This window comes from Emys orbicularis, chromosome 18 (genome assembly GCF_028017835.1).
Source record: "Emys orbicularis isolate rEmyOrb1 chromosome 18, rEmyOrb1.hap1, whole genome shotgun sequence".
Lineage (NCBI taxonomy): Eukaryota > Metazoa > Chordata > Testudines > Emydidae > Emys > Emys orbicularis.
The window spans coordinates 7,310,149-7,380,963 of NC_088700.1; the positions used below are offsets into that span (position 1 = coordinate 7,310,149).

General features: G+C 49.7%; 2 protein-coding genes and 1 long non-coding RNA gene across 3 annotated transcripts; 1 reads left to right on the top strand and 2 right to left on the bottom strand.

Annotated features, from left to right (window-relative positions):
- Window positions 1-5,371: 5,371 nt before the first annotated feature.
- On the top strand, window positions 5,372-19,331 carry EGFL7 (EGF like domain multiple 7). The gene is made up of 8 exons (XM_065418948.1): window positions 5,372-5,451; window positions 7,939-8,061; window positions 8,561-8,673; window positions 10,484-10,579; window positions 12,662-12,835; window positions 16,122-16,186; window positions 16,591-16,753; window positions 19,309-19,331. The coding sequence occupies exons 1-8, from the start codon at window positions 5,372-5,374 to the stop codon at window positions 19,329-19,331; spliced, it is 837 nt and encodes a 278-aa protein (XP_065275020.1).
- A 2,278-nt stretch (window positions 19,332-21,609) lies between these two features.
- On the bottom strand, window positions 21,610-23,482 carry LOC135891181 (uncharacterized). The gene is made up of 2 exons (XR_010562260.1): window positions 22,812-23,482; window positions 21,610-22,711 (listed from the first exon to the last, which is right to left on the bottom strand). It is a non-coding gene; the product is annotated as an uncharacterized LOC135891181 (long non-coding RNA).
- Window positions 23,483-23,695: 213 nt separating this feature from the next.
- AGPAT2 (1-acylglycerol-3-phosphate O-acyltransferase 2) lies at window positions 23,696-46,455 on the bottom strand. Its single transcript, XM_065418892.1, has 6 exons — window positions 46,262-46,455; window positions 32,499-32,632; window positions 30,067-30,242; window positions 29,615-29,710; window positions 27,453-27,525; window positions 23,696-24,344 (listed from the first exon to the last, which is right to left on the bottom strand). The coding sequence occupies exons 1-6, from the start codon at window positions 46,453-46,455 to the stop codon at window positions 24,178-24,180; spliced, it is 840 nt and encodes a 279-aa protein (XP_065274964.1). The 3' UTR covers window positions 23,696-24,177.
- Between the last annotated feature and the right edge of the window lie 24,360 nt (window positions 46,456-70,815).

The following is a 70,815-nucleotide window of genomic DNA, read 5'->3' on the forward strand; positions in this document are numbered from 1 at the left end:
AGCGGTTCCCAACGCGGCAGGATCAGACCCGAAAGGGGCCATCCTACGGGGCCAGGTGGGGAGTTTGCAGAGATGCAAGGTAGCAGCAGCAGGACCTGCGCCGGGCACCCGGTCATCCCAGACGCCTGGTGGCTGGATCAGTCGGAAAGAAACGGACAACTGAGCTGGTGGCTTGGCCTGCCCCGGTGTAGCCCCGTGACATGGGGTTCCCCCCAGCAGGGTTACCCTGGGTTACTGGGACAGCAGCGCGCGCCCACCCCTGCAACACTTGGCTAGTCTTTTGCAGGGGAGCTCAGAATAGCTCCAGGGGTCTGTTTGACCCTTAGGGAAGGCCCCCCTCTAGCGGCTCTGAGACCGAAGTGCCCAAAGGAGGGGAGGCCGCGAGCTGCATGACATGGGCAACTCTGTCGTTCAGGAAGTTGATGGTTGTTGACAGTTGTCTTAAGTGGGTGATTGACCTTCAGGGTTGACAATCTTAGCAGAATCCTATTGCGCTTGCAGAAGGAGACACATCTTCCCTGTACGCCACAAGGGCAGACTTTGGATTCATCTCTATTATTTTTAAAAATGGTTAATTTAAAAAAAAGATTAATTCAAACTCTTAACCAGACTCCCCAAAGTTTGGCGAAGTTTGGATCTGAGCTGGGCTCATCTGAAATTTTTGTCTATCTATCTATCTATCTATCTATCTATCTATCTATCTATCTATCTATCTATCTATCTAATCTTTAGCACCACTGACTGCAGGATCTAGTCGTAATATGCTTAGTGAATATGACATTTCAGCGACACAGCACCCGACCGCAGCGGCCTGTGGAATACTAATGAGCCCCAGCAGTCCGGAGGAAGAATTGCTGTGAGTAGTTTGGGGTTGGGTCCCTGAGAAAGTTGCTCTGTCTGTTGCTCAAGTCCAGAAGAGTTTGAGTTACACTTCCCCAGGTAGGATCGAGGCACTCTCGTGATGGGAACATGACTCCCAGAAGTCCCACATGACGAATGTCAGAATGGAGCCGTCAGGAACGTTTTCACTCGCGGAGGTGAATGGGAGCTGCAGAGCTGAATCCTCCTGCGCCACTTAGAAAATAGCCCCCGACACAATGATTAAATAATAGACTTTAGCTGGTGCTTGGGTTTCAGCTACAGAGCTGGAGATAGTAGCAGAGCTGACACACAACATGTGATAATGTTTTCTGTTGGCTCCCGCAGTAGTTTAGGCAACAGCTCTGAGAGCAGGAATTTTAGCATATAGTTTTGGATAGAAGTCAGATGCAACCTCTGGAATCATATTTGGCTACAGATGCTCATATTACAAGGCTTTGATGCCTCCTAGCATTTCAGGAGCATAGAGCTACAAACAGTAGCTTTATATGAACAGAGCAACAACATATTTTACATTATAAAACTTGAGACACACTTGAGATTAGAGAGACTATGCACAAATGTATTGTGTTGGGTTTTTTTTTTTTTGTTCTTATCACACAAAGATTTTTCTGGGACATAAACAGAAAAAACATTGTTACCGCTGCCAATCATTTTAGAAAAGAGATCAGAGAAAAGACAAAGCTAAATTACAATTTGACAAACAAGCATTAGGCATCGTCTGCAGCCCTCAGAGGTCCTGGCTTCCTGTGTGCATTAAACACGTGTAGAACAGCTCTAATTTGATCAAGATCCGCTCTTTATCTGACGCGGAACACCCTGATTTTAACACACCGTGGAGGTGGAGATACATTCTGATGGGTGGGGGGGCAAAACAATTCTGTTTTAGACTCTTTGATTTTTAAAAACAGAACAAAACAGTGTCCTTGGGGACCCAGGCCTCTAATCCTTTGCCACCCCCATGCAGGCAAAACTCCTACCTCTGTCAGTGGAGTTTGGTCGAAGGTCTGAGATGATCTTCGGGGTTTGATTTAGAACGTGGAATTCAGTCTCGTTGAAGAAATACCATTGGCACGGAGGATTATGATTTCACTGAGAATTTGCACCGTACTCTAGCTTAGGTGAGGTCGGAGGGAATTAGGAGGGTCATCAGACCACCCAAGATGTTCTAAGATGCCTCCATGTGCGTTGAGGTGTGCAAAAGAGTTTTCTTTCCTTTCCATTGGTTGTTGACGTTCTTATTTCTGTAAATGGACCGAAGCTTGATTTCTTTTGGAGGCCGGCACCATAAATAACTAACTAGAGGGTGAAATTCGGTGTAGACAGCCAGCACAAGGTCTGTGCAGCGTCTGAGCTGGTGTTTTGTCACCCAGGATGGAAAAGATTTTTGGCCCCTTCCCTTTCCCCCACCCAAAAGGGGCAACAAAACAACTTGGTGGTGATTTGGCATCAGTAACGGGGTGGCTTGCCCCATGGGCTGGAGAGCCTGGGGATAAGCCAGCCCTGAATACAAGATGAGCCCCACCTGAATGGGATCAAGTAATTCCCTATAAAGAGCAGCAGGTGGCTGCAATGAAGTGGGGGGATTCCTTGGGAAACAGAAGACGAAGGAGCTGCAGCTGGCTTGAAGAAGCAGCTGTTGGGAAGCCATTGAATTGTACTGGGGTTGGGTCAGAATGTGTTTAAGGAGTGAATACGTACATGGAGCTCCCAGGTGGGGAGTGTTTTCATTTTCTTTGGACTGTTGGTTGTTTAAGGAACCCTGAAGAAGGGGAAAATAGAGGCAGGGCACTGCACAGCCTGCCCCTGGCCACAAGGGGGCGCATGGGAGGCAGCCAAGACTATCAGTGATCCTAAATACAAACTATTTAGGATTAATCAGACAAAATAGGGTGATGCGATGGCGGCCTCTGTGCCTTTACAAGAAGAGGGAGGTTTGCTCGTCAGCCTTCTGGTGGAGTCTGCTGTGCTTTTTGGGGCCAGGTGACTTCAAATGTATAGATCTAGTCCATAGAACGTCAGGGGTGAAACTGAGCTCAGGATTTTAACCAGCTTCAAGCCAACCGTCTCTTTCTCAATTGCTTCTGTGGGCCGTTTCCCTCATGTTCTCGAGGGGCCCAATCCAGTGCCTGGGCATCACTGCACGTGTCCTCTTCAAGGATACAACCTGCCTGCTAATATGAGTCCCCTCGTTGGCTGTAGCTGAGCTAATCCAGCCGCTCCTTGAGCAAGAGTGTTTGGAGCGAGGGCCCGTGTTATCTTTTCTACAGCTCTTCCTCCTCTGTTCTGGATCTCGCTTCCCCCTCTGCTCCAGACCTTCCTCGCTGCTTCTGACCTCTTCCATGGTACCCCTGGACAGAGGATCCAACCCACGAGGAGTTGGTTTGTGCCCCATAACCATTATTAGCCATGCGGCCGCCTTGCTCTGCTTTGAACCAGATGCTCAGCTGGTGTTGCCCTGGGCTTCAGTGGAGCTGTACTGTTTGACATCAGCTGAAGAGCTGGAGAGCTGGAAATTCTTCTAAAGAAGAGCCATGACACGAGCCTGGACCGTTCCAATTCTATTTCCAGCCTTGATTTCCCCTTTTACAAGCGTTTTGCTATATCAGTGTGATATTTCCCCGTTTCCATGGCGTCGTTTCTTATTAAGCTTGTGTCTCCCAATAAAAGTGGTTTGTTTCAGAGGGTACAGTCAGAAAGTCTGGCCCGCTTTCATTGTCATGTATTTGATTTGTTTTTTTCTCCCTTTAACTTCCATCACCTGGAGGTCAACGGATTGTTTAAATTAGATATCGTTATTGACCCGCTAGAACTCTGCCTCGTCTATTTGCCTCTGCTAGCAGAATCAATGCCTCTTTATTCCCAACTTGGTTAGCATTGGCTTTGCAGAGAAAGCATTTAGCCTTCTAAAGCACTGGAGAGGACCCTTGTGTTTAAGAGGGAAGGAGACCCGATTTCACTGTTTCATTTGACGAGAAACATGTGGCTTTATGATGGCATATATATTGCAGACCTTTGTACTGGCCTCCCTGTCTGGCACTACTGGCATATTTCAGAATGATACAGCTCAACAAGCCATTTACTCTATTCCTAGTCAAAGAAAATCTTCTTAAACTTGTGGGGCCAGATCTTCAGAGGGTGTAAATCAGCGTAACTCCACTGGCTTCATTGGAGCGATGTGGGGTTTTATGCCAGCAGAAGATTTGACCCAGAAGTATTTAATGTGAATCAGATGCGAAATAACAATGACCCTCTCTAATTTTTTTTAAGCACTTTTACATGGAACACCCTTCAGGCTCAGCTCTGTTACCTTCTTTTCTTATCCTTGCCGGTACTTGCACAGTGGTTTGGTTTCGGAAGGCTGCTGTACATGCTGGGTTGTGTAGAGTGATTGTGAGTTGCAGGCTGCACGGGTGCTTTTTTATTGTAGGGTTGGTCGTGAGCGTTGGCCGGACATACAGGGCGACTCGCTCGTGAGGGCTGGGCTGCACGTGCTCCGCTGTCATTGTAGGGTTACTCGTGAGCAGTGGGTGGCTGGCATTAGTGATGTTTGTTTATTTTAAAACCCATCATTGGGACTGCTATCCTCATATTACTAATAGTGCAGTAATAACGAGACTGTGCCAGATGCTGTACAGACAAATAAGAAATGCCAGTCCCTGCCCCAAAATGCTTAGGGTCTTATGAGACAAAGGAACTATTATTATCCTCATTGCCAGATGGGGCACCTAAGAACTTAAGTCAGTGGTTCTCTGGCGGGCCGGGCCGGTTTGTTTACCTGCCGGGTCCGCAGGTTCGGCCTATAGCGGCTCCCACTGGCCGTGGTTCACTGCTCCAGGCCAATGGGGGCTGCGGGAAGCGGCGCGGGCCGAGGGATGTGCTGGCCGCCCTTCCTGCAGCCCCCATTGGCCTGGAGCAGCGAACCGCGGCCAGTGAGAGCCGCGATCGGCCGAACCTGTGGACGCAGCAGAGAAACAAACCGGCCCGGCCCGCCAGGGGCTTTCCCTGAACAAGCGGCGGACCAGCTTTGAGAACCACTGACTTAAGTGATTTGCCCCAGGTCACACAGGGAGATTTTGGCTGAGCCGGGAATTGAACCCAGATCTCCTGAGTCCCAAGCCAGAAATGTCCCCATGAAATTATTGTTTTTGCCGCTGCACTTTTAAAACCTACTTCACTCACGTTGCGTCACTGTAAGAGCATATCCCGCATTGCTTTGCTAGTGCACAGCAGGGAAATTCCTAGTCCCTTAGTGAAAGCAGCACTACACCTTGCTCCCCTGCACTCCTTTTTCAATAGGCCCAAAGGGGGCCATTGAAACGTCACTGTCCCAGAAAGGACGCTGCGTGGTAAGGTCATTATTCTTTTGGTTCCAGGGTTCCCCACTGAAGAGACACATGCAGTAAGAGCCAGTGCTTCCCATCAGAGAGTGACACCCCTTCATGCCACAATATCGCACAGCAGGAAAGAAAGAGCCAGCAGAGGACAGGAAATGCAGAGAATCAGCTGCCTCCTCACGGGATTTGTCTTAATCCTTGGTGTGACCAGCACTGAGCGTTTTGCCCGGTCAGGGTAAGCCTCTTCTTTGTCCATCCTTCAGAAGTCTGGCTTGCCGCATGCATACCGCTGGGCTTCTCTGCAAGCCACAATCAGGATTGATTCAGGGGGCTAGGCTCAAGGAGACATCAAAGGCCACGTTCAGAAGTCTGCTGCACATGAATGAGCGGCTTTCGAGGTGTGGGGACAGGCAAGAGACAACCTTGCAGATTCTTCCTGGGGTAGTGTAGGTTTTGGCAAGCTTTTGTGGTGTTTGTTTGCTGTGTCTGTAAAGCAGAAAGCCATCCAAATACATTCAAGTGTATCCGTCTAGTTCCATGCAGCATATACAAAGAGAGTATCTTTGCCAGTTGACTTGGGGAGTCAAAAAGCTAAATAGAGCATACGCTGCTAATGATTTCTTATTGTGTCTTTAGTGCACATCCCTGCATGCATACACCCTCCCTCAAGCATAAGTGCACACCCACCACCAACACACCCACCCACATGCATTCACACACACGTACACACTTCAGATGCACCCCCCCTGTACACATGTAGATGTGCATGCACACACAAATGACTGGTTCACCACATTCAATATCCTGCCACTAGTAGCAGCCAATATGAGATGCATCAAACTACGGCAAAATCTCACAACCCTAAGTCGGCAATGCTGTAGATGATGGAACAATTCCTTCCTGACCACAGTGTCAATCAATTTGTGCCCTGAAGCATGGGATTTGATGTCCCCTATCTGATCATGCATAACTGCTATTATTATTGTTGTTAGAGATGGGTTTGACCTAAACCCCAGGATCCAAACACACTTTGAACTGGGGGGAAATTCAGATTTGGATATAAGCTGGGCAACGAACTCTCAGCTCTCTAATGGGTCAAAACAGCATCCCAGCTCCAAAGCAAAACTTCCCCTTGACTGCCATGTTAAAATTTAGGGAAGTCTGGATTTGACTCCCGCCCCTCCTCCCCCTATTAACTCATTTCCCACTAACTCTGGAAATATTGATATCTGGACCCCAGTTTTGTAGTTCTGACCTATCTCGTTTGGTTTTACAGTGAGTGACCCAGCCCTTGCTACAGTATTGAATCTTTTGCAGCCCTGAAGTCTACAAGCTGAATCTCTCTCTCTCTCTCTCTCACACACACACACACACGTAGCTGGCTGCTGATATATACACACACACCCAGAGTAGATAGATCTTTATAATAATGTCAGCAAAACTGCCTCTTTCATACCATTAATCCAGCAGGGTGAAATGAGTTATCCTGAGTTAATGGAAGGCATCTGATGTCAGTGTTAATTTTCAGCACTTTAGTTCAAGTTTCTAATTTGTCTGGGAAGCTGACACAAATAATCGGGTTTCTTAATGGGCTTCTACTCCAGAGGCTAAGATCGGTGTCAGACAACATCCAGCTGAACAGAACCTCTCAACCTGGCAAAAGGCAAAACGGTGCAAAAATCTTTAACCAAGAACGCTTTGGATGTGAATTTCATGAAGCTTTTACATTGCGGGCGGGCGGGGTGGGGAGCTCCAGATCTCAGCAACCCCGGTGCAAATTTAGAGCTACTTCAGTGGAAGGGATTTTACCCCATTGAGCACAATCTGGTCCTTGCTGTGGATTTTTGGTCATCACCTCGGTGTTGTTTTTCAGTGCTGCCACAGTCTCCGAACGAAAACAAATCAAAGGCCAGCTAAAAAGCAAATGATTTTTTTTACAGCGTTGACATGTCCCCTTTAATCTGCTGTTCAGGGGGAAATGCTTCCCCCGGTAATGGATTTGGATTCCTCTCCTTTGCATGGTAATTTTACAGCAGCCTTCGGAGGACTCTGTTCCGAGACTTTGCATGACAGCCACCCAGCAGCCCGTTCGCTGCGGATCCCTGTTCCCGGCATTGGAACGAGTGGCATTGTTTTCAGTGAGATTGGAGATGGCCAGCCAGGGCGCCTGGAGGCAAACTGTAGAGGTTGCCTTGCAGCTTTGAGGGTAGAAGGGAGCGTACCTGCGAGTGTAGAACCTCATTGAGATAGGTGCAGAATATAAGCTCTCAGCTGCGTGAGGCAGGATATAGAGCTGATATTCAAGGGATTTACTCGTGTGAAGTTTTGGAAGCCCCTATCAGCTCCTCTTCCCAACCGCACCCCATAACTCTGCTCCAGTAAATGAGGAATTAAGGGAGTCTTAGCAATTGCATCTTAACCGACCCTCTGTGAGGTTCTTGGCCAGAGTCTCTGCTAGTGGAACTTGGCACAGCTCCATTGGAGGCATGGGGCCATTGACGCTAGCTGAGAATCAGGTCCCCCATAGGCCAAATGCAGCCAGGAAGTAAGAGGGCACAGTTGCACAGAAGGCAGTGGTGTTGCATCCTCTTGCACTGGAGCTGGGTTTGGCCCCCATGGAGGGGTTTTCACATCACATTCCTTACCTGCGTTCCGGGCCTGATCCCCGTTGCTTTATGCCTGTCGCTTTCGCTTTGAGTGAGACCCGGTGCCTTCTGTCCAGCCGCAGGGTGTGCTCTGCAGAGATGCAGAACGGAGCCGCTTCCTATGTGGAGTCCCACGTGCAGCCTGTCTACCAGCCCTACCTCACAACGTGCCAGGGACACCGGCTCTGCAGTACGTACAGGTGAGGAGAGCAGCCTGCTTCAGGGAATGACGGGCGCCAGCGCTGCAGACAGGTGGCATCTGGACTAGCCCGTCCACTCCAGGGTTGGATTACAGTCTCCGGGGATGCTGAGTACAAGGATTCGCCCAGAGACACAGCATCTCCCTGGGGTGCTTAGCAAAGGGTTTGTTCAGTGGTGTATAAGGAGCCATCACCCTGCACACTGGAGGGAGGAAGACCATTCCCCCGAACCCCTGTTGGGAGAGACAGCCGTACTTGGCTCTTGGGTGTGGGCACGGCCCCTACTCCTGGGAGCATGCGGGCAGGGAGAGATAGGGAGTGGGCAGAGGCAGGCTGGCACAACAGGGGAAGTAAACAGCAAAGAGATGACCTGGTTTACTCCCCAACCCTAGGAGCAAGGCGGGGGAAGGATTGTGACTCTCCCCAGGGCGAAGCGGTCGGCTCTTTCCGCACCCCGTACAGGCGCAGTCCCTAACTCCTTTCCTGAACCTTATTGCAGAACCACATACAAGGTTGCCTATCGCCTGGCCTACAGGAGATTTTCCCAGCCCATCTATATGTGCTGCCCCGGATGGAGACGGGCAAACGTCCACGCAGTCGGATGCAGCAAAGGTAAATGAGTGGCAGAGAGAGAAGAATATGGATCGTGATGAGATTGCAGCATCTCCCCTTTGGCGCTTTGGTCCTGCTCTCCCTTCCACTTTGTTTTACACCAGTCTTTTTTCATTGACAACGGTGGCTTTCTGCCTGATCTGCACTGGTGTAAACGAGAGCAGAATCAGTCCCATAGCCTCGAGAGGGACAGCTACAGCCTGGCTTGAGCACTGACCTGGGAGTCAGGAGATGGGGATTCTGTTCCTGACTTTGCCATTGACTTGGCAGGGGCCCTGGGCAAATGACACCCTCTTGGCGCCTCAGCGCACCCCTCCGTAACACAGGGATTGGAACTATTACTCCCACGTTGGCAAAAAGCTTTGTGCTTTGAGATCACTGAATGAAAAGTATTAGCATCATGCTGGTGGGAGGGGCTCTCCTAGTGCAGAATGCTGGAGAGAAGGAAATACAGCACAGCTGGGGGAAAGGAAATACAGCGCAGACAGGGGTTGTTAACACCCTGCAGAGGGCTCTCAGCACCTCTCTGATCATCACCTCTGTGTGCCTCAAAAGCCACTGCCCTTGTTACCAGATCTGTCTGAAATTAGTGTAATTCTCTCTTGTACTAAGCAGGCACTTATCCTTCCAACACCCGCCTGTGAGAACAAATCGGTTTCAATTAGCCATTCATTTATAGCCTTGCTTTGCTTGCCTTGCGTGTATATCGCTTTATTAGCTTGGCTTATACCAGAGGAGAAATTAATAAACCCTTTCCGCATAAATCAGCAGTAATGGAACAGCTCTGCTCTTAGGGGGAAATAGTGATGTACAGCACAAAAGGAATGCCAAGCCCATCAGAGGCTAATCTCTTACCAGATCAAACCAGCCTGCAATATACTAACGCTTCCCAGAGCCTGTCACTGATTGAGAGCTGCTGCAGTCCCCCTCTACACTCCCCCTACTCCCTACACAGACTCTGAGGACGTCTTCCTCTTTCCAGGACTGAAATGGGTTAAGTTACAAATGAAAGTGTTTATTGCGCTAGCGAAGCCCAGTGGAAAGGCTTTCCAGGCATCATCTCAGTGCCATTCAAAACACCATCCTAGATCTGAAGAAGTGAGGTTCTTACCCACGAAAGCTTATGCTCCCAATACTTCTGTTAGTCTTAAAGGTGCCACAGGACCCTCTGTTGCTCATCCTAGATCTGTTGCTTCATTTGATGAGCTCCCGGAGTTACTAGAAGGCTGTGAAAATACTGAGTTTCTGGGGCCGAATCCTCCTTTCTGATCTGCTCAGGGATCTCTGACCAACTCTGGGCCGGATTGTGAACCTCTTACTTCCGCTGGGAGCAGCTGTTTGCACACGTTGCTGGCCCATGGGAGTGAGGCGTTCACAGCCTTTGCCCTCTGTGAGTCACTGTGGTGTCTTCTACCGCTTGTCTCACGCAGAGCGCCTGTCAGCCTCACTGGAAGTGCCACATGCTGAGCGTAATACAGATCTGATTCACATGGCGGCTGTTGCATTCATGGGGTGGGGTCCTCCGCTGGTGGCAAGGGGCCGCGCTACTCTGACATGAATGGAGCTGTGGGCATTGACACCAGCTGAGGATCTGGCCCCATGTTTTCGCTCACCTTTAACATTCGCCCGAACTTTGCTGGCGGCCAGGAACAAAGGCCTGGACAGGAGCTCAGAAGGCGCCTGCATGTGTAATAAAAATCTCCCCGATGACAGGAATTTGCAATGGTGGGAGCACGTGCGTGTCTGCCTGTGGCGGGAGGCCCAGACTTTTGCCTCGGCAACATGGTGACCGTGCGTTATTGTTTTACAGCCATTTGCAGGTTGCCTTGTCAAAACGGTGGGAGCTGTTCAGCCCCAGACAGATGCACCTGCCCCCCAGGATGGATGGGGAAATCCTGCCAGACAGGTAACAGCTCTGGTTTCCCTGTTTTGTATTTCAGTATCTTCCCTGGGCTTCCCTTTGCCGGGGCGATGGGAGCGGGGTGGGGGATGGCGGGATATAGCAGGTGACCTGTAGAAGGTGATTTGCAGGAACTGACAACAATCTCCTGGATAGGCCAGTGGCACTTTGAAGGGCACCCAGGCCTAATGGGTTCCTCTGTTGGTTCTCAGCAGGGAGTGAACCTGAGCCGTGCACCAGCAGAGTGCCAGGCCCGTGGGCTGAGAGAGTAACTCCATGCTCTGTTAGCTGTCATAGATTCTTTACATGGACCCAGCGCGTTTACCCAACCCGTGACACCAGCTGCGTGGTGCCTCCATTCCATGCTTTGGGTCAGCCCTTGAGATACGTGGGCGCTGCCTCCGCAAGGCGTCAGCTCAGCCCCCAGCGCATGGAATGGGCCATCAGGCATCTTCAGCAGCTTCGTGCTGCCCTTGTGCCTTCACCAATGGTCAGGTCAGGTGCTTGTGCAAAAGACCCTCCCTGCTTCCTGGTAGCTGAGCCCCGTCATTTGGAACAAGGGCTGCCGTCCCATGGGCGTGGGCATTGTCGCTCATGGGCAGCGCTCGGGGAGGACTGGCTCGCGGATCTGGGCTCTGGCACTGGGTGCCTTGGGGCAGGTCACTGAACTTCTCACTGACAGCAAAGGTCTGGAGGGGTGGGGGTGGGGGGAGCGCTGTTTATGCCCATAGCTCCCACAGACCAGCAGGCGGGGGGGGGCAGAGCCAGCCAAAGGGCTTGGATGGCGTAACGCTGTTGACCCAGCAGAGGGAGGCAGAAGCTAGCGTGTAGCTGGCAGATTGGGGTAAGGCGTTCGGGGTGCTCAGTGGATTTTGGGGGGGGCGCTAGCTTCCCTCCATTCCCTCCCCCTTCTGCTAGTGCTCAGGGCTGAGACTGGATTCCATTGCAAAGCAAAAAGGCCAGAGCCTCAGCTGGGGTAAATGGGTGACGCGCCCGCCCGTGACGTTACAGGAGCTCTGTTGCTTTACACCAAATGCTGTAAAACCCGTAAATCAGAGGCCCAGTAAGTCCAGTAGGTGGTTGGAGGCAGATGCCTGAGGGGTGTAAATCAGCTCTCTTGAAGCCGGTGAAGCGGCACTGATTTCCACCAGCTGAGGATCTGGCGCATCTGTCATACCAATGCATGTGTGTGGGGTTGAAACACTGGCAGGCTGTAGGGACAGCTTGGATCCCAGCTAGGGTGACCAGACGGGGGTGGGGGATAATAGGAGCCCATATAAGAAAAAGCCCCCAAAATCAGGACTGTCCCTATAAATCGGGACATCTGGTCACCCTGATCCCAGCTCAGAGGGTTGAAGAGATTTTCCTGGTGCCTAGAACAGACTCGCCCAGGCACAGGAGGGGGCTGTCGTTCATTTCACTTTGTGGGCATGGCGTTAATACCCCCCCCCCGTGCGAGGCGAGGCTGTTGGGCTTTACACACCCACTTGAAAGGCTGATAGCACCTCACCGGGGATGGGCTGGCGCGTGTGGCCCCCCGGAGCCAGCGTTGAACAGCGCTCACCCAATCGCGGAGCGTTTGGCTCCGGCTCCAGCTCCAGAATTAGGGAGCGTTCAGATCAGGGGCTTTGTTTTTGCCCTTTTTAGACGTACTGGGCCTGATGCGTCACAGGGCTTCGCCCGTTTTACCTGGGGTAGCATCAGTGGCGTAAAACGGGAGTAACACTGGAGAATCAGGGCCATGAAGTTTAGCGCCTGCTAGAAGCAAGGCCCGAGCTGGCTGCATTGACAGCAAAGGAGATTCTTTACTCGGGCAGCTGGGCACGGACAGACTCTGTAGGGTTCTCTCTCTCTAGCTCCCAACGAATCCAGCCTGCCGTCACCGCCCAGGTCTCCCCGGCTTGTGGCCTGGATTAAGCTGACGGCTCTCTAGTCCAAGCTGTCCCACGTATGCTCTTGGTGAGGGGCCCATGTCTGGCGTGGTGGTGTCAATCTGCCGTGCTCTGTGCTAACCCGGTCTTCACAAGCGCTGCTCCCTGCTGGCCTGCCCCCGCCCGAGCCCCTGTGACTTTACCCCTGTGCTTTCAGACGTGGATGAATGCACTGGCCCGAGCCACGGCTGCAGCCAGCATTGTGTCAACACGCCTGGGAGCTACGGCTGTGCCTGTCGGGCTGGGCAAAGGCTCTCCGCCGATGGGAAATCATGCCAGGCTTCGGAACCACCCACTGAGACAGAGGCCTCCCCCGCCCTCAACCGATCAGGTAACACAGCATGGGCTGGAGCTAGTCCGGGGGCATGTTACTGCTTGGCTGAATGTTAATTGCATAGCCTTCACCAAAGGGTACGAGGCAGTGGGGGTCTCTAGGCGCTAGAGCAGGGGTCTGGGAGCCAGGATTCCTGGGTTCGCTTCTGACGTGTGACTTGGGCCAGTCACCCACCCACTCTGTGCCTCGGCTGTAAAATGGGGATAATGGCTTGCTGTGAGGTTTAACTGATTACTGGGCGAGACCCCCCAGCTGGTGGGACTTAGGGGCTTTGGAAGCCAGCTACTGGCCAGGCCGGAGACACAATGGCCAGCGGGGAGACAACTGGGTCAGCACAACGTCATCTTTTCTCTGCGTGTGACTCCAGATCCACGAGGACGGGAGTGGCGGCGACGCTGGTGCCGGCCCATTATTACTTTTGGTACGCGCTGTGACACTTCAAACTCGTACCGTGAGTAATAATGCGCTGTGGCCAGCCCTGGCGACAGACAGGAGCAGCACGGGCGGAAGGGCTGCGCCTGCGCGTACGGCTGTGGAGGTGATCCCTGCGGCCTGGCCTCTCGACTTTCTCCTCTCCAGAGCCCCTTTCCCCCTTTGGGGCAATCCCTGCCATCTCCTCCTGGGCTGTTGCAGCCAGTTTAGCGATATGGCTAAGATTTTGTCACGGTAAAAGTGACGCACGGATCACGGGCAGCAAACAAAAATTCACAGGCGCCCGTGACCTGTCTGTGACTTTACTAAAAAAAACCAGGGGACAGGGCTAGGTAGGGGGGCGGAATGACAGCTGGAGTCCCAGGGGGTGGGAGGAACTGACAGTCTGAGCCCCACTGCCATGGGGGGGGGGGGGGCGCACAGCCCCGGATCCAGCAGCCGCAGCCATGGGGGCAGCTACAGGTGGGTGGGCACACAGCCCCGGGTCCAACCATAGTCACAGGGGGGAGGGGGGTGTAACAGCCCTGTGAAGCCGCGAGGGGGGCGCATGGCCCTGGCCCCCGGTGGAAGCTGCAGGACGGAGAACACGGCCCCAGTTGCAGCCCCCGGTGGAAGCCGCGGGGCAGGGGAGCACATGGTCCGGGTTCCAGCTGCAGGGCAGGGGTGCTGAAGCCGTAGAAGTCACGGAGGTCCGGTGAAGTCACGGAATCTGTGACTGCTGTGACCTCTGTGACTACACCGTAGCCTTATTTATCACTAATTCCGTCGTGGTACAAGGTGCACAGTTCCACCCACTGCCCCGGTTTCTCTCTAGAGCGATGCAGGAGGCAGAGGGCTGAACGGGATAGAGTCCCACCCTCTTGAGCAAATTCTTTGCTACGCCAGCTGCCCAGCCCTGAGGACAGCAGCAGTGCAGAGGACGGTGCTCTAGGCAGGGTGCAGGTGCCATTTTCCTCTTCACACAGGGTAGATACAGCCCCACTGAAGTCAATGGAGCTGTGCCGGCTCGCCTCCGCGGTGGAGCCAACCCCGGTGTTGCTGTCATCCAAGCCCATGGAAGGGTAGGACATACCGTGCATACACCACAGCCCAGCCTAGCAATACCTGCTCCCTTCAGCAGACCATCAGTGGCTAGTTGTTTGGGCTTTGCGGACGGGGAGCAGGCTCCAGCGAGCTCATTAAGTGAAAGCATGGCCCTGCTAAATTGCGTCTGCACAAGGACAATTGCTAGCACGGGGTAATGAGGCATCCCATTGCTAATTGCACCTGGCTGCAGCCCACTGTTGTGTGCCGGGTGTCAGACCATGCCTGCTTTGCCGGAGGAGGGCAGCTCCAGGGCCCTGTGGATCGCAGACCCCAAACTACCCTTTGAAAACCTGCCAAAGCCAAGGAATGAAAATGAATCACTTTTGAAATATCTTGTAGCCCACGAAAGCTTATGCTCTAATAAATTTGTTAGTCTCTAAGGTGCCACAAGTACTCCTGTTATTTTGGCACCTGAGCATCTCTAAGGAAAAGTGTCAGTGGCTGATGGCCTTCTCTTAATTAATACCCTTTGGTGGAAACACAGAAGGTTACTTCAGGGCTAAATTAGTTGCAGACGGACAATAATTCTAAACATTCATCTCGTTCCTGTTCAGAACAAAGGTAATTCCCCCCCCCCCCCCCCCCCATATCTCACACACATTTTGGACCCATGCTTTGCTACTCTGTGAGGGGAAAAGGTGAACTGGTCTCAGCCTGAAGAGCAAAGGCTGGTTGGGGTGTGTGGGGTAATGTGCCCATCAGGATTAGGGTCAGAGGCTGGGGCTTGGACAGCTTGCTGTGTTCCAGAGCCTTGTGATTTGCTACACTGCAAAGACCATGTTCTTCAGTAAGAACCAGCATTGCTTGACTATACTAGTCGCTTGGTTGCCTGGTTTGGGCCAGATCCTCAGCAGGTGGAGGATCCAGCCTGGGGAATCTCTGCAAAAAAAAAAATCAAAGGGCCAAATCAACTGCCCAGCCCCAGGGAAGTCAGTGGAGTCATAAGATAAAAGTGGGTTCCCCCCTGGTCCCCTGTACAACAAACCCACTTGCAGGAGCATAGTGGAGCCAAGCATGCAGAAGGCATGTTCATGCGTGACGGAGACCTTGCCCTGCAGCCCACCCCACTGCTAGGACCATCCAGAAGTAAGAATCCCGAAAGCCGAGGCTGTGCGAACGCATGGTGCAGAAGCTCTTTAGGATTGTAAATCCCAGGGCAGAATGGTCTCAGAATAAGGGCAGATTAATTAGCTTCCAGGGGTCAGTCACAGGCGCTCCTCAGTGGCTCAACTGAGGGCAGGTGTGTGTTTTCAATCAGCCACTGGTGTCCTGGCTGGTCATTACTGCCCAAGCCCCTTTCCATAGTTCCTGGATTAGTTGAGGCAGTGGGGGGGCTGCTGGTAAACTCTCGGCGGGGATTTCTAGCTAGGACGTAGATTGATATAGGGGACGCCGGAGCTGTTGCTTGTTTTCATTCCTGTAGCTGCTCAATGAACTGGGTCTCAACAAGTACGTCAGAGTGTGGCATGTGGGGTGGCAGAGAACAGCCTGCTCATTCCCTCACTCTCAGGCAGACCTCTGGGTTAACCCTTCGGCTGCTGCTGCCCCGCCGGTTGCCAGTGGCACCTGTCCAGGTTTTCCCAGGATGGCTGGGAAATCCGCCAGGGGGCTCAGTACACACTGCCAACTCTGCCCTTTTAGGGGCTCCTGGGTTTTTTGCACCTGAGAGGTGGCAGCCCTCGCTCCGCCATCACAGCCTGGTTTTAAGGATGACGGTTCACTTTAAGAGATTTTATTAATTCCTGTGGTGTTTTGCTCATGGCAGGCGCCTCCAGTGAAATGAAGGAAGAAATGCAAGCCCTCCGGAGCCGGGTGGAAGTGCTGGAGCAGGTGAGCCCCCGTCAGCGAGTGCAAACAGAGATGCAGGCACTTGTACCTCAGCCTTTTTTCACTGCACTTTTAATTCAGAGTATTTGGCTCCAGCACCTCATTGCACAGCTGTTCACATCTGGAATTTTTGCCCTTCGCCGGCTCTATTTTTAATTTCGCCACTCATCTAGTCTTGGCTTCTGGTATCAGCATTCCCCGCCGTGCCGCCCACCGCTCGCAGCAAACACTGACAACTCTCCCCACCAGGAGCCCTGTTAGCACTAGTCAACTACCCCAACCGTCAGCTCTGCCAGTCCGGGAGATGGCTGAGCCGGCCGTATCAGCTGCTGGCAGGTCACGCTGGGTGGTCTGATAGTGTAATGGAGAGGGATGAAAACTAACAGCTCCTCTCTCTCTCTCAAAAGAAACTCCAGTTACTGTTGGCTCCATTCCATAACCTCATGCCATCGGCAGCAGATGACGTCAGCACAGACCCCATCAGCCAGCTGTTCTACTCCCTGCGGCAGCTGGATAGAATCGAGTCCCTGAGTGAGCAGATCTCCTTCCTGGAGGAGCGACTGGAGACATGTAAGTAGCGAGGGTAGTTTGGCAGAGCTCAGCAAGGAGAAGGCCCTTGGTTCTGGTTATTGCTAGAGATTGTACCCCTGCACCTTTTGCTATTACAGTGACACTGCCCTAGACACCGGGTCTGCAAGGTAGACATGGTCCTGCTGCTGAATTCTAATCCCCGTTCTACCACTGGGTTAGGGTTACAAGCTCACTTCAAAAAGCCACGTCCCTAACTTGCAGGGAGCAGGTGGAACAGTGACATGCTCTAACTGGCCCCTTTTTTGTGCATTCCTAATGGGTAAATCAAAGTACAAATGCCAGATTGCTTCCCTCTTGTAAAGCAGATCTAAGAAGTAGAACGGCAGACATACCACGCACGTGCAGACCAACTGGATCGGTTATGTCTATGCCACAGTTAATCTACTTCTACGCCAACTCCCAAACCATCAGCTTGTAATTAATAAAAGATGGTTGCAACCAGCCAACGTTTCATTTCAAAGCTGTTTGTGTGGGGGTTGAATCCGATCCCTTCATGCAGCAGCCAAAGATAATAAACAGCTGCACGGAGATCACATAGTTTTGGGCAGTGGCGAGGGTACATATTATCTCAGCTCCTTTTCATGCCACTGCTGTTCAGGGGCCATAAGCATCTACATCAGAAACTGCCTCAGATCCTAGGGTTTGCGGGTGCAGTGTCAGAACTCAATCCTTAGTGAAACTCAATACAAAAGTTAACAGTCCAGGTGAGTACAGAACTCGTCCAAATCATGAGTACAGGGAACGTTGAGGGAAGTTGCGCCTAAAATTCTACAAGCCATTTTTTTTTTCTGCAGCGCAGCAAATCAGTGCTGTTTAGAAAAGGCAAAATTGCACCACAACTTTGAACAAAAGCATTTGATGAAAACCTTCGCTTCTGAAAAAGTAGAACTAGCTGACTAAAGACCAGGCATGGGGCTTAATTTCCTACCAAGATGTTTGCAGCAGCTGTAGTTATCCAGCTAATGTGTGGGTCATGGAAATTAACCCAGCCTGGTGAAATAAGTATCAACATAATGGTTGCTGTTAATTTCAGGGTACAGCCTCCTATAGGTTTGTGTTTTCACACAGCTGCGTTAATTTCAATGTACAGAGGCGTTAGTGGAGCACTGCTCCTTGGGATAGTAGAATGTTTTATTCCCCATTACAATTTTGAAGTGCTTTGTTTTAGTATGCAATTTGCCAGCCATTTACAACTTTTGCATTTGAAAGCCTTTTGTTTTCCATTAAAAGCTTTTGATCAAACTTGCTGAGAAACCCACTCATTTGTCCACTCAGGAATTGGTGTGCACCAACCATACAACTTAATTCCTGATTAGTTACCCTGCCTCTAAACGGTAGAGGAAGTCCTACAATATACCTAGTTCCAATATAGTTGCTTATGTGCGTAAGAACACGGGCCCTACAAGACAAAGTCAATTTTCAGCTGGTTCCTGTTATAAAGAGGCAAAACTTTTGCTGTTATTTGCTTAAAAAAACAACACACCCATATGTTGCGGGGAAAATGTTACAGAGGTTGCTCTGTAGTGATGTTTTTGGAAATAGGCTCACTCTGTCTTTTAAGGACACATTCTTATCACCAGCACAATACTGGAATGTGGAGCTGTAAACTGGAATATTTCCACACTACCTTGTGATGTTGCTTAAAGTTCACAACTGTAACTAATTTGTGCCAGGCCCCATCCTGCCCGATGGATGTTTTTCCCCTTTTAAAACAAGAAGGTTGAAAAATTAAGATGGAAACTAAGACCCATCACGCTAAATTAAATAGTATTGATAGTGCAAAAACCGGTCACTGAACAGGGCTTAGAAAGGTAGCTGGAATTCCCTTCCTTCCATCCTCAGCGGGACTCCAGTTTTTTAAAAAGTGGTGTCCAAAGGCTTCAGTTGCAGGCACAGTTTTTCTTCTGCACTGCTCTATGGTTGGGGTACTTGGCCGTCTACATGGTAAGCAATCAGCAGCCACATATAGAAAAATGTAGCTGTTCTTGGTTTAGAATCAGACTTGTCATAGCTTGGTGACTACAGCAGTGAGATAAGAGTGACTTTTAGATACCCCGATTGTACTGTGTGCTGCAAATCTGAGCCCCCTGGAGAGTGGAATAGAAGCGTTAAATGCTTTGTGGATAAAAGACCAAATAACAAGGCCCTTAATGTGAGTTGAAGCTAGAGGGTTTTAGGTGGTTTGGAGGGTTTTTTCCTATGGTTTAATAGTTTAGCATGTGATATTATTCTAAGTTTGGATTTAAATTCATTCCCAGACTGACTCTGTAAGGGTTCTACCCATAAATGCCTAGGATCTTCCCTGAAATCAGGGACTTGATCAGCTGTGCTGGTCAAAAGTTACCCCTTTACAAGCAATCTGAGGGTGTTTGGACTTTACTTTTTAAATTGGCTGAGCTTGTGACCCTTTACAGACCGTCACACCCAGGAAGTTATACTAGTACAAAAATCAGTGTGTAGACCAGGCCCCAGCCCTCTCACTGGCACCAAGACTGGCCCTGACTAACACTAGCTCTGGAATTGTCTGGTTTCAGGTTCGTGTAAGAATGAACGCTAATAATAATAAGAGGAGCAGCACTTCATTGTGGGAGCAGAGTGATTGGTAACCCTGGATTTCCTATCTCAGCACCTCTTGACCCAGCCTGCCGAAAGAGGCCATGATGCCTTCAGGACCACGTGGGATGGAGCCATAAAGAGCTTATTTTGATACGAAGGGCCCTATTGTGTTTTTCTAAGAATTGAGCTGCTTGGAGACTGATTTTAAATTGGACTTAGTTTTTGCCCTTATGGCAAAGTTATATGAGATGCTCAGGGTTAGAACGCTTTCTTCCAGGTGCTTGGCCAGCTGGCATGGCATCAGCCAGTGCCATACAAGAGACTTGCTAAAAGTGAAACCATGTGGTGCTTAATTTGTTTGGGACTGTAAGTGAGGTGAAATCCTTGGCCAACAATTAATCGTGTGGTACAGCAGCATGAGATGATCTGTGCAAGCAGCAGCTTGTTTCGCTTAGAAACCTACGTTCTTAAGAGAACTAGAGAGCCCGACCTTGCTCTTGCTGACACCCAGGGGAAAGTTTTGCCTAATCCCACATTGCTTCACTATTAGAGGAGAGGGGAGATAGGAGGGCTGGATTCTGCTCCTAGGCTTTTCCACCAACTCCTTTTTACACATGCCTGAAATTCAAAATGGACCAAGTCAAATCTGGTCACTAAAACCTTCCTCCATTTGAAATGTTAGAGGGGGTGGGAAGAGGATAGATATCCCTTTGCTTCTTAAAAATTGGCTTCATTTACCCACTGAAGCCTGGCACACTTGCTTGTCTATGTGACAAGATAACCAGCCAGTTTTGCCGGCTAAACCAGCCTTGGCTGAGCCTAGAACGAGGAGTGGCAGAACAGCTGTATTTAAAGTAGGAATGGCTGCACATTGCCAGGTTGCTCTGGGTGAAGCCTGCAATGCTCATGCCTCTTTGCATAGTTATCTTAAGGCTGCTGGAGGAAGGATCCTAATGTTTCTAGAGAACTAACGAGTCTTCTATGGTACAATGCTTTCCTACCTGTAAACCGCCAGAGACTTGAGGTTTATTAGCCAAGCACTGTGTAGGGTGGTGCAGTTTTTGTATTAAAGTTATGTCCTGTACAGCTCTTGGGTATGGGCTTGTCATTGGTTGGTCAAGATGCTGAGCCATGAATTAGGCGCAGTGGAATCCAGTTGTTTAGGGGTGTTATTCTACCCTAGGTCATGACTTCACTCATGGGAGCTTAACGCCACAGTTACTGCTGCAGCAGAGGCAGGCTGGGGAGGTTAGCAGCTTCCTTGTGCTTGTAGCCAAGGTGCAACTTGATGTAAATGCACACTTACCCAGGTAGGAAGCTGCTGGTAGAGATGTCTGCATTTCTCCACACCTCCTGCCTATGGCAAGGGGAACGGTTGCAGTAGCATCTCTTCTTCTCTGCCTGAAGGGGGTAAGGGGGTCCAGCAGGAAGCTGAGGGTACAAACAACTGTGTAGGGAACATGACCAGCCCCTCCACCCATACATAGGAACATGGACGCTAGATGCCCTCAAGTTACTGGAACCCTTTAGAGTGGTCACCAGCTCTGCTTGAGCCTAGTGGAGGGCCTGCTGCCAGCTGTGCCTACAGCCTATTCCTCTGCCCTGGGGAAATAGGGGAGCAGAAGGGAAGGGCTGGTAAGGAAGTGACTCAAGACCAGCAAATCTTTTCTGCTCATATCTCCTGCCGGTGCTTTTATAGGGAGGAGAGGGTACTTACCTTATATATCCTCAGACATCTGTAGCTGGCCGATGGGATGTGAATCCAAAATTTGTATCTGTCTAGGGCTTTACACACCACACTGTGTAAACAAGTCCTCACTGTAAAAGCTTGGACAAAAAACACCTTTTACTCCCTGATGCAGGAGTCATTCTTACCAGCTCGTTAGCAGCGGGAAGCTCACTCCAGCTTTCAGTGCTTGGTTATGAGAACACTAAAGATTTTCTACAAAATTGGTAATTAGGCAGGATCTCTGCAGTGATCCTTACGGCCATGCAATCTTTGTGCATGATAAATGTCAAACTAACATGTATCCATGTAGTAAATAGTGATGCATTTGAGAGTGGAAGCGGCAGAAACTGCATACAGATTTGGTCCAGACAAGGCTCTCTTCGCCTGTTACCTCACCATGCTCACGGGGCAAACCTGTAGCTAACGACAGATACTCAAATACCCAAAGGGGAAATGGACAATATTGGGTACATACTCCCCACCCACAGTAAAAGCTCCTCCAGGCAATAAGTTCAACCCAAGCTGGGTTCTAATAAACCCCACACAAGACTTTCTATTTAAATAACTGCTTTATAAGAATGTACATTTGATCAAACATACGTTGTTTAAACAACTAAGAAACAGAACAGCAGACAACGGCCTTTGTGCATGCTCAATCTCTTTTCCCACTTCGGTCATAAACAGACAGACTTAGATTTATACATCTGATACAGAGTCATCTTTGGCCAAAGAAAAATATCCACCCGTTACGACCACCCTACCCTCCCAACTGCTCACCCTAGACCAGAGCCGCTGGGCAAGAGGGAATGAAATCTCCTCAAGAACTCTGATGTTTGCCTCAATTACATAGCCACTTTGTCTGCCATTCTTATGGAAGGAAAAAAGAAAGTGCTGCTTTGGATTTCAGAACTGAAAAGCAGGAGGATTGCTTTCTTCCACTAGGTCTGTACTGAAATCAGATTTCACCAGATGGATGCTCGAATATTCATTTGTAAACACAGCTCAACCATGTGGAGCTACCTCCTCCCAGCATCCTCTATTTGGTTTCTCCCAGTTCTGCATTAGTGCTTTTTAAGCATTCGATTTGGTGTCCTTTATAGAAAAAACAGGAATTCAGTGATTGAGACAGCATCATCTCCAATGCCACCCACTGAGCAGGAGGCTTGGGGATGATGCATTGCACCAGATTACTTGACATAAGAGATGCACTGCCTTGGTGAGCTTGAGGCAACATTCCCACAAGGCCTCTAAGCAAATCCCTGGAGTTTTCATGGCCAAGGCCTGCTCCCCCAGGGAGCATAAACATCTCTGCTGTTACTCCCTTTGAGGAGCTCGACATTTCTACCGCTGGGTGAGGAGAGTCAAACTCAGTTACCAGGAATCCCTCTAGCTGCTATTTCCCAGCTGGCAAATTCACACCGAAGGAAACATTGATTCAGGGCCATCATACACCTCTCCCATCCAGCACGTTTTACATCTCCAACACCATGGCTTTTGCCTAACACTAACAGTCCTAGTAAGGCGAATCTTCTGAGACACGTTTGTATGGCAGGCACTGTCTTTTGGTCAATACTTCAGATGTGCAGTGTGTCGAACAGCACAGTATAGCCCTTAGGAAGCAAGAGCAGCAACGAAGAGTCTAGGTACAAAACCTAGATAAAAACAAATTTTAAACAGAACATTTGAGCACTGAAAGTGTTGCAACAAATACCAAGGAAGTGCCACATCTACCCTTCCCTCAGCCCGTCATACCTGGCTTTATGCGAAAAGCAAGCCATCAGGTGGAGTACACGAGTATATACTAAGTCAGGGATGCTGGCTGTAATGCAAAACAATGGGGATGAGCAGAGAAGAGTCCCGGTCTCTGTGGGTTTGTCTCATCCTTTTAGTTTAGTTCTTGACATGTTAATGCATCACTTACAAGCCCCAGGGATTTTGTTGAGAGATAGCATCCCCATCGAGGTTTGCATTATAGCAGCCACCAGGCTAAGTGTTTGGATAAAAACCTACCAAGACACTATACAGCAGGCTTGGTTGGGTTTTTTAGGTCTCCACGTTTCCCACTCCTACGCCATCCCTAAATGAGTCCACATGGAGCTTGTCCACTCAGTGGACAGGGAAACTTGACTTCATTAAGGGACAGCATCAAGAGTAGCTGGCCCCATAAGGCCCACCTGTCCTAGCCCAGAGGGCCTGAAGGAAGCCTTAGGCTGCAAGATTGCTAGAAGTACTGCTGGGGAATTCACTCTGTCTGGAGAGCGAGTAAGGGACGGACATCTGTACAAAGGACTTCTGGTAAGAGCATCCTGCACATTTCAGTTCCCTGCTACGTCCTACGACTTGGCCATTCCATCAGGAAGGGGTGAGTGGTTGGTCTCCCATCTTTGTCTCGGAGCAGAATCACAGATGCTTAGTGTCTTTAAAAAAAAAAAAAAAAAAAAACCCCAACAGGTTGATTTGGCAAAAACCAAATTGTGTCCGAGGTGAGAGTCGAGGCTAGGAAGAATGAAACAGTGCTGGGCAGAGACCTTAGAAGCTGAATTTCAGCTGTGAACAAGATTTCAACTAGGGCATCAGTCCCTGCCAGTAAGCGCTGGGAATGCACAGCCGCATGAAGAGCGCCATCTGAACTGCTCCCACCCTCGCCTCCTCAAGCACCAACAGCTAGGGACAGGATGAAAGCGAGTTTTAATCATGTGGAGGCTGCAAAGATGTACCTAACACGGTCTTCGGCATCCAATGGATTGGCTGTGGCAAGTGCCAGGCTTACAGTGGTCGGTGCCAGGACCTTAACACGGTGTTCTGCAACACCTACTGTCCCAGCTACCTGAGCGCGGCAGGAGCTTGCAGAAGAGTTCACTGCACTGGGCATCAGCACTAGCTCTTGTAGGGTGTTTGAGAAACCGAGTGCAGGAGACACTTCCCCAGGGGAGAGAAAGAACCCACAAAAGAGATTCACCGAACAGTAGAACTGGCCCAACAAATGGGGTTTGTCAACTAAGGTTACCCTAAGCAGAGGCTTAGGATTTGCCCAAACCTGCTGCAAAGGAAGGGGAGAAACCCCTTGGATATTTTGGCAATGGAAATAGGTCCTTTCAGTCCCTGCTATTTGGGAATACTATTGTTGAGGGCCCTGCGTTGAGCCGTTCGCCTCACTCGCTATGCCAGATAATCTGAAAAAGGTCTCCCTCATGGTGCAGTAGCATCTCTCCGTGAGGTCGGCGACATCCTCGGCCTTCAGGCCCTTGGTCTCAATAGGCTGGAGCACCTCAACCCGGATTTTACCTAGGAACAAGAGAAGAAACTCAAGTTCTGCATTTGGCCATTAGATAGTCATAGGGAGGTGGAGAATGGCTAAAATACCAGTCATAATCCCCACCTTCACAACCCCCGGGAGCCCAGCAGACGTGGCCATAGCAGACAGCATAGCAAAGCTCGCATGCGCTAGTTACCAGGATCCAGTCTAAGTGCACAGTTACATCCGCTGTAATGGCCATTAGTGGGGATAGCTCGTTTCCATCTGTGTCACAAGGCTGTGTACAAGGAGTTCCTGGCAGCAGGCACCCAGACCCCAAGCATTCATGGCTTCCTATTGCAGGAAATGCCTGCAAATTCCAGCTGTAGCTCAAACAACGGACTAGTCCGGCAGAACTTGCGACTCCTTTCCCTGTCCCCACCAGGCTAGTGGCAGAGTCCATTGCAAAAGGTCACCGGTGTGACATTTTTAGAAAACAGGGTAATTTTTGTAGCTGTTACTAACAAAGAATTCTCTAGAGAGGATTGTGACAGCACAACCCCCTCATGTACACAAGCAAGTAGCGATTAGCATTCAACAGAGCCAATTTCCTTGGACACGTGTCGTGTCATGAACGTCAATGTTATACAACATACATGGCACGTGACACCCAGGGTTTTGCATTTCTACATTCAATACCCAAGTGTCTCTCTCAGGCCGTACCCTTGAGTGTGAATTGAACCACCTGGAATAAGATCTTACTCTCTGGGAACCTTTAGATCCTTGGAGGTATTTGGTGGGATCATAGGGGTGAGTGAATATGTACACAATAAGAGTATGGTCTGAAACAAGATACTTCCATCTTTTAAAGCTTTGCTTCTGCAAGTAAAGTACTTCTGCTCCTTTATTAAGCTACACACCCTCTGGCCTACCTAATCTGCTCAGGTCCCAGTCATTGAAAGCCACAATCAAGCCAAGGTGCTTCACTTGAGGCCAGGCCACTTGGCTCTCAGAGTTGAAGTCATCACATCTTTGATTTGGCTGGGTGATATTTACCTCTTAACCCTCCCACCCATGGGGGCCCATATTCATTTGGAAGCCATGTAGTCCTGTTTGGCTTTCCCCAGACAGTAAGAAGTGCCAGCGACCCTCCACATGGCTGCCCAGCAGTACAGTTCTCTGGGGGTGGTTTTTGCTGTGTGGAGCAAGATTTTATTTTTGGTTAATTAAACCAGCAGACCCTGCTGTTGCAACAAGCAAGCCACAGACCCCCCAGCTCCTCTTCTGCAGCAGCAGGAACCACCGTGGCATGCAATGGCATTTAGGGGACTCAACAGGGCTGCTAAGTACCCACTCAAGAAAAGTAACAATAGCCACTTCTGAAAGACGTTCCTAGTTCCTCAGTTCTCAGGGTGCCCTTTACTGTCACAAAGGCTGGGTACAGCTGTCAGGCAGAGCAGGGGCCTCCGAACCCAGCTAGGACAACACTCAGGAAGTCCTTCGGGGACAGAAATACAATTCATTCCTTTGAAGCCAAAAGCTCCTGAGTGAGCAGTTAAAGAAACTCCAGCCTCACCTTGCAAGAGTGTTTACGAGGCAGCAGGAGCCCTTCAGGTGCTCTCTCTTACAGGGCCAGGTGCATTTTGATACTCTTGAGATAACGAGTCAGCCAAAAAGCCAACCCAGTGACCTAGCCTGCATGTGCTGAGGAAGCAGGCTGGAACACAGGAAACATCTACTGATTATGGCAGAACAGGACATTGCCTGCTGTGCATGACCCAAGAGTGTCAGGTGCTTTGTTCGCCCATTCCCTTTTTGCTCATTATCTACTGCAAGCATGGGCCAGATGAGAGTTAACAGGACCAGGCCTCAGCCCATACTCTAGTCAGTAGGGTGCTTACATCTCTCCCTGTGCCCCAACTTGTGTAGAGATATTTCTACCACAGGCCCAGAGCCGCCTCTTAGGTAAGAATACCACAACCTAGCTCTTACCTAGCACTTTCCATCCAAAGATCTCAAAGTGCTTTTACAAAAAAAGGTCAGCGTCATCTCCATTTTACAGATGGAGAAACTGAGGCAGGGAGCAGGAAAGTGACTTGCCTGAGATCACCCAGTAGCCAAGTCAGGAATAGAACCCAGATCTCCGAAGTCCCAGTGCAGTGCTCTAGACACTGGGCCACAATGCCTGCCTGAAGAGCAGCCACCTAGATCTTGTAGTCAGGGTTTCCCCTAGCCCAAGGCTCAGCACGTGAGGCACCTCGGAAGGACAAGTAATCCCAGCACTGAGATTACTAAAACTGCAGATAATGGGAGAAGAATTAAGATGCCAGTTGAGGGACATTGGGACAGAAGTGGCCTGATTGTGACAGGAAAGAGGAAGGGGACAGAGGCGGCTGATTTTCTCCCCAAGGATAATCCGAAAAAGCTTTTATTCACTGCTGTCACTACCTCCTTATTGGATTTGCTCATTGAAGTGAAGAGCTGATAGTAACTGGGCATACTATATGCTGCCAGAGAGAGCTGTGACCCACCGGTAGCATCCCCTGATATTCTATCCCTGGGCCTCCCCAGAAGAGACTGCCTGTTGAGCCAAGTAATTTGAGAGCTTTGGAAGGTTAGCAGCTGCTCAAGACACTTGTAAGATGCTAGAATTTGATCCCTGGTCCCCAGAGGTGCCTATATGCACCCTGCTTTGCATCTTAAGAGCAGCTGGCCCAACACAGTACGTAGAAACAATCCTGGCCCAACACCAAGCATTGCCCCCTCTTGCCCAAACGCTACCCTCACCGCTGGGTCCCAGTGCAACAGTTTAAGTGAAGGAGATTTGGAGGCCGCTTTTCAGAAGAGCTCAGCTCCTACTTGGGCACCTAAGGGCCAGATGGTCAAGAGAGCTCAATTGACTGAGCACCGTCTAAGATGAGCTCTGCTGGGGAAACATAAATAAATCAGTCTAGCCCTGATCATGGCTACTGAGTGCCTTGGACAATCCGGCTCTGGAAGACTGAACGAACACAACTTAGTAAGAGGACAGCTACTGCGACAGGAATGCCCAAATAAAGGCGCCTCAGCACCTCTGTCTTGAGCCCAGCTTTTCTTCTGCTGAGAGACCAGAAACAGAGTCCGCCCATAAACAAGAGGGGTTCAAAGCAGTACAGTACCTGATATAAATAGCTTCTTGGCTGGATTGTAAAACGAAGAGAACGAGGAATACACCACAGGAATAACGGGAACCTTGAAAGGGAAAAAGAGTACTGGAAAGTTAAAGGGTTTTTTGGTATTACAATAGCATGGCACCAGTCAACACTGAGCCCCCGTTGTGCTAGGTAGTCTACAAATACAGAACAGAGTCCTAACTCTGGCTTTGAACTGTAGGCTCAAAGAATACAGAGGGCAGGAGAAAGTTACTCTCTCCTTTCCCATAAGTAAAATGGAGTCAAAGACAAAGGCCCAGATCTTCAAAAAGGTATTAGGAGCTTAACTCCCACTGAAATCAATGGAAATTAGGCACCTCCACACCTTTGAGGAGTGGGGCCCAAGTGACTTTCCTAAGGTCACAGGAGCTTGCAGCAGTGTTGGGAATTGACCTGAGGTCTCAGGCCAGGGCTCTAAGCACACAGTCACTCTCCCAAGTCAAAGCCCGACGCACCATCCTCCTCAGTATGTTTAATCCTGCAATTCCCTAGGTTGATAAGCAGCTCAAACATTCACTGCAAATGCCTCTAAGCACACAAGAGGGGGCAGGTGCTGGTTAAATATTTAGGAACAGGAATCACTGTTTGCAATCATTTATGAGCAAGGCAATGCCTCTAACCAAGAAAGAGGAGAAGAGGCAGCTATTTTTAATCTGGCACAATATGGAAGATCTACTCTTGGCAACTTGCTGAGAATGTAAATGAAGCCAGCCACCACTTCAGATGTTGTCCTTAGCCCAGTCTCTAGAAATCCATCTTTAATAACTTATTATTGGGTGGCTAATTTGTACATTGAATTTGTGGTCTTTAGCTGGAATTGGCTTCTTAAGTCACAGGCTCCACACTGGGTTTGAACTGTCCATTAGAGATCAAGGAGGTTGAGACAAATATACAGGAAATAGGTTAAGAACTACAATCTTAATATTTTCTGCTTCATTGTTGGTTATGGTCCCTTCTGCTCCTGGTATATTAAAGCTTGTTTACATACAAACATCATGCCCTCCACAAACATAGAATGGACATGAGATATAAGCAGTGTTTGGTTTTCAGAGTCTGGTAGGACTTCCTAAGCCTGAAGAAATCCAGGAGAAGCGGAATAGCCAGACCGTTTTCAAGTGAACTTAGTAAAGTTCTAAATTAGTGGCCTGGGAAACTAGAACCCTCCATGTATCTGCTCAGCAGGCCACTGCACCAGTGCAAGCGTTATCCCCTTCCAGTATGTTGGCGACTATTTAAGTTGTATTTACCCAATTCTCGCTCTCTTTTAAAGAGAAAAACGGTCACAAAATATGGCTACTTTAGAAGACAGACAAAAGTTGATATTCAGTTATAGAACATACCATGTTGCAATTTAATAAACTCATCTAACCAACCACTACGGAGCTGGAAATTAAACTATCCAGACCACAGCCTGTATAAGTTGTGCGGCATTGGTATGTATTGAACCACATTTTAATCTTGCTTCTTCCAAGACATGGCACTAATCAATCAGTCCCCACCTGCACTGTGCTAAACACCACAGACGCCATAGCACCTACCGGGTCACCATGCACTGTAGAGCAGGCAACACTGAGGAAGTGATTCAGTTGGCTAAAGGAGGGATCTAATTGACAAAGGCGGGTTCTAACCCATGTTATTGCAGGCTAGATGTGTGACTCAGAACTATGACTTTAGAAGCTAAAATGCAAGTCAGTAGTAGAAGGAGCCAAGTTAGCCAGAATTTGATCATGCTCCATGGGGTTGTCCTGGAGAAGGATGCCAGTTACGCCATGGTATTGGCTGGCCATCATCTCCTCCCCATGGACCTATGAGGGCAGTCCCTTATAATCTCTCTGGTCCCCACCCATGTCCCCTCTAGCCCATTTATCTGGGAAGTTTCAGGTGCCATTTTCCAAGGAGACTCACATAGTTCTGGGAGCCCAGTGAGAAAGCGGCCTCTCTCTGCAGCTTACTATCTTGGGTGCTCTGAAGACAGCGTTCACGTCAAAGGGCCTGGGTGTCATTTATCATGCTCACATTTTGGACCGCTAAAGAATCCCATGTTGCCAGTGTCTGGTCACCATAGGTAGACTTTTCACTGGAAGGCCTGTTTAGCGCTTTGGCCCGCAAAAGAAGCCAACAAGTGTTACCTGTGCCTGAACAGCAAGATGAAAAGCTCCTTTCTTGAATGGTAACAAGTCACCATTCCCGTTCCTCGTGCCCTCCGGATATATCCATACCTTCACCTGTAAGACAGGGAGATAAACCATGAATTCCATTTGTTGGCACACCAGAAGTTAGCTGTAGAATTAACCCACATAACCTCTCTAGGGCTAACTCAGATAACAGATTGCATGCCTCTATTCCTAGTTGTTTGGAACTCCTCAGAAGATTTTGCTGCGGGATACAGCTACAGCCAGGACTGGCATTTGATGTCCACGCTAGCCACCAGGTACTAGAGGTCAGACAATAGTTCTCATAGTATTCCACCCTCCCTTAATCCAGCGGCTGACTAATGTTCCAGCACAAGCAGCCCTCTACTCCAACAGATGCAAGCAGTGCCCAGCACTCTCAAAAACCTAGTGGCATATACTGTACTCACGTTCTCATCCAGCATGGTCTGGGCAACTCCGGACATCACCGTCTTGGCATTGCTCGTACTCTTCCTGTTAATGAAGATGACGCCACCCAGGTACATTATCAGACCCACAGGGCCAGTGTACAGCAGCTCCTTCTTGCCGATCTGAACGCAGTTATCTGGGAGGATTTCCATCAACCCTAAGCCCAGGGCGAAGGGAGAGTGTAAGAAGCCCACCCACAATAAGCCGTGACAACAAGAACACCCTTCTCCACCCACAAACCAGATCGGCAGCGTACGAGCGACCCAACCCACACTTGCTGATAAGCACCTGGAGCGAATGGCTGCACCAGGCTGCATATACAGGAAGGGTGGCAGCAGCCAGGGAACTTTGCAGAGATGATCCCTTGCTGATTCAGCAGCACCGCTGGCTCGCAAACCACCACGTGTCTTTCAGCAGCTTTCAGGTATTAGACGCTGAAGAGACTTAGGCCTGGTCTACACTACCCCCCAAATTCGAACTAAGGTACGCAACTTCAGCTACGTGAATAACGTAGCTGAAGTCGACATACCTTAGTTCGAACTTACCGCGGTTCAGACGCGGTCCACACGCGGCAGGCAGGCTCCCCGTCGACTCCGCGGTACTCCTCTCGCCGAGCTGGAGTACCGCAGTCGACGGCGAGCGCTTCCGGGATCGATTTATCGCGTCTGGTCTGGACGCGATAAATCGAACCCAGAACTTCGATTCCCAGCCGCCGAACTAGCGGCTGGGTGTAGACCTGGCCTTAGTCGTAAGAGGATGGAATGAGAACGGGGCGTGGGGGGGGAGGGGAAGGAGACATCGTAAAACGGCCACCTGTTCCACAGCTCTGCCTCAGGGGCCTCCTTGGTTCTGCAGCAGGAGCATGGCAGAAGGGACCCATGGGAGCCTTTGGCTCTCTAACAGGGGCTGCAGCTCAGAAAGGTAATTTTTTATACGTGCACTTACAGGGTGGCAGGAGGAGTCAATGGCTGGAGCAAGGAGCTGCGACGGAGGAAACAGGGGTTTTATTCCCAACTCTGCCATCACTCCTCACTTCGCCTTAGACCCACCCTGCTTACTCCCATGTTTGTAAGATGGGGCTACGACATCACCATCTTTGGATCACCTGTTCCTTCCTAGACTCTAGCTGTGTTTGTACAGCACCTGGCACAATGGGGTCCTGGTTCATGATAGACTTCTAAGGCACTATGATGAATAGTAATAATGTAGTCTCAATTGCTGAGCCAGCGGACAGGCTGCAGCTAGAAAGTAGGTGTACCACAGTCTCCTCCTTCGCTCTAAGGGCTCCACTAGCTTATTTTCTGGTTAGTCAAGGTTTTTTTTTTTTTTAAACCCTTTCACTACCCCTGTCATGCTAACGTCCTCTATTAAGATGAACAAACCCTTGGGATGTACCCAAGTGAGCCAGACAATGCAACAAGAGGCATTCCAGCTGGAATATTTACCCATGGAAGGATGAAGTACAGTATCTAGTTACTGTCCCAGCTTGGAGAAAGTGGGAGTATGGCCTCTGGGTGCCACTCCACATACCTCTCTGCTTGGCTTGCCTTTTAGATCTTTGCAGGATTGGAAGGTTAGCTTGCAGCCCTCTAATAGGACAGCCTGCAAATTCTGAATGAAGTACCAGGCCCTAGGCCATGGGGAGACCTTGGCCTTTATTTCAGGGCAAGAGCAGAACCGCCGTTCCACTAGACTGAAGGCTAAGACTTGACCCATGCCTGCCATGGGTCAGTAATTGGGGTGGTACAGCTAAACCTGCTCAGAGCCTCAGCGAGCTGTAGTAACAAGTATCCTGCACAGGATCACTAGAGAGCACAGGCGGAAGGGAAAAGGGGGGGGGGGCAGCCACATTCTTCTCCCCAGGGGGCACACAGCCAGTCAGTGACAGTTCAGACTAGAACTCTCATACCACTGCTCTAAGCCACGCTGAGTACCTCTTGTGTGCCTGTGTTTGATTATCCCACAGCTGTTCTTACATCTGCCTCTGAAGCATCAGGCGGTGATCACGGTCATGGACCAGACACTGGACTAGATGGACCTTGGGTCTGATCCAGTCTGGCAATACCTAGATCGCTACATACCAGGCTCTGTACCAGGCTCTTCCACTGCTCTGTTGAGAGCGCCCAACTGCAAGTATACCCCTCCCTGCTCACCCACTGTCCCATTACGCTGTGCATCTCTCCCCTCAAAACACTGCTGTAGCTTTCGACACCGTACATGGCAATTCCTGCAGGCAGAACTGGCCGATGCACTTTGTGACATACAGATAGGTCTCCTGGAGCCTCTTCCACTACAAGGCTTGGAGACTCCCCAAATCTGGGACAAGCACAGGATTTCCCAAACAGCAAAGCTAGGTGCACCCAACAGTTCACTTTCAGACGAGACAGCTTCTTTTCCAACCCAAGCAACTCACCCATCATGTCCAGGATGCTCTGATGGTTTGACACGATGACACATGGCCCCTCGACCTGGAACTTCTCCAGTCCTTTCGCCTCAAACCTCAGGCCATAAATATACTTGAAGGTCTTGACGATATTTTTGATGATTCTGCATAGAGGAGAGGAGAGGAGAGAAGAGAAGTCAGAGGCCAGCAGGTCTCATGGAGTCGATAGCGTCTGCATTATGGTGTGGAAGACGCAGCACTAGGGCAGCAGAAAGAATCTGTTAAGCCAGAGGAACAGGCCTAAGGACCAAAAAAGGTGTCAACACTTCCCTCATTTACCTGCCCTCACACATGTCCTGGGATGTCCCTGCATGAGCTGGAAGCTGCCTAATTTGCCCTGTAGTTTATTAGGAGGGGCAGGAACATGTAATATTCTTCAATTCCTGTTCCAAACAGTTGTCACATAACCCCACCCTCATCGACAGCCTCCCCCCACAAGGTCTTATGTAAGGGTACCTTTGGACCAGCTCCCTCCGAGCAGTACAGCACACAGCTCCACAGAACAGTCACCCTCCCACATCTGAAGGGTTCACTGCTTCTCTGCACACCTCTGAGGACACTTTAGTGCCAAGGCAAGTCAATCAAACTACCCTTTGCTCCCCCACTGACGCCAGCACTCTGCCGCAGGCCTGCTGCGCTCCAAAACGGTGTGACATTCTTCCCCAGTCTGGGAAATTGCTTTGACTTTCTCAGTCCAAGCTACATCACTGAAAGGCCCTGAAAGTGAAGGGCAAACAAGTTATCTACTGAGCTCAATGATCAAACATACAAACGACAGGATTTTGTAGACTCACCCTAGAAGTCATATTTGTTTATCTCTCTTCACATCTATCTGTACCATCGTTATAAGACACTGCCATCTGCAGGGGGAAAGCTTTCTCTAGTGAAACAGCCCACTACAGGAACCAGTTCAGTAGATTCACCACCTGCCATCTTCCAGCATGCAAGATGACTAGCTATGGTGCATTAGCCCTTATGTAATGCTACTTGAGATATCCGCCTAATGCAACTTATTTGGAGAGATGCTCACTCCAAGGAGCTTTGTGGGAAGGCATAGAGCAGCTTGCGATCCTTCTCAGTGCCATCTTGGCCAGTGATTCCTTACAAAGAAGCAAGGGTCCAATCCCGCAATGAACTCCGAGGAGAGCTCCGTATCTGTAGGGAGCACCACCGTCTTCAATGGGGCTCCCCACACAGGTAGAGGGGTCCAGCCGCACAGACCCCATTGCTGCACTGGGCAGAGCTGCTTCAGAAGTTCTGGCAAGAGAAAAGTGGTTTCCTGAACCCGCTGGAGATGGGCCACGCTAGCCCCACCGTTGGGTTTCCCCAACACACTCCGTCTTGCCTACTGCTTTAGACAGCGGGCACTTTGGGGTGGGAACCATGTTTTCAGGAGAGGTCAGCACCCAGTGACAAGAGACTGGGCTGAGCGCTTACGATGCGACTCCGTTTCGGGCTGAGCGCCCTACAGCACGAGCAGTCGCTGTTTCTGCTGTAAATTGGCTCCCTTGGTTTCAATCTGGAAACAGCTGGATTGGTGTCTAGTAAAGAAAGTGAGAGTTTGGCGGTTTGCTGAGCGAGTCCCGTGGAGCAGAGACAGGAGACTCATGCAGACTCAAGAACCAAGACCCCACCCTGTACAAGGACGCACGCTAGCTCCCTGCCACCAAGCAGAGATTAGGGTGCTGCTCCTACCACCCACACAGCTGGGTGGAGCTTAAAGAGCCCTTATGGAATTAAGTGCCAAGCCAGAGTTTCATTTAAATTAAGGTTAGCAGTTAAAAGCCAGAACTTCCAACTGCAAGTCTCCCATCCCTCTTCCTGGCATGCCACAGGGCTGGGGGCATTCCGCAGCTACCACAGAGATGAGCTGCCCATACACTGCTAGGACCTACACAAAGAGCCTGCTGTGGTGGATAAAACCTCCATTTCCCTGCTCCAATGCTCAGCCCTACACCTCCGGCACGATAACAGTTATGGGGGGCAGGGGATGAGGCAGTCAGTAGGCATCCCCATCAGAGAGGCAGAAGAAGCAAGCACCTCTGCTGGGAGCACGCTGGAAGCTAACAGCCTCCCATAGCAGATGTAGGGAATAAGAGATGCGTGCGTGCGTAAAACTTAAACACAGAAAACAAAAGCAGCCCATGTTCAAGTGCTGGTGAATCTCACTGTCACGCGTACGCTGCTTAAGACAAAAAAGACTTGATCTAAGAGAAGAGTGTGTGTTTAGAGCGGCACTTGGAAGACAAAGAGGTGGGACAGGGTCCCCCGAGCTCAGAATTGGAGTGTGAGGCCCAGAGATCAGCTGGCCAGCACATACTGGCTGTTTCAGGCCGGGTGTGTGTGTGGGGGGGGAAGCTACTGCCACCTATAGGGGAAGATGAAGGTGTGACAGCACATATGGAACCTGGGATGAGCGTATTTCATGCTCCCCTAATGCTGACAGGGAAAGGAGAGGGAGGGGTGTCTTGTGAGAGTGGGTCTCGGCTTGGGGGCACAAGGAGCCAACAGCCTAACCAGACTGTCTCACACCATGGGCAGCAGCAGCTGCTCTCCCACCTTTCCACCTGAACATGCCAGACAGCCTGGCACAGCCCCACTTGCTGAGACTGAAGTTCCCCCCACCTCCCCGGCACATCTGGCTTGAGACTGCGTGGGTTGGGCATTTGCACTCTCCAATAAGCCCCCTTGCAAAAGTGATGGCCATTTCCGAAGCTCCTGCTGGCAGCCATCGGCACGGAGCAGCAATTCTGTAGACAGACCGGGCAAAGGTTGCAGTTTCATTTGCGCCCACACAACAGCTTCTGCCAGCACAACTGTTTGTGCAGCCGCGCCCACCTCCTGGCCTACCTTGGCTGAATGCCTTCTACCTCACACAGCACCTCAGCGTGAGCCAGCATGCCCAGGGGCATTCACACAGAGCAGCATGCTCCAGGATGCTTTACCTCCCAGCTCTGCCCAGGAAGGCTGGCTAAAGCAGATTATAAACAAGGTTAGCGATTCCTAGCCTCCATAGGAAACAAAACAGGTCCATGCATCCATGTCCCAAGCTAGACCTCTGTTAGGAGGCAGACATGGTTAGCTGCCATGGTTACTAACCGAGTTTTAGCAACACAAGCCACCATGCCTGCAGTTGGTCACAAGCACCCTTGTCCATGCTACACATTAGGGTTTTCTCTCCTCCCTATCACCTCCACCTAGCTCTTATATGGCACTTTTCATCTGCAGACCTCAGAACACTTTATAAAGGAGGTCAGTGTTATCCTTATTTTACAGATATGGAAACTGAGGCCCAGGCCCAGCAGAGCAGGGACAGAGCCAGGAATAGAACCCAGTTCTCCCAAGTCCCCATCCTCTATCTGCTATGACACCCCTCCACACACTTCTCCCTCTCTACCTGGATTCTCTTCATTTCAGCATGGCTTCTGGGAGGGGACCACTCAGTTCCTCCCAGACCCTGCACCCTCAGGAAAGTACAGTCTCATTCACAGCCCAACTAGATTTGAGATAACTGCAAGTAGTTTTGGTTTGGACTGGACAGACTGGGGCTTTTACAACCAGCTGAGTGGGACACCGGAAGCAGACAACTCGAGGGAGAATACATGGGGCACTGTGCCAGCACTGGAGCTGGTCAGGATGGGTTCTTCCCCTGCAGAAAGTGAATGAAAATTGACAATTTTTCACATGTTCAAGTTTTCCCACAGGAAGAGTCCAACTGGTCAAAACACCAGATTCAGTCAAAGTGGTTTCTGACTAAACAAAAAACGAGAGTGAGAAAAGCAGCAGCTTTCCACAAAGATTCTCATTTTGTCAAAACGCGATTTTCTATTAAAGCTGATCAAAGCATCTGACTAGCCCGACTCAGCAGCTACTTGGTTTCCTAGACAGAAGCAAGGTCAGGAGAGGGCAACTTTTCCTCCTGCATTACTACTAAATCCTATTGATTTAGGGTTACTAGAGAGATGCCGAGCAAGGCAACAGGAGTCACTGACAGGACAGCACTCACTCCCCAAACTAGTCCGGTCAGCAGAATACCAGATGTTGTTTGATACTGGCAGGACTGGTGCTAGGAGACTCAAGTCCTCTATCTACCGGACACAGCTCAGGCAATGCAACGTGAGCACCTCTGCAGAGCACTGATCCCAACACAGCAGGGCCTGTCAGTCCTGATGCCCATGGCCTACCCTGCACAGTATCTATGCCAAAACTTGGGAGAACGCCCCACTTCCTGCCAGCTGCAGGAGTGGTTTGCACCAGGGACACCGACCCACAGAGAAGGGACTGAGAGAAGATTCATTTAATTCAGGGAATCACGGCCCATGGACTGGCCTGCAGGAGACCAACTGACCTCCAGGATGAAGCTAACAGCTCCTGTCTGGTAAACTACAAATAAAGTAGGTTTCCTTTTTTCTGGTTCTCAGGGTGTCCGAATGATACAGTGCTCCATCCACTCAAACAGAAATGTCCAGTGATTACCAACCCAGGCTGCATTCAAGTCTGCCTCTCGACAGATCATTTTACTACTAAGAGTAACGAACAGGAGACTGGCAATTGCTCAGAACGAGCATGCACAAACACACATACCAACTCATTCTTTGCAGAAATCAGAGGCAGAGGTTTAGCCCATTTTGTCTCACTCCAGCACACAGTCAAAAGGATTGTGTAGTGGGGTTACGAGAGCCAAAGTGACACAAAGTCAGCACAAGGATCACCAGTATCCTAGCCACGAGAATGACCCAATTTCCAACCCCACCTCCCTTCCATCGCCAAACCCGCGGAGAGGTCACTGCTCTGGAAACCAGCGCTCTGCGGAAAGCTGGTTACACATTACCCAAGGGCACATACTGGCAAGAATGAGGGGGTGGCTTGATGTTGTAAGAGAAAGGTCCAGGTTGCACAACATGTGAGGGGGTTGTCCTAAAACTGCTCAGACCACAAGGGGTGACGTACTGATCTGGAGCAGAGCCAGAGCACACAGGACCCGACTCATTTAGCTACACTAATTGGGCAAGAGGAGGGGCATTGCAGCGAGGATTTCCTCCAGTACATGTGGTGACAGCATTACAAAGGTCATAAGCCTCATGCTACTGAGACACATTGGCAGGGGACAGGAGGAAACGGCATTCCTTTACCTCCCTGGTTACTCCTCAGGTGGGGTGACTAGGGGTCCCTGCCAGCATAGCCTGGACAGTGTGGCTTTGTAGTCTGTAGTATAGATAAATCCTGTCTTCCTCCAGTTCCTGACCCTGCTGCTGCTCAGTCTTATGGAGTAGCAGCTGTACTAAACTGACCTAGCTGACTGTTTTCATGGCTGCCCACATGGTTGCTGCAGCTTCATCAGATCCCAGATGTCACTCCAGGGCCTCTGCTAGGGTGTGTGTGTAAACAGCAGTGGATCAGCTGTGCTCGCTTCAGGTTTGTAAGGTTCTTTCCAACACTACACGCCAGAGGCCAAGTTCTTATTTTAAAAAGAGACGCTTACGTTCTGTACAAGTCACAGGCACTCACCTGAGAAAGCTTCCTGACCACCAGACTGGATTTCACAAGCCTCAACGATCACACTTGATTGTGAAACTAAAACATTAAGTTTAATTCATCAACCAACAGGTTAGCAGAGACCCAAGAACGTATTTCCAAGGGCATGTCTACGCGGCAATTAAAGCCCCCGCAGCTGGCCTGTGCCATCGGACTCAGACTCACGGAGCTCGGGTTGTGGGGCTGTTTAACTGCAGCGTAAATGCTGGCGCCTGGACTCTAGGACCCTGTGAGGTGGGAGGGTCCCAGAGCTCTGGCTGCAGCCCAAACCAGACGTTCTGGTGCAGACCTTCCACGCCACAATTAAAACAGCCCCATAGCCTGAGCCCCGTGCGCCTGTGTCAGCTGGCACAGGCCAGCTGCAGGTGTCTAACTGCAGTGCACACGCCCCCTTCGGCACCAAAATATATTGTCAATGCAGGATGCATTTCATGCTTTTAAAGGTCTAAGGGGGCAGGCTACATGTTGGCAGCTTTAATGAGATTTCACAATCGGCTGTGTGTAACAAGTGACATCTGAGCCTCACACTGGCATATAGTGACCTCTTCTTGGTCATGTTGGGTTTGGCATTATGGAGCCAAGAGTTGAATCAGCGGCAGGGGCAAGGATCTCTGTACCAGGCCATAAAGTCTGCCATGGCTCTCTCTAAGCTGCATACATCATTTATTTAGTCAACTTTCATCAGTGCAGGTTAAACTTTAATCCATTAGTCTAGGTGCAAAGACTAGAGAATGGAGCCAGGGGGACATGCCAGGAGACTGGTGCTAAAGGTTAAAAGCCAAAATCTTCACACTTACTCCCCATACTGTGACCCCTCCACCGTCCCATAGTGTGTGCGTGCACACACACACCCCTACCTTTCCTACCACCTTTGGAGATAGACGGAGAAGAAACTGCACTGACTTCAGTGATGCTACCTGAAGAGAGCAGTTGGAGAATCACTGGCACCCGAGTACAGAATTAACCCAGCAAACATTTGGGTCCCATAACCCAAAGTTTTAAGCCAGAGCTTCTGTGGATGCATAGATCACACTTCTTCAGTTCATCTGGATCAGGGTTTAAACACAGAGGTGAATTAGGTACTAACTGCTTCCAGAAATTCCAGGGCACAGAACTATTTCAAGTACACACACACACACACACACACACACAGTTCAGCTGTGCTCAAAACACCAGCCCCAAAAACTAACCGTCAGCTCTGCTGTAAAGCCTGGCACCTGTCCTTTCTGGGAAAGGCAGGGTCAGCCCAGCCCCTTATCTACAGCAATAGCATATTCTGCGCCAAACAGAAGACACAACATGGATACTCTCCCCCTCCCAGCAGGGGACTTGGCTCACATACAATCCAGGAAGCTGCTATGCCAGAAAGTCTATCGTTCAGCATGTGCAATCCTGCCTCAGTGGAGCTGAACTTTAAAATAACCTGACCTTTGTTCTAACCAGACCAAGTTAAAGCCAGGAGTCGTGCCCCCCCCCCCCCAGCTTTCCTCAGGAGGCAGTTTGCCTCTAGGCAGGCCCAGCACTACCTGCCACCCCTGGGGTCTAACTGGCCCCAGGACTCCTGGAAGGTTGTTTGTTTAACTAGTGATACCCAGGAGCCCCAAAATACCCACTTATCTCCCCCCCCCCCAATAATTGGACCGTAGAACCAGCCCTGCCTCTAGGTGTAGCATTATGGCAGAGGGGTTCCCTACTAAAAGAAGGCATCATATGCAAGTTAGGCAAAGATGGCAGTGTTGTCTAGCAGACAGCAGGAGTCCGAGTTCCTAGGCTCCACTCCGATACCGCACAATAACTCTTCGGGTACCCATGGCTGGCCCGTTATGGGCCAGCTGACTCTGGCTCGCAGGGCTCAGGCTGTAGGCCTGTTTAATTGCAGTGTAGACATCCAGGCTCTAGGACCCTGTGAGGTAGGAGGGGCCCAGAGTTTAGGCTACAGCCCAAGTCACAATTAAACAGCCCCAGAGCCCAGGCCAGCTAAAGGTTTTTAATTGCAGTGCAGACATACCCTTTGTGGTCCTGAGAGCCTCTGTGCCTTGATGCCCCACATCTATAAAAAACATGATACTTTGGATGAAAAGGCGAAGCACAATGATGAGAATTACTATCATGCACAATCAGAGGGCCAGGGTATTGGCACGTCTCAGAGGGAACTATCCTGCTAACATGGCACAATACATTCCAAGTTCATAAACTGCAAAGCAAGTCATCGTACGCCTGCCAGGATGTAGGAACACCACAGAGCAGCACTAGCTAGTGCAGCAGTTGCTTGCACCAGCATGCTGCTTGTGTAACACACATTTACAGTTAAACAAGGAGTCCGGTGGCACCTTAAAGACTAACAGATTTATTTGGGCAGATTTGTTAGTCTTTAAGGTGCCACCAGACTCCTTCTTGTTTTTGTGGATACAGACTAACACAGCTACCCACTGATAATTTACAGTTAAAGGGGCACCGTTGTGTAGTTTAACACCAAGAGAGAGACAGTTCTATAACCCTCTAAATCTTAATGGAATAATTTCCACTGAGCTTTTAATTCCATGAAAGACAGTTCTACTTGGATCATTTCTCAGGGGCGTTTGTAACCGCAGAACTGTGTTAGGTCCGTTGTGTATAACCTTTGCAGCACGCAGGGCCATGCTGGCAATATCCCAGGAAATGGAGGACGGCAGCTTATTTGTATACATTTACATGCATTGAGTCGCCGCATTCCCCATCCCAAAACACAGTTAGAGGAAGCACAATACTTGGCTATCATAATAGTTACATCTTGCTTTCAGTTTCCCCATCTGCTACTTCGGTTCTCTGCTCACTCTCTTGCCTGCACTCCCGCTATGCAAGTCACTATTCTTGCTGGTCTCAACTCCCCACCCACCCTGGTGAAAAATCCTTCAGACTCATCCCTCACCCAGGAGGGCCAAGCCCATCACTCCAGTGATCAGAAGAAGTGCAGGCTCTTGACCCTCCCACCACACTTCTACTGCAGTTTTGCTTCCCTGCCCCACCTCTCCCCTTCACACATGTAGGCAAGGGAAATGAGACCAGAGTAGTTAAGATGTTTGGATGGCGGTATACTGACAGAGACAGCAGAGCCAAACAAGGACAAGTCGGTCAGCTCTCCAAAGAATGCTTGTTGGAGAAGGGAAAGCCCTTGAATAATGTTCTCTTTCTGAAGTGAAAGTCTTCAGACCAAGTGTTGTAACTACAAATACTAGGATATCGTAAAGACAATTTCCCCAACGTGCTGATATTTTTTTACCGACGGCTACAGAACCCTTTTGGCTGTTTATCAAGGCAACAGAACTTCGGAGAGACAGATCAACAAAACAAAAAGACTCGACAGGCCACACAGAAGTCAGGATCTCAAGAAACATACACATGGGAGAGTGGTGAAAGATTCAGAGTTCTCAGTCAATGACCCAAGGAAATTTTTAAACATCTAATTGTAGCGTGACTTTCCCTTCAAGTACAGCGGTTGCTTTGACAACACTAGAACACTGCCTTGGAGGTCAAATGAAGTACAATTAGATTTTTCTTCCTTCCTCCAGATCTAAAGAGAGGTCACGGTAGCAAGATTAACAGCAAGAGCCCAGGAAAAGAAGTTTTTGCTTTTATAAAAGTACTTTTGTACCAAGCACACTTTCAGCCTGCTTTGAAAGGACAGTTGTATATTCTCAATAGATTGAAGTGTCTTTCGGTTTTGTGGTGGTTCCTACAAACCCTTCTGTATCCTCAGCTGAAGTATTTTGTATATACTTTTGCAGAAATATTCTTTAGCAAAATAATACTGGTTCCTGTTAGACTAGTATTCTGTAAGAGACAGCTGTATATGTAAACAGCCAATAGATCGGTCAGGTGCCAGTAGACAACATGCAGTGCGGTTCCTAAGTTTTGAGAGACCAGTATCTGTGGCTTAAGAGGTGCGCACAAAAGATGCAGGGATTGTTATGTGCAGCTCAAGGGAACACTAGGTGGACTATTCCTATCTCTGGCCATGGCAGGCCACTGCTGTCAAAAGTGTCAGGGCACTGGTTTGACAGCTACACCTTTGCATTTAAAATAAAGATTTGAAGCATGCAGGGAAAAGGCCATTCTGAATCAATTCATTTTGCTCATATGCAAGCTCAACACAGAGCAACTTGCTCCTGCATCCCAGATTACATCATGTACCTACAGAAGTCACACTCTAGCTACTAAACTTCCACAACAGTATTATTACCACTGCACTGTAGTGAGACTAGAAAATCACTTGCTTGTCTCAGATCATCTTTACTTACTATCCAGGAGCATCTCATTCCACCTACCACTAAAACCTAGCTACCTCCAGGGTGGAACATAGAAACTGCTTAATAGCACACAGCTACAATTAGAGATGGGACATGAATAAGGATGTCAGACCATGGAAACCCTCCAAGGAATTTACAGATGTAAAATCACAACTGGAATTTGGCTAGGACTCCAAAAGGTTAACATCCCTACACTTCAGAAGAGGGTCAGCCCAGACACCTACCGGTCAGCCCCGTGTTTTCACATCTTATTCAAAAGACAGCACCTCCAGCTACACCCTTTAGAGTTAATAGACAAAAATGACAGATTTAAGCATCAGGATAGATCTGTGTTTGCTCTTTGAAAACCCCTTTGGTTGCTCACAAGATTATAATTAAACTCATATGACCGCAACGCAGAAGCGCCCTCACACTATGAAACAGCAGCGATTATGGGTTAAACTAGTTTGTGAGGAGTGAGGAGGCATGGGGAAAGAGGACTATGGCAGCAGCCTTAAAAATGAAGCTGCCACATTGCACTGTGCATAGAGATAACAGAAGCAGAATCTGGTGGCCATGCTCCAACATACAGACAAGAGCAAAGGGACGCACTGCTTTCAGAAGCAACAGCTAGAACTGTAGATGGACACATTTGGGGAATAAGAATGTTTAACCTTGCTCTGAGCAGGGATCCCAAGGATTGTTTAAAAAGCCAGCAGCCCTTTGACAGCAAGGCTCCCAATACAGCCAAGTGGAGTCAGCATGGGGTTAGCAGCAGTAGGGAAATTTCTACAACAGCATTTCCCTGTTGAGGGAGAGGCTTTACTGTCCTGCTCCAGTTCAATACAGTACTGTCAGTTACAGGACTAGCTGCACCTCTGAACACTTGCTGGTCTGAGTGCACCTCTCACGCCTTAACCTCTCCTGGGGCGGAATGCCACAATTCTCCCACTCTTACCTAGGGGCCGGTCTATCAGCCATTCTTATCCTGCAGATTTGACTGTGTTTGGCTGGACTCTGAAGGTGTATGACCAATAGTTAAACAGCCTTCTGCAATATAAACAATACTTGGTTTTAAGTAGGAACAAAGCATTTAGATTTCAAAAGTCTACCAGCATGTCTATCTTACCTAAAGATCCCCTGATGGTAACCTAGGCAGGCCTAGCTTCTACAGACACCTTAGCAGGTTCCTGCATCCCAGTCTGGCTTGCCAAAAATACACCCCATCGCCAACAGTGTTCCTTTTAAAACCTGCCACCGCTCTTCTGGTGGCCTGTATTCCCAGGCCCTTTCCTGTCCTGGCATCATCTTCTAATTCTCAAGTGTTTGTGGAGAAGTGGCTTGTCTTCAGCTATTTTCTCCTCTTCCTGCTTGTTTCTCCCTACCTCAGCCCTCCATTAAACTAAACCAAGACAGTCATATGTAAGCATCCCAGTAACCCGGGCAACATACAGTATTCATTAATTATTGCAGCGCCACTCTAAATCAGGGTTAGTCAATAGGAAAACCAGCACTAAATCTGGACAGCCAGATGCTTTTGAACAGACCTCAAAAATATTTACTTATTTTTTTGGTCCAGAGAAAATAATAAAAATAATTGACTATCCCTGCTATAAAACCATCATACCTGCACCTTAGCTCCCTGCTACCACAATGGATATTTCACATTTGTAGATTTCTGGGAAGTGGTCAGGGCACAGAATGTGCCTGTAACAGGAAATGGCAATGGAGAATCTCTTTTCAGTTGCCCTCCCTGCTTCTTTCTCCCTCCCCGCCCCCCAGCCCAGTTCCACCAAGACACTTTTGTTTAGTCAGAGGATCTATCTCCCAAGTAAATCAGGACAGTGATAGGAAATTCTACAGCCATCTTCAGCTTGCCTGGACTTTATACAACCCCACTTTCAGCAGTGCCAGAGTGAACACAATCGAGATACTACAGCTGTGAAAGTCGTCCCAAGTGTTCTCAAAAGCCCGTGAATAAACATTTTCCCAAAGATCCTCACCCCAACCAGGGCTGAACATTGTCAGAATCAGAGCAGCATAACCTCTAAGTGTAGCACCGCTGCAGCAATACAAACAGAAGTCTTATCTTTTCCACCAACAGAAGTTGGTCCAATAAAGTACAAGCTTTAGAGCTACACAGAGCTCTTCTTCAGGTCTGGACAAGGAAGCGGAGTATCTGAGCTAAATGCGAGTTGGGACAGATTGTTAAGCAGAGGCAAAACAAGTCAGGGCGCCAACTGGCACAGGTTACCTAGGCCTGAATACAGCTCACTAGCTTTCTTTAGAGACTGGAATAAATCAGAAAAATATATGTTAAGTGACTTCCCAGCTTTCACACCCTCCTTTGGCACTTTCAGTCATCAGGTGCACTATTGCGTAAGTAAGTGACGAGTTACTCAATCTAACAGATCACCCCACTCAGCCTGTTGTATTTGACTCTAGGCAATGGGGTGGATACAAAACTGAACAGATTAAAACTGTTCGAGTAATACAGTGTTTAAAAAACCTCCGTCCTACTAATACATGTTCTCCAACTAGCAATTGAGTGCATTAAACCTACAGAAAATCCACACTCTCACTTCAAAACAAAACTACTACACATGTAAGAAGCAGAAAAGAGGACATTCTAATAATAAAGATTCCCAAGTATGTTTACAGGGCAGATCACATCTTAATAGAAACTTCATGGAGACCTCTCCTTCATAACCACACAGGTCACCTCCCTGCCAATTTGCAATAGCTTTAACATCCGTGGGGCTGCAACTGCAATGGGTTACAGGGACAAACAAAAGGTTAGGAAAGTATTTAATGTATTTTTAGCCACCGCACCTTCTAATGCAGTTTAACAGCTGGAAAGGAAGAGAGCCAGCACCCTGTGGCCTGACATCCCTTGGCAAGCTACCCGTGGTAAGTGGGCCACAGTTCAGTAGCTCACAGTAGCTAACCACCAGAGTTAAAAGCGGTCAGTATTTTAGTTGTAAGCCTCTAAGGAAGCGTGTTGTTTTAAGGGGGGGGGGGCAGCATTAACATCCTAGCTCTTCAGTCTCCAAGTGTTGCCTGCTAGCAAGGCTTGTAAGCCAACAGAAAGCAGTTACCTGTATTCAGGGAGTGGGTTCGGGCCTCGGTGAAAAATTTTTTTCGGGCCCCCCAGCAAGGGCGGACTGGCTAAACAGGGCCGACGAGAGGGGGGAAGCCAGGCCCCGGGCCCCCTTCCGGACCCCGGTAATTTGTACCAGCTTCCCCCCCCTCTCGTCGGCCCTGCCTGTATTAGCCTCCTATTGCTCAAGTCATGCCGAGCTGTCACAAGACAGTGTTTGTGACCTAGCTGTTGCTTTGACAGCAAAGGATTACAGCACCAGGACTACTGGCTGGGGCCCATCACTGAAGGAAGGGCGAGTACAATCGGTCTATAAAGAGGACAACGCCAGGGTTACAAGACAAGACTAGTTTTGGGGTGCAGAGAGGGCGTGGAGCCTTTCAACGTTTGCTAACCCAAACGAGCAGACAGGCTGGTAGCAGGCCAGGCGGCACAGAGCCGTTTTAACAAGCAGGGCACAGCGAGGGCCCGGTCACACCCAGCGGGCAAACAAGCCCCCCTTTAAAGCGCTGAGCTCCCCCTGCCCGGGAGTGCAAGTGCCAGAGCAGGTCAGCGGGCGGGTCCCCAGGGGGGCACACGAGTGAGCAGCACCCCGAAGGGCACAACCAAGGCCCCCGCCGCTCAGCAGATTTCTCCCCCCCCCCCGTCCCGGCTGCCCGGCAGGGGCTCGGCCGTCCCGCTCCCCACCGGAGACCGCGCCGGGGGCTTCCCAAGCCGGCTCAGCCCCTCGCGGCGGGGCTGGACGCGGGACCCGACGCCGCCTCGGGGTGCCGGGTGCGGAGCGGGGCAGGCGGGCTCCTGCGGGGGTCGGGCCCCTCTCCCGCCGCACTCGCCTCATGTTGCGCACGGTGCGGCCGCCGTGCCGCAGCAGGCAGAGCGGGACGGCCAGCGCCGAGGCCGCCACGCACAGGACGCAGTAGAAGCCGATCTTGAGCTGGAAGTGGGCGGCGGGGCTGAGCGCCAGCAGCACGGGCAGCAGCAGGAGCAGCAGCAGGGCTGCGCCCCCCAGCAGCCAGCTCGGCTCCATGCCGGCCGGGGCGGGGGGTGCCCGGCGGGGCTCCGGCTCTCGGCCCGGGGCGGCGCTCCGCGGGGACCCTAGTGGCCGGGCGGCGCCTGCTCTGCCAGCCGGAGACGCGGCGAAGTCAGCCCCGAACTAAAGCCAGTCCGCCGAGGGGCGGCCCCCGCCGCCCTTAAGGGGCGGTTCGCGCCCCCCCCCCCCGGGGGGAGGGGATCGGCCGGGCCCGCCCCCGCCCCGCCAACTACCGCCCGCCCGCCCCCTCACACGGCCGGCCACTCACACGGGGCGGCGCCCAGCGCTCCTCCCGCCTGCTGCGGCCGTGCCTCCGCCCTGCCCCGGCTGGCTGGCACTCAGCTCCGGCCCGGGCCGCGCTCTTCCGTCTGCCGGACACACTCCCTGAGCCTCCCCCGGCCCCTGGTTACCCGGCCTGACACACTCACGCTTCCCCGTGCTCACCCGGACACACTCACTGAGCCTTCCCCCTGCTCACCCTGACACACTCCCTGAGCCTCCCCCGGCCCCTGGTCACCCTGACACACTCACTCTTCCCCGTGCTCACCCTGACACACTCCCTGAGCCTCCCCCGGCCCCTGGTTACCCGGGCTGACACACTCACTCTTCCCCGTGCTCACCCGGACACACTCACTGAGCCTTCCCCCTGCTCACCCTGACACACTCACTGAGCCTCCCCCGGCCCCTGGTCACCCTGACACACTCACTCTTCCCCGTACTCACCCTGACACACTCACTGAGCCTTCCCCCTGCTCACCCTGACACACTCACTGAGCCTCACCCGGCCCCTGGTTACCCGGCCTGACACACTCACTCTTCCCCGTGCTCACCCTGACACAGTCCCTGAGCCTCCCCGGCCCCTGGTTACCCGGCCTGACACACTCACTCTTCCCCGTACTCACCCGGACACACTCACTGAGCCTTCCCCCTGCTCACCCTGACACACTCCCTGAGCCTCCCCCGGCCCCTGGTCACCCTGACACACTCACTCTTCCCCGTGCTCACCCTGACACACTCCCTGAGCCTCCCCCGGCCCCTGGTTACCCGGGCTGACACACTCACTCTTCCCCGTGCTCACCCGGACACACTCACTGAGCCTTCCCCCTGCTCACCCTGACACACTCACTGAGCCTCCCCCGGCCCCTGCTCACCCTGACACACTCACTCTTCCCCGTACTCACCCTGACACACTCACTGAGCCTTCCCCCTGCTCACCCTGACACACTCACTGAGCCTCACCCGGCCCCTGGTTACCCGGCCTGACACACTCACTCTTCCCCGTGCTCACCCTGACACAGTCCCTGAGCCTCCCCGGCCCCTGGTTACCCGGCCTGACACACTCACTCTTCCCCGTACTCATCCTGACACACTCACTGAGCCTTCCCCCTGCTCACCCTGACACACTCACTGAGCCTCCCCCGGCCCCTGGTCACCCTGACACACTCACTCTTCCCCGTGCTCACCCTGACACACTCCCTGAGCCTCCCCCGGCCCCTGGTTACCCGGGCTGACACACTCACTCTTCCCCGTGCTCACCCTGACACAGTCCCTGAGCCTCCCCGGCCCCTGGTTACCCGGCCTGACACACTCACTCTTCCCCGTACTCACCCTGACACACTCACTGAGCCTTCCCCCTGCTCACCCTGACACACTCACTGAGTCTTCCCCGGCCCCTGGTTACCCGGCCTGACGTACTCACCCTGACACACTCACTGAGTCTTCCCCTGGTCACCCTGACACACTCACTCTTCCCCGGCCCCTGGTTACCCAGCCTGACACACTCACTCTTCCCCGTGCTCACCCTGACACACTCACTGAGTCTTCCCCAGCCCCTGGTTACCTTGACACACTCACTGAGCCTTCCCTTGGTCACTGGTTACCCTGACACACACACTCTTCCCCGTGCTCACCCTGACACACTCCCTGAGCCTCCCCCGGGCCCTGGTCACCCTGACACACTCACTGAGCCTTCCCCCGGTCACCCTGACACACTCACTCTTCCCCGTGCTCACCCTGACACACTCCCTGAGCCTTCCCCAGCCCCTGGTTACCCGGCCTGACACACTCACTCTTCCCCGTACTCACCCTGACAGACTCACTGAGCCTTCCCCCTGCTCACCCTGGCACACTCACTGATCCTTCCCCAGCCCCTGGTTACCCTGACACACCTATTCGCTCTTCTCCCGCTCACCCTGACACACTCACTGAGTCTTCCCCGGCCCCTGGTTACCCTGACACACACACTCTTCCCCATGCTCACCCTGACACACTCACTGAGCCTTCCCCCTGGTCACCCTGACACACTCACTGAGCCTTCCCCCGTGCTCACCCTGACACACTCACTCTTCCCCGTGCTCACCCTGACACACTCACTGAGTCTTCCCCGGTCACCCTGACACACTCACTGACTCTTCCCCCTGGTCACCCTGACACACTCACTGAGCCTTCCCTTGGTCACTGGTCACCCTGACACACTCACTGACTCTTCCCCCTGTTACCCTGACACACACTCAGTCACTCTCCCCCCTGCTCACCCTGACACACTCACTCACTTTTACCCCAGGCACCCTGACACACTTACTCTTCCCTTTCTCACCCTGACACACACACTCTTCCCCGTCTCACCCCGACACACCCACTTTTACCCCGCTCACCCAACACACTCACTCTTTCCTTCCATCTCACCCCAACACACTCACTCTTTCTTCCCCTTCATCCTGACACGCTCACTCTTTCCCCCTCTCTGTGACACTCACACTTTCTACTCCCCAACACACACTTACTTTTTCCCTCCCTGGCACTCGAGCACCAACAGACACTTCCCAGCCAAGGATATTATTGGGCAAGACCCTCTGTGGTCTTTCCCTGCTTTCCCGCCTCCTCCCCCATCCAGCTCACCTGAGCCAGGCCCTGTGCTATCCAGCGTTGGTGTTCCCTTCCTGCAATATTTAATGAGACTTTGTCGGTACCACAAGCTAGGCAAGTGATGCCAAAGGGAAAGGGAAAGGAAAAGGAAAAGGCAGACCGCCGTGGTGTCCATCGGGGAGGAGGGTCTGACCTGCCTAGGATAGCATCACACGGTGTTTCCTGGGTTTGATTCCCTGTGTCCATTTGTCAGCACTGTCCATTCTGTATCCTGGGGCAAGCTGCTATGCAGCGTGATACTGACTTTGGTCTCTCTCTTCTCTCCCAGGGTCAGTCACAGTTTTCCTTCATCTCTTTTTGAAGAGGCAGCTTTTATGATTCCTGATCATTTGAGGAAATCTCATAAAACCCCGTCTTTCGGACACTGGCGTGGAAAGCATCTCTTTGCTTCCATCTCTCTGTCACGTTGGCTGCCCAGTTGCTGCCCTCTGGGTTTAGACTGTGCTTTGTATCTGCCCCTTTCCATCTCTGGTGTGTGGTCACTGGAGACCGGGGACTGATGAGACATAGGAATGATTGTTTTCATTTCCAGCTAATGTTTATCCTCTAGTGCTTTGCACTGGAGACAACATTTGCTGCATTGGTTGAAGTGGCATCAGGAGTTGAATTTTCTTTCCTGCATGTTGATTAGCAGGAGGGTTTGACCCGGTTCTGCTATGAGGATTGCACAGGAGAGGTGGCAGTTGGGTGGTAGTCACAGTCCAAAGTGACAACAATCGAGAAGTCAGCAAGCGTTGCCAAACGGTTATTATGGAAAGAGACCAACTCTCCCATTGTACACACACCCTACCCATTATAGAGCCGCCCCTGCAATGCATGAATAATCCTCACTCATGCAAGTGACCATATTGGGCATTATTCTGATCTCACACTGGTGTAAATTGGCGCAACTCCCTTGATGGCAATGGAGTTACACCGTTGAAAACCCAGTCAAGGTGAGGGGGGAATCATGCTCGACTGCAGTGGGACTATTCAAGTGAGTAAGACCAAGTCTATCCTAGGAGTGCTTTACCATTCTAGGCATACACCTCTACCCCGATATAACGCTGTCCTTGGGAGCCAAAAAATCTTACTGTGTTATAGGTGAAACCGCGTTATATCAAACTTGCTTTGATCTGCTGGAGTGCACAGCCCTCCCCTCCCGGAGCGCTGCTTTACCGCGTTATATCCGAATTCATGTTATATCGGGTCGTGTTATATCGGGGTAGAGGTGTATCAGTTTGCTTTATGGGCAAAATGCGCCTAGTGTTGTTTTAGCTCATACCGGCAAAGCGTGCTTTTACCAGGAAAGCTTATTCCAGCCATCCCAAGCCAAACAAGCTGTACTGCTAAAAGCTCAGTTTTGCTGGTATAACTTTGTCTACACTAGAGGTGTCTGCTGTCACAGGTGTGTTGGTTGGGGATCGTACCTCTTCACACGCTGACCGATGTAACTATATCAGAGAAATCTGTAGTGTAGATATGGCGCAAGGGTTGCAGGATCAGAAGTAAACACAGACTAACACAAACACACACACAAAGATTTTGGGGTATTTAAAGAGAAAAGGAAAAAAAGGTTAAAATAATTCACTGAAGTGTGGTCTACACTAGAATCTTTTGCTGGTATAGTAATGTCACTTAAAGGTGTGATTTTTACACCATTTTTATACTTGCAAAAGCCCTAGTGTAGACAGTTATACTGGCAAAAAAGCATTTTGCCAGTATAGCTTATTTCTTTCGGGGAACTGGCATAAGCTATAGTGGCAAAAACATTCTTTTGCCTCTATAAGCTGTGTCTATTGTCTATACTAGCTATACCAGCAAGTTCTTTCTAGTGTAGACAAGGCCTTTCGGTTCCACTTGCTCAAGCTGCTCTGCAAGTGGGCTCTACATCTGCACAGAGCCCCGATGAAGTCACAACAGGGCTCTGTGTGGATGTAGAAATCTGCCTGTGTAGGACAGTTTGCACGATTGGCACCTAAATGTCTATAAAGAATTCAGGAAAAGATCAAGTGAATAAACTAAATACAAGCTTACACGTCGTTCCTGCAACTGATTCCATGCAAGTTGCCTCCTGCTCCTGTGCTGAGCCCTGGGGAAGTCTGGGGACGGAGCTATTGTACAAATCAACTCAAGCACCCTCAATCTGCAATCTCATATAGAAAATGTCCTGGCTCTCATACACGGGCAGTCAAGGAGCCAGACTGTAAGTGGGCTGAGAGTTTGTTTGTTTTTTAAGTTTCCTTGGAGTTTTATTTTGCCCCTAATTCATAAGAACATTTCTACTGGACTTAGGTTTTCTAAAAGCTTGTTTGTACAAAATCAAAATTTGGTGGGCAAAAGTTAAATTGATCTTGTCCCTTTAACACACGGTGAGCCTTTGCTTTATATAATTTGTATCCATTCAACTGCATAATATCTGAATACAGACATGTAAATATTTTCCAAAGGGCTACAGTTTTTCAAATTCTAAACACATCCCCAATCTCTCATGCAGCTCTGATTTTCAGATGCACCCTGACATTGTGCATCACCTCTTTATTCCTTTTCTGCTTGATAACACTGCTCACAGAGGTCTGGAATTTCTACCAAACAGAGAGCTCCCTTGATTCAAAGGTGTTCTCAATTTTCACCGCTCTCTGCCAGGTTTATACATTGCAGTGTACTGTCCATCTCCAACAATTTACTAAGCTATGTGTACAGCAGAAACAATAAGAAACGAAGCCCTTGCTCCCAGAAATCCGCTAAGGTCTCAGACCTGCAAACACTTAGTACCAGGTGAAGTGCTGATGATTGTGAATGAACCACTGAGCTTTACCGCTTTCGTTTTACACTGGTATAAATCCATTGTCTTTGGTAGAGTTACTCCTGATTTACACCAGTGTGATAGCAAAATCAGGCCCAGTGACTTCACTGGGTCAGTTCATAGTGGCAAGCACTACTGACCTGATCCAAAGTTCATTGAAATCAATGGGATCATTTTCATTGGCTTCAGTGAGTTTGGCAATAGACCCTATTCGTGAAATTCTAGAACCATTAAAGTCAATGGGAAAACTGATTAACTTCAATGGAGCAGGATTTCACCTTAAGACTGGTAATAAATATTTGTAGGATGAGGCTCTCGTGCCGTATAGGGCTGCGCACAGCTCCTATTGACTTCTGTACATCAGGACCTAAAAGTCACAAAAAGACAGAGAACAGATCGTAGATAATGAACACCATGTGGTTGTTTTAGTCAAATCCTCCTTTTACAGCCTCTTGTCCTTTCACTATGATCCCTACTACATTCAATAACAGAGGTACACAGACCTTTCCCATATGAGCACTTAGCAAAAACAGGGTCTGCCTGTGTGTATTTTTACTCTCTCTCTTAAAGAGGATCTGATAACTAAGCTGCTTTAATACTTAAAAAGAGAGACAAGTACAGCTGTTATGTCTCTTATTTCTATAGATCAAGGCTTGCAGTCCCTAAAATTGCCTGCACCAGTGTTATGCAAGGAGGGCAAGAAAGTTTCACCCAGTGACTTCTCGCAGCCGGCCTCATGATTCCCACTAATACCACCAAGAAACCTTATTTTATTAGCATCTGGATACTGCATTATATTAATCTGTGTGGTCTGTATCATATAAGACTTTTCAGTTATCCTTATTAGGATTTTGCACCATACAGCATGTGTTTGTGGAAATCTTTGAGCTCTGTTCAGTGCTGGAACACTTTTGCATTGACTTATTATGATACTCACTTTTGTTAACATGTTAAGAAAGTCACTCACAATCTATCACTTTGGGGTCTTATTAGCTAAGCATCCCGGGTTGAAAATAGGTGCCATTAGAAAAAATGAAATTTAAAGATGACATGAAGTGATGGTAGCAAATACAATATAAAAGAGATCATTGTGTTATCAGTTTATTTCACTTTCCTGTCTCTCATAAAGTGTCTATTTCAGCTATAAGTCTTGAAGCCCTTTAATGGATTTGCTTGAGCAATGCAAATGAAACACTTAATATAAGTCTGTAGCTGCTAAGTGAAGGAAAGGGAGTAATTTCTGATGCCAAATTAGAAAACCAGGCATGGACCTGTACTATATGTTAGGAAGTGGAGTGGTTATATTGAGTTACAGCATAAAGAAGATGGTTATGCAATTATCACTGGATTACAACTGCTCATGCATTAATATTATCGAACAAACTGATTTATATAGTTGCACACACAAGCCTCCAAGTACTTTACAGAATGACAAGTGATTGTGGCAAGGATCACGTCACAATCACTGAAATGTAGCCAGCTCTGGGCAGGGATTAAAGTAAGTGGGAACAGGGTAGCACAGCTACCCCATCCTCTGCTAAAAGCGTAGGGAGAGCATTCCTTCCTGGGCAGGAGTCAACAACAATGCGCATTATACAACATTATGTATTTTTAATAAAATGTACTAGATTGTGCAGAGCATTTTGCATATTTAAAAGATTGATTTAATTATTTAGATTTATTTCAAATGTGCCTCTGGGTGACTCTAAATGCACGTGGCCCACACATTTATGCAAAACCAAAACACCACTGACCCTGAATAGACTGTAAGCTCTTAGGGGAGGGGATTGTCCTTTTATTCTATATACAGCACCTAGCGCAGTGGGGTCTTGAACCTCACCTGAGGTCTCTAGGTGCTGCCATGATACAAATAGAACAAACCCAGGCCCCGATCCTGCATGATCCATTTCAGCAGACCTACCTATGCAGGCCGCACTGAGTTCAGTACAGCTCTGTAGAGGCATAAGAGAGTCCAGCTGGGCAGCTTGCAGGAGTGGGATTTAAAACAAAATCTCAAAGGCATAATAGATTTTTTTTTAAAATGCCCTTTCCTGGATTGTTTTTATAGCACTGTTCTTGTTGTTGCGAGTCAAATTCCCCCCTTTCATGACTGAGAGCCTGTGTCTATCAAATGACTGCTTCTCCACAGCCGAGGCCTTGTGTATAAATAGGCACAAAAACAGTGATGTAAACCAAGGGACTTTCCACTGACTTTAAATCAGGCCAAATCCATGCAGGTGCGTGGGGCAGAATCCAGACGAGGTTATTCAGCTTTTATTTGTTTTGATTTATTGCCTCCCATGGAAACAGCACAGGAAACTGAGCAAGTGCAAGAAACAGCCACTTTTGATTGAATAGATTTCACCTAGAAAAGAAAGAAAGGGAAAGAGCAGCTCTCTCTCTGTCTCTCACACCCACACACACACGCAGGGCAGACAGAGGAGATGAGACAAGCGTGGGGGGAAACAGGGAGATCAGTTACAGAGAGGTGCAGATAAAGGAAGTATGCAACCAATCATTTTGCATAACCCTGTACATAGCTGAGCCCTATGGATGGAGAGTGAAGGTTTTACTGCCAGAGAATCGGCTAGCAGGAGTCCGCACTGTAAATCTCAAACTTAGTGGATCAAGGGCTGCTGTCGTTTCTATTTACAGAATCATGTTATGCTCTGCCTCACTGAGCGTCTGCCCGTGACTTCCTGCAGCGTCTCCGAAGCCTCGAACCCCACAGCCTGCCTCACTTTGCCTCCTGACAACAGGAGTGTCTTGAAAGCAGCAATTGGTTTTGTGCCATGAAAAAAAAAATAAAAGGAGCAGGAAGTGACCAGTGGAGCTTCTTAGCTATGGCAGAGTAGACATGCACGTCACTGACTTAGCTTTCAGCCGTTGCTACTACCAACAGCTCAGGCTTATTGGTGGTTCAGGTGGGTGGTTATTAAACCCTGGTGCCATTCAAACCTCCACAGGAATGACACAGGCCAAACTGCTTATTTTGGCAGGGTGTCAGAGACTCTCTACCTAAGAGCGTCTATCTATCTTATGTGGCCCCCCATCACCAAAGTATCTCAGGCCTACTCACTTGTCTGAGCCAAATGGGAACCCTATCACAGCCATATTTCCTGGGGCCTGTCGTTCTTGAAAGCGCTGATTTGTCAAAGTTGGACTTCTGTGACACTGGACTTCTGTTTATTTCAATGAGAGCAAGATGGGGGGGGGGGCTCTGTCTGACAAACCATCGGCGCCTATGGTGCTGTGTAAATAGGCTCGGAAGGGTTAGATTTTTATTGGTAAATGTCGATAAACATCGATTTCACCGTGCACACGCGAATTGACAAAAAATATTTCCATCAGTCGTAGTAGAAATTGACAGATAGGCACAGTAAGAAAAGTGCTGCTTGAGAACTTATTGGAGTCCCTCTCTCCTGGAACTTGGGGCTTCATCACTTCTGCAAATTCCATTCAGAGCTACTTCTACTGCGTGGTTTGAGTGTCTGCCTGCAGCACTTATCTCCCTGATCACTCCTGCTTTCCTCATCTGCTGCAGAAGTGTCATATGGACATGGCCATTTGCTTATAGAACTGATTAGCTCAGGTCCTGCTGACTCAGTCCTCTGCTGTCCTGGCAGAAGGCACTTTCAACATTTTCCCACTGATCACAGCTTCTCCCTGCCGGCCCAGCTGGGCCTGAAGCTCCTAAAAAACATTTGTCAAGTACATCTCCTTGAGCTCTGGTCCCACAGCTGCTTTCTCTGTGCATCTGAGCCTGTGTGAGCAGATTAGCCAAATTGTTCAAATCCATCATAATACACAAGGTCTTGATTCAGCAAGGTGCTTAAGCATGTGTGTCACAAGTCATCACAATGTGCCTAACTTTAACCAGGCAAGTTGTCCCATTAAGTTCAATAGAACTACTCACTTGTATCAAGTTAAGTCCATGGGTCAGTGTTTGCAGAATCAGGGCCCAAGCACATTAGCTTTGCATATGCAGTATTTTATCCTCCAGCACCATTTCCCAGCTTAGCATGCAGGAACCCTGAGTAAGGAACTAGTTTATCTCCCATTTTAATAAGTCAACCAAGATGGCATTATAGTTACCTACTGAGGCTGGGAATCCCATGTGCTGATGATCTGAGAGATACTGAGCACTAAACAGGGCTCTTGGAATCCAACAATAAAGAACTGAACAGAATATATCAGACTTTGATCCAGAATTCCATCTGGCTATGGATCTCCAACCAGCATTTTCCCAAGGCAGTAAATAAAATAAAATAAAACTGTCCATTTCTAATGCGTTTTGAGTGTGTTTCCTGCTGGTGAAAGGTGCTGGATCAATGGCCCTGGAGACTGACAGAGTCAGGATTTACCTGCCTAAAACATGCTCTGGAGGGACATCTAAGGTAAGAGGTTAGTTCACCCTCCGTAACCTGTGTAATCCTGGGCCTCTCTGCTGAGGCTGCCAAGAAAGGTGCTTGACGTTAGTGCCAATTGTGTTGATGTTCCTTGTGATGTAGGGCATGTCTACACTAGAGCTGGAAGGGTAATTTCCAACTCAAGTAGATATATCCAAAGTCTGCTCAAGCTGGGAATTACATCTCCAGCTCTAATGTAGACATACCCATAGAGACCGGCTCAGTTCACTAGGAATGGAACTGAGAACAGCACCTTATTTCACACAGGCCCCTAAAAACAGACATCAGATGGTAAAAAAGCTCATTTGCTACCAACCTGGGCCAAATTCAAATGAGTAGCCACCATCCAGTCCCCCCCCAAACTATCTCCGTCCACATCTACACCGTGGCAGGCAGAAGAGAAACAAGCAGCCCTGTACTGCTAGGAGATGTGCAGTCCTGTGCAAGCTCTGTAACTGACATCTCCCTTTCAGACCACACCATCAGAGGGGCAGAAAAACCCCTCTCGGGGTGTGTGTGTGTCAGGGGTCAGCACGACCATGTTGCGCGACGGACACTTGACAAAAATTACTGGACTTAGTGACGGACATTGGTGGAAGGTTATGTCATTCAGTCATTCAACCCGTAAAATAGCGCAGATAATTTTCCACACTAAAAAAGCCCAGTAAGCTTGCTAGCTAGCTAATAATAACAATAACAACAATAATAATAATAAATTCAACTCACTTTAGTATTTTTTAATGTACCTCGCTGTCGCGGCTAGCATAGGTAGACATAGGGAGACCTCACAAAGGTTGCATGAGGCTAAATTCATTGTTTATGATGCACTCAAATGCTGTGTTACTGAGTTCCATATAAGTACCGGGGGAGATGTTTGGAAAGAGAATGAAGCCCTGATACTGCAAGGTGCTGAGCAGCTGATATGAGCTTCTGAGGGCCCTCAACAGCCATTGACTGCAGTGTGAGTTCAAGATACTCAGGACCTGTCAGGACTGGGCTAACTAACATCAACTGAAATTGGTGGCACTCAGAAATGTATCCCATGTGTAGTCAATTGTTGTGTGGATATGTAGGTAGGTAGATCAATAGATTAAAGCCTGCTATAGCTGTGCATGAGTTTGGTTGGTATCAAAGCATACGAAATAAAAGGTACCCCTGCTGCATTTCATTGGGCTTGCAATTATTAACTACTTTTTACAGGATCTACAGAAAATCAAAGTTCTGTGATCTGTACACCAGTAGCAGTTCACTAATAAAAACTATGGGCCAGATTGCACCTGGGCCCTGCATGGATGATCAGCTCTGTGAGTGTGTGGGGAGGGTCCCAGAAATTCTCCTTCCCCACCCTTTGAATCTCTTTTTAGCAGCAGACTTTCATTCTCTTTCCAAATATTTCTTGATGGTCCTCATCACTGCACAATGGGTTGTTGTTATTATCCCTGTGTGACAGCTGGGGAACTGAGGCCTTGCCCAAGGTCACACAGGAAATCAGTGGCAGAGGCAGAGCCAAGAATAGAAATCTGGTCTCTCAGGGACCACCAAGCACCTTCTCCAAGACCATCCTACCACGATGCAGTTCCTGCTCCACTTTCCCACACCCCCTGCTCTGCTGACAGCGGAGCCTTGCTGGGCCTCCTTGGGCACAAAAGGGACTGAGGAGGAGGCAGGGTCATGGCCTGCCTGTCATAACTATAAAGGGAAGGGTAACAGCTCTCCTGTGTACAGTACTATAAAACCCCTCCTGGCCAGAGACTCCAAAATCCTTTTACCTGTAAAGGGTTAAGAAGCTCAGGTAACCTGGCTGACACCTGACCCAAAGGACCAATAAGGGGACAAGATACTTTCAAATCTTGGGGGGGGGGGGGGAAGGCTTTTGTTTGTGCTCTTTGTTTTGGGGGTTGTTCGCTCTTGGGACTGAGAGGGACCAGACATCAATCCAGGTTCTCCACATCTTTCTAACAAGTCTCTCATATTTCAAACTTGTAAGTAAATAGCCAGGCAAGGCATGTTAGTTTTACTTTGTTTTCTCAACTTGTAAATGTACCTTTTACTAGAGTGGTTATCTTTGTTTGCTATACTTTGAACCTGAGGCTAGAGGGAGGTCCTCTGAGCTCTTTAAGTTTGATTACCCTGTAAAGTTATTTTCCATACTGATTTTACAGAGATGATTTTTACCTTTTTCTTTAATTAAAAACCTTCTTTTTAAGAACCTGATTGATTTTTCCTTGTTTTTAGATGCAAGGGGGTTGGATCTGTATTCACCAGGAGTTGGTGAAAGGAAGGAGGGGGGATGGTTAATTTCTCCTTGTTTTAAGATCCAAGGGGGTTGGAACTGTATTCACCAGGAGTTGGTGGAAGGAAGGAGGGGGGATGGTTAATTTCTCCTTGTTTTAAGATCCAAGGGGGTTGGAACTGTATTCACCAGGAGTTGGTGAAAGGAAGGAGGGGGGATGGTTAATTTCTCCTTGTTTTAAGATCCAAGGGGTTTGGATCTGTATTCACCAGGGAATTGGTGAATGTCTCTCAAGGCTACCCAGGGAAGGGAATTAGCTTTGGGATGGTGGCAGCGGACCAGATCTAAGCTGGTAGTTAAGCTTAGAAGTTTTCATGCAGGCCCCCACATTTGTACCCTAAAGTTCAAAGTGGGGAAGCAGCCTTGACACTGCCCACCGCTCAGATGCAGGAGGTGAGGAGCATGGCTACTCCCCTGAAGGGATGGATGGGGCCTTGGGGGTTCTAACCCTGTGGGTCTGGGATTATGCTCCCATCAGGTTCAGTGCCTCCTGGTGCTCCCGCTGAGATGGCCCTGTTCTACATAGCCTGCCAATGTGGGACAGTGGGTAAAACTGGCTAATTGTGTGGGGACCCATTCCATTACAGAGACCTGCAGTGCCAACAGCTCGAAAGAACTTCTTTCTTCTTCACCTGCTTCTAGCACCTCGGGCGGCTCCCCGTCCCCGCAAGCAGCTCCCCATCCCTGCTGTTGGTGGCGGAGGCAAGGCGTGGCCAGCTGCCTGCCTCCATCCCTGCTCCCCAAGCGCTGACTCCGTGGCTCCCATCCCAGCCCATTGGCCGGGTCTGGGAACCGCGGCCAATGGGAGCTGCGGGGGTGGCGCCTAAAGCAGATGGGGGCAGCATGTCTGCAGAGCTGCCTGGCCACGCCTCCCCTCTGGCAGCAACAGCAGGGATGGGGAGCCGCTTGTGGGGGGAGCCGAGCCGCCCGAGGTGAGAGCCTCCCATGCCACAGACCTCGACATTTTTACGACAGACACTTGTGTCCATGTACGGACACGTTGCTGACCCCTGGTGTGTGTGGGAGAATACAAAGAGTGAGCTGCTGTGTGTGTGCGCGTCCACGTGTGCATTTATAAGCATGATTGCATTGGTGCGCCTGGAGGAGTTTGGGTGTGCATGCTTGTATACACATTTGTGTGTGAGCACAGAGCTCTTACAACATGCACCAAAGGTTTGCAGTCACAAAGTTTATAATTATCGCTTCCCCTGCTCCCCCTTGATCTTTTCACTGCGGACATGCAGCTGTAATTATGTGGAAGCCAAAAAACTGGTTTACCAAGACAGCTGCTGTAATTATCACTGTGCAATGGGCTGCGTGAGCTGGAGCTGCAGATGATTTGGGGTTTGGGAGATTTAAGTGAGAGGTGTGATACTGACAAAAAGGGAAGCGAAACAGCTCAGTCAGGATCATGCTGCCTGCTCTGTCATCCAGACACCCTCTCTTTCCCGCTCCGATCCTTTGTTTCTGTTGTGCATTGGGCATGTAACGGTTGTCCCTAGCAATCACACTGGCGTCATTGGTTTTGAATGGTATCTCAGATCGATGGGCAGACGACCAAAGATCTGTGAATAATAATACTGCACTACTATGCCATTATGATTGTAATACTATAAGAATCGTTCATGCTGTCCATTGGTGGGTGGTGCACCTATGTTTTTAATGAAAATAAGGGCCTGATTCGCCTCTTGCTTTACTGGCGAGTGACTTCACTGAGTCAAGGGAGTTATTCCTTCTTGGGGGCTCAGCACTTTGGCTCCAGTTCAGGAAAGCACTTAAGGCCATGTTTAACTTTAGAAATCAATGGGACTTAAGCACGGGCTAAAGTTAAGCATGTACTTAACCCCCCCCCCCCCAATTCATCCAAGCACGTAGATGGGACTTAAGCACAGGCTTAAAATTAAGCATGTTCTCAATTGCTTTGCGAAATCAGGGCCAGAGCGCTCAGCACCTTACAGGATTGAGCTCTGACACCCATCTGAGATAAGAATCAGGTCGATATATCCGTGCACTTTACAGCCACTTCTAATTTCTCTGTAAGACTCCTGAGTTCTTCTTTAGTCCTTACAAACCCAGCACTCCTTCAGAGGTGTGCACTGCAAACATTAATTAACTATCCCTCACAACAGCCTTGGTGGCAGGGCAGTTTTTTATACCCCTTTAAGCAGAGGCTCACAGAGGTTAAGGCCAATATTTTCATACTTGTCTGCCTAAAGTGAGGCTCCTAAATTTTTATTTTGCCTCCCAAATAAAAGGTATCTCAAGCTGGGCTTCCCAAAAATTGGGACACCAAAATCAGTGGCAAGTTTGAAAATGACATGGGGCACGTGACTTGCGGAAAGCGACGCAGTGAGTCTGTGGCAGAACCAGAAATAGAACCCAGGAGTCCTACGCTAAACGCTAGTCCTCCCTGGCTGTGTCCTGCAGGCAACATCATTTATGTTTTCCACTTACGCTGGTCTGAACAAAACAAGGTTTACCCCAGGGTAGATGACTGTATTCGGTGAAGGGTAATGGTGAATCCAGTCCACTAACTTCAAAGAGTTTCTCCTTGAATTACCGCAGTGTGAGAAGAGATTCAGGCCCAGCATTCACCCATGTGATGTCTCAATAATAAGTATCCCATTAAACCTTTGACCCTGAAAGTCCTCAGTAGAACTGGTTGGGAATTTTCTGACAAAATGGTTTGTCATCGAAAAATACCCATTTGTCACACCTGAAACATCACGGGAAAGGGTTGGTGTCAACACATATTTTTGACTATAAAGTTTTGAAAATGTCAAAACATTCTGTTTTGACATTTTCAAAACAGAAAATTCCGGTTTTCTGGCTCAAAACAACTTTTGGTTTAGAAATGAGAACTAATTAGACTAAAATAAAATAAATAAATCTAACGTTTCAATTGACACGAACCATTTTTGTCCAGCTTGTAAACATTTCGAGATTTTGATTCTTTGTCCCGCTTCGGCATGGAATTTTTTTTTGATATCTCAAAAATTTTTCTAGGATGGGATAATCATTTCCTGCCTGTCTCTAGTCCTGGCATGGAGCGTGAACTCATTTAACTCCAACTCAGGAGCGAGGAGAGGCCATGCATGGGAACAAGTAACGTTAGCAGTATAACCAGCTTTTGAGATTTTATTGTGAGTCTCATGATATTTGGGTTTTTTTTCTTCATGCTCCAGCTGCTGGAATCAAGAGATTACACGAGAATCTCCATTTTCATTGGTATAAAGTTCATCTCCAGCCCTTGTGATTGATGAGAAAAGCTTGGAGACATAAAGCAAAAACTCAGAAACCAGAAGACAAAGGAAGAGAACCCAACATTTATCGTTTTAAAAAACTCCTAATGACTTCTAAGCCAATCTCAAGGTTTGGGGACCTGACCCATGTTTTTTTCACACTGGGGATCAACAATACTGGGTTAAATGCTTGGCATGGCCCTCTGCACAGAGTAGCAAGGCCCTGAATCCTGCTTCCCTGCAAAAGCGCAGGACATAGCAGAAGGGTAGGGCTTGGGTGGAGAACAGTGTCTGGAGTGCATGGTGCTAATGATCGGCTGCTAGACAGGAAGAAGGTGGCGTCTGCCCAGTAGTACTGTCATTAAGGGAGGATGAGGTTCCCCGCCCATTCGGGCCAGCTCATTGCTTGCATGTGCACCTCCCCGCACCTGCACTGTGCAGGATCTGGCCCTAACTGGGATCTCCTGCAAAACAAATGCTATTCTGCAAGGCATGAGGTACTCAAAGCTCTCCTGCATGCGGTTCCTGCCTCTCTGCCTGGAAATCTCTTTTGCAAAGATGCTAAGGATCCTGCCACTGCTGGTGAGCAGGGCAGGGAGAGCCTCAGGTGATCTTTAAAATGTCCCCCGTATTTGCATCACAGCCTCAAAAGTTACCCTGTCCTCCTGCTGTTTCTTTTGAAGCTGTGTCTCCAAATCGCATTTCACTTCCCCCCCTCCTGAAGCTTCCCCTTCCCCAACCTCCTATAACTGAAGAAGGAAGGAGTCGAGCAACCCCTGACGGGCTATTTATCCTCAGGGAGCTGGGAGTCAGGAGCTGCTCAGCAGATTTTTAGAGAGGACAGCACTGGGCTAGGCTAAGCCACGCTGCCCTCTAGCAGTTCACCAGGGTTGTAAGACCCCCTGTGAAAGAGACACTTGCATTGCAAACACTACAGAATCAAAGTCAAGTGCCAGGAATAATCCCACATCTGGGTAATGCTAATGTGGATTAGATATAATGACTCCGATCCCCAAAGGTATTTAGTTGTGTAACTCCCAAGATGACCTTTGAGAGGGAGGAAGGGGAGATTTAGAGCCGTCTTTGGCATTTCACACACAAACCATGTTTCTTTCACAAACGCATTCACTCTCCATCCGGGGGATCTCACTTGATTTCCATCAGCAGGGAAAAGGACAAAGGAACCCTGCAAGAGGTGAATCTGGGTGCAGGGGAGTGTCTGGGGCTGGTTTATGACCTCGTGCACTGGTCCAAATCTAGAGTCATGTCATTGATTTCAATGGAGTGACTCTGGATTTACACAGGTGTAAATGAGACTAGAATGCAGCCACCAGGGGGCCAGAATTCTCCAAGGAGCTCAGCTCTCATTTAAGCACCAAAATCAAGCGCCAGCTTTTCTAAACAGCTCCACACCCAGTATCATGTGCTCGCTGGAAAATCTGACCACAAGTCTCACAATGGGAGCAGCCGGGGGCTGAGCTGTTTGGAAACGCTGTCCCTTATTTAGGTGTCTGGATAGGGGCCTCGCTCTTTTGCAGACATGGCTCCAATTGTGAATGCTGAGCATTTGGGAGCCTGTCCCTACGTGTTTCTAAACTAGGGTGACCAGACAGCAAGTGTGAAAAATCAGGACAGGGGATGGGGAGTAATAGGAGCCTATATAAGAAAAAGACCCCAAAATCGGGACTGTCCCGATAAAATCGGGACATCTGGTCACCCTATTCTAAACTGAAGTTTATACTACTATAAACGAAACCTACCTATGCCCCTTTCTATCACACTGACGGGGCTGAGTTCAAGAGGTGGGCGTGGCTGGGCTAGGCGACAGTGCCCCAGCTGCCAAAGCTGAGGGCAACGTGACTCTTTTGGCAGGCCTCACTCTCAGCTGAAAAACAACAAACCCAGAAGTGCTAAAACTCCTGCGGAGAAAATGCCTTTGGGGAACAGTTTCTCTCTCTCTCTCCCCTCCCCGTGCCCCCCCCCCCCCACGTTCAAGCACATTTACCTCTTATTGATTGATTCCTTTGAATCACTCCAGCTAAAAAATCTTGTAGCTGCAGCCTGCGAGGGGAGATCAATGGAGAGGCATTAGCAAGGGACACAGGGGAAAGATCGCCTGGGTGGGGGGTCTCTTCAAAAGTCCCCTCTGGGAGCAAAACCACAATGTGCCCGATCGATATTTCATCCTGACCTCTCTCTCCCGTCCTCCCCATAGCGAGCTTGATAACAAAGCAGGTCCTCAAGTCTTTCACAGAGACTAGATTATAACTATCCCAATTGATCTGATATGTAAACAAAAAGGAGGCCTTTTAAGCCAAGCGACTGTATTGGCAAAGCTCCAATGGCTGCACAGACAGGGTCAAACTCTCATTAGTTTCTAAAAGCTTGGAACCTGTCTCCTATGGATTGTGGAACCTGAGCTGCAGCAAAATTCAATTAGTTACGGCAAATTTTAACTACTCATCCCCAGAGACTTCCCAATCAGCTGGCCGCTCTGGTTAGACCTTTTCACTGATGTCAGAGTCAATTTTCTTTCTTCACGGGTTAATGTAGGCCACAGATCCAGATTTTGACCAGGGGTGTTTGTATCCAAAATTTGGATTCAGTACTGTGGAGAGCTACTGGCCACCCCCAATGTTTGGGTGCGGATCCAAACTCACCCAGACACCAAGAGTGTTGAGATTTGGTTCCATCCCTCATACATTTGGATCCTGGGTCCGCACTCTCCCAAAAGTCAGACCCAGATTTTTGGTTACTGGGGACTGTCCCCAGTAAAAATAAATAAGAGGGGAGGGGAAGACACAGAATAAAACTCTGCAAAGCCAGGTTTGGTCTATGCTTAAAAGCTAGGTTGATATAGCTATGTCGGTGCAAGGTGTGAAAAAAACCACACCCCTGACTGGCATAGGTATTCTGGCCTAACCTCTAGTGCAGACACAGCTATGTCAGTGGAAGAATACTTCCATCAATCTATCTTAGAGGGCTAGTCTACACTGAAAAATCCACCCCCTAGAGAGATATAGCTCTACCGACCTATGCCCCAGTGTAGACAACGCTTCGTTGACTCAAGAATTCTTCCATCAAACTAGCTACTGCCTCTCAGGGAGGCGGATTAACTACGGGAATGGGAAAACCTCTCCCGTCGCGGTAATGAGCGTCTACACTGACGGGCTACAGTGGCGCGGTAGCATTTTAAATGCAGACGTCACTTAGCTTCGTTTGGGAAGGTGGTGTTCCGACCCTGATGCAAAGCCCCTCCTGTCAGTGTAGGCTGTGTCTATGCGGACGTAGCTACACCAGGATAGTGTAGACACAACCTAATTTGCCAAGATTCAGAGTGATCTAGTGAGCACAGCAGGGGGAGAAGCTTCACCTTGCTCTTCAGTGCTACCTGGGCTGACTGGGGCACAATGTCCTAGGGTTACAGGTCCATCCCCTCTTCCCAGCTGGGAGTCGTAGTTACAAGGGCCTGTCTGCAACGGGCAGAGGAAGAATTTAAACTTTCGGCAAATCTCATTAGATCGGTATCTTCAGCCCAGCACAGCCACAGGGGCTATTACTGGGATGGGATGGGGAATACTGGGAAAACAGAGTTTGTGGACACTCGCTCAGCTCCCCAGCGGTTGGTTGTTTAGCAAGAGACACAGAGGAAAGATCTCCTGGGTGGGGGGTCTCTTCAAAAGTCCTCTCTGGGAACAGGTTGTTCCAGCCGCATCTGTGCTCTTTGTATTGAGTTCTTGGGGAACATTGGGTTTTTGCTCACATGACTGTTTGGAGAACCAGACAACTTCCTGACTTTGCCACTGAGCTGCTGCATGGCCTTGGCTATCTCACCTCACCTCTTTGTGCCTCTCTTTTCTCATCTGGGAAGCAGGGCTAATGATATTTGCCTTCTTTTGGAGAGCTACGTCACTAAGGATCATTATTAGTTATCATTCTTAAGCTGCCCAGAGGCCTTTGGACCAGGGCCATTGTGATGGAGTGTATAAACTCTGCACAGCATTGGCCACAGAGGGGTTAATGGATGAAGCAGCTACCTCCTCACCTGCAGCTAATTACCTGACTAGCAACAACTGGGATAACAGGCTGTCGCTGAGGCCCAAGGGGGCAGCTTCCAGGCCGTGGCTGGCAAGAACTTGCCAAGGCACAGACCCCATTTGATTTCTTTTTTAATAAGAGGAGTTACAAAACCAAGTGTGACTAAAAATTACATGGTATTGAAAATATTGTTGTGAGCTGGGTTAAAACCTCATTGAAGCCGATGGGTGCGAAGGTGCCTTTCATTTAAGATGACAGTAATTGACATGTAAGGGGCCCCACCTACATGAGGCATGAGGAGGCTATGGAGAAACTAGCACCATGTGGACAATTCCATTGAATATTGCGCCTGTGTGTCTGCATCGGTGGGAGTGGGTGTGAAAAAGGCAAGCGGGGGTGCAGACAAGAAACTGAGGGAGACTCCGATGCAGAGCAGGGAAGTGATGCAGCAGCCTGGGCGGCTCTGGGACAAGCCTAGAGGAAGATTTGGGGGTGGGGCGCTGGCTGAAAGAAGCGATCCACTGGCTTTAGTTCCTCCAGCCCTCACAGAAGCAGGATTTTCTACAGTCCTTGTAAATAAACAAGACCGAATGATAGAAAGCACAAACTGAACAGCTCCCCGCTAGCGAACGAAGCCCCAGGAAGTGAGACTGACTCTACACAAGTGGTTCGGGGGCTGCTCTAATTTACGCCAGGGCCCAAGCAGCAGGGCCGGCTCTGGCTTTTTTGCCACCCCAAGCAAATAATAATATTATAATAATAATAATAATAATCGGGGCGGCCAGAACGGCAAAGCAAAAAAAAAAAAAAGCAAAGCAGGAAAAAAAAAACCCTGTGGGGCTGCCGGAGGCAGGGTGCAGGGGGACTCCCTGCGCTGCAGACGTGCCCCGGCTAGCAGGGGGAGGGGGATGGAGAGGGGGGAGAGAGAGAAGGAGGGTGGCCAGGGCTTCAGCGGGGCGCTCACCACGTGGCCCTGACCGCTGCGCCGCCTGCCGGGAGGGCTCCGCGCCGCTCCGGTCGGTGGGGAGGGAAGGACGCGGGCTGCCCTGCTGGGCTTGCTACAGACCTGGCACCGGCTGGGGCAGACGGAGCACGCAGCCTGCTCCCAGCAGGGCGCTCCCCTCCTCCACAGCCCCCTCCCTCCCTACAGGGCGGCCGCAGCAGCGAACAAAACAAAACAAACAAACAAACAAAAAAGCGGCCGTGCCACCCTAGGATTGGGCGGAATGCCGCCCCGTAGAATCTGCCGCCCCAAGCACGAGCTTGCTTGGCTGGTGCCTGGAGCCAGCCCTGCCAAGCAGGACCCAGCACAGTCCCACGGTGTGGAAAGCACAACGTCAGCTGAAAGTCCCACCTGTTCCATCCCTGCCCCTATTGTGGGAACGGAGGGAGTGGGAATCAGGCCCAGGGACACTCCTGGTTTGGTCTGGTAATTAATTCTTGCTCCAATTTCATCACCTGAGAGTTGAGGGAAAAGTGCCTGAGAACCCTGACTGCCAGCGTTGCGTCTCTCGGTGATTACAGGGTCTTTGGGAGACTTGTAGGGGGATGAGAATCACTCCTTAACCCAGCTCTTTAATGTATTCTGGACAAACTATAGGCACTGCATCAAAGGGAAACAAAAAGGTGCCTGCGGGCTCACAGAGGAACCAAGGAAACTGGGCTGTCACTCACGTGATGGAGGTTGGCATGGGGTAGGGGGCAGCAGCGAATCCCCTGCTCTGTATGACAAGGCAGGACACAAGCCAGATATTATGATGCAACTGAAGAAATAAGTGGGACTTATCTGCCTAACTGGCTCCTCTGCCCAGCACCTTAGACAATCAAAGCACCAATGCCGTGGCGTTCTGGACCAGAGGCCACCTCCGGGTGTGCAGAGGACATGGGTTGCAGTGGAATGACACTGCCAGGAGAAGAGGAGGTCTCTGAGCTGGAATGAGACAAGGAGCGGGGGATTGAGCCAGGCCATATTTGAGTGAGTGGCACAGGAGCTGGGCCAAACCTGAGCGGCTCTGTGACCCAGGTTGCACTGCACGGAGCAGGGAGCCGAGCCCAGCCAGCACTGTGGGACAGGGGCTGTGGTGTACTTATGTTAATGTGTATGCTCTATATTGTGAGTAAGAAATATTTAGCAAGCCAGACTTTTTTTTTGCACTAAAGGTATTTCCTGGGTTGTGATGGGCCATCAAGGTTTACAAATGGGTCAGGAGCCCAGAAAGGCTGAGAACCACTGGCACCGAGCGTCCATGGGGATGACTCTGGGTATCCAGCAGATCCCGGACTTGTGGGCCAATCTTGGGGGTGGGCTCCATTGAGCAGCTGAACCTCTGCCCTGGCAGAACAATTTGGGGAAGGCTCCGGGACTGGGCCTTGAGTTCAGGAGGGGATGCTGCCCTGCCAAGGACAGGCGGCAGTTACTCCATCACCCGCGATTCCCCTGGCTGCCTCAGGTCAGTAATAACCCTGCGGTGCTCCGAGGCGCTGGAATAAAGCTGTACAGTGTGGTCATGGTCACTCGGCGCTACAGATCTCCGCTGTCTACGCGTGTTGTTGTTGTCGTTCTCCAGGACTGGGAGAGGCTAGTGCTCCCCTTGTGCTAAAGTGTGTGTCAGTCACAAACAGGCTGGGGTGAGACCACCCAACACCCATCTTCACCTGAACCAGGGTCTGAACCCGGGTCTCCTGAGGCACAAGGCCAATGGATTAATCCCCCCCCCCCACCAGAACTATATTCAGAATAGGAAAGAAGAAAAACCACCCAAGGCCCAGATGCTCTTTCCAGAAAGAGACTGGGCTGCAAACGAGTCAGATCATGGCTGGGGCATCTATTTCCCATAGGCTGAGGGGAACTGGTGCTCTGAAGTGCAATGTGCCCCTGTCATATATGTGCACACGGATACACGCATGTGTGTGTGTGCATGACCAGCTTTGACTACGCACAGCTGTGTCCCACTAAATGATTCTTCAGAGTGTCACACCACATTCCAGCAGCACCAGTCACACCCAGCCTCCTCCGGCAGGACTTGACCCTTGGGCGCCACCTGCCGCTCAGTGTGACTCTCGGTAACACACTCTTGACTAAGGCAAAGAAAGACAGAACAAAGCTTTTCCTCCTTTTAAACCCCACCCCACTATGTGTCCCCTTTCCCTTCCCTGCCTAGAGCTAGTGGTAGCTTTTTGGGGATGAAAGCCCTGGGACATGGGGAGTGAGCAGGGTTGTTAGAGACCTGTAGGCCTGGAGCAGGTAAGCGCTACATTCAGTGTCACCTTGTCGATCTCACAGCTTGTTCCAGACCTTGTGGGGAAGTGAGACTGCGCAGCCTGCATCAGCCTGCACAGGAAAGGAGTCCACAGCAGCGGGGACTTGGTGGTAGGTTTGTGGGACGTTGGCCGTATCTTATAACACCGGCCCCATTCCCTGAGATCCCTCGTGTTGCAATCAGCAGCACCTTCAGAGCCCTGAGCTCGCCTGTTAAACAACAGGGCTTCTCCCAAAGATGGCATTCCTGTTTCTGCAGCTCACAGACAGATCAGTTTCACATGTGCCTGCCCAAGGGGCTTACAAGGCCCCAATCCTACATTCAGGTCCACATAAGTCCCATTGGGTTCTGCAGGGATCCAGGGGTCCAGCCACACATATCCGATTGCAGGATCGGGGCCTAGGAGGCTGACTCTATGACGTATCCTCAGTTCCCACTTCAGTGGGGATTTATCCAGGAGTCTCTGAAAGAAGAATTAGGTGCTTGGGGTGTAGCTTATGGACCTACATTAACCTGGGGGGCAGGTTATTGCATTGTTCTGCGTTTGTACAGCACCTAGCACTGTGGGGTCCTGGTCTCTGATTAGGGCCCCTGGACACTATGGTAATACAAATAATAGATAATAATACTTGTCCATTATGGAAATCCTTGCACCTTGCTCTGAATCAGCTGGTGCCAGCCGCTGTCTGAGACAGGCGAACCGGAGTAACTCTAATCTGCTCTGGGCCTCTGGCCATTCCGGTATTATTGCAAATCCTGCCCTTTTGCATGCTCATCCCTTCGAGTCCAGCTCTTTCCTACTGACACATTATGTCAATAGATGAGATGCACTTGGGAGATGAAGACTGACTTTAATAAACCCGAGAGCTGTGTATTTCTTTCCCAGCAAAACACCACTTAAAGGAGCTGTGATATTTCATGGGTTCTGCAGACGCTCTTAGAAGTGTAGCTCAGTATAAAATTTCATTTCCTGCCTCCATGCCTCTGAAGCTTTATTGTAATGATGTTGTAACCTCTTCACTGCACTGCCTGATGCTGCATTGGAGAACTCAAAACATGGACCAGCTCGGAGCACCGCTCTGATGCCGGGAGGAGCTCAATGTTTTTAAGCATTTTTAATCACATGCCCAGTATTAGTGACTGATCAGCCCGAGGCCTCTGTCTTTGTCTGACTATGGCTTGTCTGAACACCTTCCAGAGTATAGTCCCAGACACACACGCATTGTATGTATGGGACAAATACACAGTAAATATACGCGTGCACAGTAGAGATGGGCCACAACAGGAACTGATTAGCTGATGTATATAGTTCTGTGTTTGTATATGTGTGCTTGTGTACAATAGCTCTGTGTGTGTGTGTGTGTGTGTGTACGGCATCTACGTATAGTGCTGTTTGTGTGTATTT

What these genes read in the sequence shown, in the direction of transcription:
- EGFL7 (XM_065418948.1), top strand. Translation starts at nt 5,372, where the DNA reads ATGCAGAGAATCAGCTGCCTCCTCACGGGATTTGTCTTAATCCTTGGT. An exon ending in GAGCGTTTTGCCCGGTCAGG is followed by an intron (nt 5,452 to 7,938) that starts GTAAGCCTCTTC and finishes CCTTCTGTCCAG; the next exon opens with CCGCAGGGTGTGCTCTGCAG. An exon ending in CCCCGCCCTCAACCGATCAG is followed by an intron (nt 12,836 to 16,121) that starts GTAACACAGCAT and finishes TGCTCATGGCAG; the next exon opens with GCGCCTCCAGTGAAATGAAG.
- AGPAT2 (XM_065418892.1), bottom strand. Translation starts at nt 46,455, where the DNA reads ATGGAGCCGAGCTGGCTGCTGGGGGGCGCAGCCCTGCTGCTGCTCCTG. An exon ending in GAGCATCCTGGACATGATGG is followed by an intron (nt 30,243 to 32,498) that starts GTGAGTTGCTTG and finishes CCCTGGGCTTAG; the next exon opens with GGTTGATGGAAATCCTCCCA. An exon ending in CAAGAAGCTATTTATATCAG is followed by an intron (nt 24,345 to 27,452) that starts GTACTGTACTGC and finishes TCTTGTTCCTAG; the next exon opens with GTAAAATCCGGGTTGAGGTG.